The 72,089-nt window shown below is 34.1% G+C and overlaps 4 protein-coding genes and 1 long non-coding RNA gene across 8 annotated transcripts; 2 read left to right on the forward strand and 3 right to left on the reverse strand.

Moving 5' to 3' along the window:
* Window positions 1-7,162: 7,162 nt before the first annotated feature.
* Window positions 7,163-9,365, reverse strand: LOC140874868 (uncharacterized). The gene has a single exon (XM_073278326.1). The coding sequence runs from the start codon at window positions 9,109-9,111 to the stop codon at window positions 7,297-7,299; it is 1,815 nt and encodes a 604-aa protein (XP_073134427.1). The 5' UTR covers window positions 9,112-9,365; the 3' UTR covers window positions 7,163-7,296.
* Window positions 9,366-11,189: 1,824 nt separating this feature from the next.
* Window positions 11,190-20,129, reverse strand: LOC140872487 (SPX domain-containing membrane protein At4g22990-like). 4 transcript variants are annotated; one of them, XM_073275411.1, is made up of 13 exons: window positions 19,833-20,128; window positions 19,506-19,623; window positions 19,211-19,294; window positions 18,631-18,687; window positions 18,075-18,195; window positions 17,342-17,653; window positions 17,077-17,181; window positions 16,503-16,957; window positions 15,534-15,835; window positions 14,100-14,275; window positions 13,222-13,412; window positions 12,065-12,198; window positions 11,190-11,677 (listed from the first exon to the last, which is right to left on the reverse strand). In XM_073275411.1, the coding sequence occupies exons 4-13, from the start codon at window positions 18,681-18,683 to the stop codon at window positions 11,439-11,441; spliced, it is 2,088 nt and encodes a 695-aa protein (XP_073131512.1). In that variant the 5' UTR covers window positions 18,684-18,687; window positions 19,211-19,294; window positions 19,506-19,623; window positions 19,833-20,128; the 3' UTR covers window positions 11,190-11,438. The 4 variants fall into 4 exon arrangements, with proteins under 4 accessions (XP_073131512.1, XP_073131579.1, XP_073131627.1 ...); XM_073275478.1 differs by having other exon boundaries at window positions 19,121-19,294; XM_073275526.1 differs by lacking the exon at window positions 19,211-19,294 and having other exon boundaries at window positions 14,100-14,272; window positions 19,833-20,129.
* A 5,361-nt stretch (window positions 20,130-25,490) lies between these two features.
* On the forward strand, window positions 25,491-26,926 carry LOC140868148 (uncharacterized). The gene is made up of 3 exons (XR_012145628.1): window positions 25,491-25,625; window positions 26,035-26,097; window positions 26,819-26,926. It is a non-coding gene; the product is annotated as an uncharacterized lncRNA (long non-coding RNA).
* An 11,900-nt stretch (window positions 26,927-38,826) lies between these two features.
* Window positions 38,827-43,649, forward strand: LOC140886276 (uncharacterized). The gene is made up of 10 exons (XM_073292801.1): window positions 38,827-39,164; window positions 39,239-39,400; window positions 40,064-40,279; window positions 40,607-40,789; window positions 41,055-41,276; window positions 41,510-41,626; window positions 41,705-41,848; window positions 42,082-42,183; window positions 42,537-42,605; window positions 43,002-43,649. Exons 1-10 carry the CDS (start codon window positions 38,961-38,963, stop codon window positions 43,233-43,235), a joined length of 1,653 nt encoding a protein of 550 aa, XP_073148902.1. The 5' UTR covers window positions 38,827-38,960; the 3' UTR covers window positions 43,236-43,649.
* A 25,916-nt stretch (window positions 43,650-69,565) lies between these two features.
* On the reverse strand, window positions 69,566-70,510 carry LOC140875036 (ethylene-responsive transcription factor ERF027-like). The gene has a single exon (XM_073278577.1). It carries the CDS (start codon window positions 70,385-70,387, stop codon window positions 69,605-69,607), a length of 783 nt encoding a protein of 260 aa, XP_073134678.1. The 5' UTR covers window positions 70,388-70,510; the 3' UTR covers window positions 69,566-69,604.
* Window positions 70,511-72,089: the final 1,579 nt, after the last annotated feature.

Consider the following 72,089-nt stretch of genomic DNA (forward strand, 5'->3'; position numbering starts at 1 on the left):
TAAATAAAATTTAAAAAGAAGAAAAAGGACCACAAACTCACAATCAAAAGAGAGAATAAAAAAAACAAAACAAAAGAAAAGTGAAAAAAAACAAAGAAAAACTGTCGTGAATTTGTCTTCAATATTCAACCTTCTTGCTGCCTCCCCAACTATTGAGTATTGACTATATTAATATATATATTTTACTATATTATTAAAATTTTAAAAGAATTTTATACAAAAAACTGAAAAAACATAAGACATAAAAATTATTTTTGACAATAAAACTCATAAATATTTCATGATTTTAATTTTTTAGGTAAAAAAAAAAACCGCCTAGGCGGCTAGGCGGTGGGTCGCCTCCCGCCTACCGCCTAGCGCTTTTTATAACATTGATTTTTCTAATTTTTTTTACTTGGTTTTAGATGTTATTTGAAAATAGAGATTACATATTTCTATTTTGGAGGATAGATGATGAAAAATAGAGGATATGAGTTAAGGATGAATTGGTCAAGATTTTTCTATGCTAGATTGGACTCACAGTTGTTTAGTACTTAGGTAATGTTTTCAATATCCTACCTAATTGGCTAATTGTGTACACTATTTCAATGAAATATTGAAGTTACTAAAAATCTTTATTAAAAAGGAATTATATAACTGGTTTCAATGAACTTAAAACTATATGTGACTATTATGAGGGATTGCTCAGGACATATTGTGGCTGCTACTGGTAGGCCTATTCGCAACCCCGGATCGATTTTTAGAGGTGAACTATGGGCTATCCTACACGGGTTGTGGATGTGCAAACAAAGTAACATTTCCAATGTGTGAACTTATTTCGACTCGTTAGAGGCAACACGAGCGGTAATGAATTCTGATTTCTTGGGTCCGGATGGGAGTTTGATTGCTTCCATAAAAGAGATGCTCTCTGAGGATGCTTTCATGGGAATTTATCACATGAGGAGACAGACTAATTCGTCGGCTCATTCGCTTGCTAAATTTGGTTTGAATCTTTTGAGTACTGTTTTTTGGTTTTTCTTTGGTTTTCCACCTTGGCTCCAAGGTGTTGTACTTAAAGACCTTTAATATTTATGAAGTGTGTTTTACCCTAAAAAAAAAATAAAAATAAACTATATGTGACTCAAATCTAATTTCAACCGCACCAGTCACCACAAGAGAAAATTAAATCATTGTGGAGCATGAGTACCTACAGCTCAATACTGGGCCATACATAAATGGTCCAATTTTGGGCTATCTTCCAATGGGCCCGAGTGACATAAAACGCAAACCAACCCACCGTTAAGAGTTATTATTATTATTATTATTATTATTATTATTATTATTATTATTATTATTATTATTATTATTATTATTATTATTATTATTATTATTATTATTATTATTATTATTATTAAAACTCAGTATTCTTCATCTCAAAAAAAAAATCTCATTATTCTCGAAAAAGTAAATTCATTAAGGATTAGTTTTAAGTGGCACACTTGTATTTGTCACCAAAGATAAAAACAAAACTATTTCATTGATATTTATACTGTAGAAACTTGAACCTACGCATGTTCTTGAGGAAATTCAGACTCACATGAGATAGTCTAACCAAGTTTTTGAGATGGATAGCTGATACGACTACAATTATGAACAAACATTATTTTTTATGTTAAAAAAATAATACTTTTTATTGTATATATGCGTCGAGTATATCTATGAGACACATGTTTTCCAAATGGACCGGATCGACCGGTTCAATGGGTTCGACGAAGAACCGATCACAAGTCCAATTCGAAACAACACAAAAATCCGATTTAACGATCAAATCGGTCAATACTGGTCTGTTGGTAAACTGGCGTTCAGATCAATCACGATTGATACCCGGTGCAGCGGAAGTTTAAAAATTTTATTATGGAACAATTCCATAGTGTGGGTATCAACCGTTTAACGATTAAATTATAAGTGTGTGTAAAATTAAATAACAATTATTAAATTTTACCTGCAATCTCGAAGCGAGATTATTGGACACCACACAGATTTCTCTGCGCTTCTTGTATCTCCCTGGAACTGATGAACAAGCTTTCCTTCAATCAGGTCCACGAATAGAGGTTTAATCCCTCTGATAGATTGCACTAGAAAATCTATCAGAAGTTTTCTACGAAGAGAATAAACGAATTTGATTCGCTATTCCAGGCTGCAATTCAAAATCACAGACCGGAATTTCTCACGCAGAGAAGGGAGGGGGGCGGCCGAATTGAGAGGGGAGGCTAGGGTTTTTCGAAAAATCCTGTCTCAATTATGACCAGTTGTCTGTAATTTCTGTACTGCAATAACTTATTTATAATGCAGGCCACTAACACCTTAGGGCCCATTAGTCATAAGTTGAGGCCCGACAAGTAAAGCCCGCATGTTCAGAAATTAATATAAAATTCATCGTGACTCCGATCGATAAACCGATTTTACCAATGTGCACAGAAACCATTTCTGCACATTTTAAAGTCAAGATAAATTTTCCTGAATCCGAATTCAGTGGTTTCCAAAAATGTACATCCCTATGTCATTTTAGGAAATCCTACTCCCTTACTCTTATTTAAGAAGTCCAACTTCTTTATTCATTAAATTTAACTCTTTAAATTTAACTATCTCAACGGGGATTAAAACTCCATTACACTGTGTGACCCTCAATGGTTCAGGGATACAGCTAGCCGTGGGCTCACAACTCCTTGTGACTCGGAACAACGATTTCCGACTTGCCCAACGAATCATGGTAAAGCGCCTAGCAACATCGCCCCATGATTCCCTAGGTATCACTGATAGTGCCTACAAGAACCAGTAGATTTTGGTTAGCGTACAGTACGGTCCCTTCATCCATATATCCCGATCGAATCAACAACCATTGGTATATCGAGAGTCGCTCAAGATTCGATAACTATGCAATACATCTTGAAGATCAAATTAGTGACATCGCATGTGCTACTAAGAAACCATTTCTTAAATCACATCAAGTACTCTGGCCAGAGATTCGTCACACTAATATCTCCTCAGATCGCATAGGATATCCACACTCGCAAGTATGTGGTGAATCCTTGACAACAATGCATCGACTCCTATATGTGTTGTAACTGTACCCAATCCCGACACCTGATGACCCCCATAGAGTCGGTAAACGAGTCAAAGCACAGTACTAGCATATAGAGTCTCCATGATGTTTCAAGTAGTAAGGACTAATGGTGTACAACCAAAACCGCGGACTTAATCCACTCGATAAGTGATAACCACTTGGAAAGTCCGGATAGGGTAGTTCGATTTTCATCCTATGAATATCCATTTGCATGCTTCGAACATCTCCATGTTCCCTACCAATGAAACGTGGTACTCCGCATCGCAAATGCTAGTCTCAAACTCGAGCGATCCTTATCCTTATTATCGGACGGCTCAATCGACTAGGAACAGTTTAGAATATACAGTGACTATAAGATGTATTTCATGATAGACATCCCCATGTTTTACCACATCTTACATACACTATAGTATATTCAAGGTCTTTATCAAAACAACAATAGTATATCATAATATAACAATATGAAGAAAGATAAAGTCATTGCCATTAATAAAAGTGTAAATTACATTAAACAAAAGATCGTTTGTACAAAGAGTCATCAAAGCCCATAGCCACAAGTTGGCTCACTGGGCACCCACTCTTTCATGGTCAACCAATATAATCGCTTTTCGAATTTTAAAATTTTATGAAAAAATAAAATTTTAATTTTTAAAACATTAAATTTAATATTTATATATATATATGATTATTTGAAATTTATATCATTTAAAATATTATTTAGTAATACTACATTTTTAAATTAATTATTTTATTGTTTAAAAAATGTATAACTATAATCGATATTTTGAATATATTTATATATTTATTTAGTTTTCATAAATATATTTTTTTGTCTATTTATATACATATTTTGGGTTTTTTAAATTCAAAATATATTATTCATTATATTATATGATATAAAAGATTTTTCGGTTGGACCGTCCGGTTAAAAGTGTTTGACCGATTGGATCGTTTTTGTAAGGTAGACCGATTCGACCACCGGTCTGGTCATTAAAACATTGCATGAACCATATCAAAAAATACATGCTCTAAAGTTAAACCCACACATTAAATATTTGACAAAAAAACTACCGAGATAATCTTACAAGTTAATTTTGTGAGATGAAAATTTTAATTTACTCAACTAATGAAAAAAAATTACTTTTCACTTTATTATATGTATCATGTCGACTCATCTTACAAATAAATATCCGTGAGACTGTCTCACGAAAGACATACTCTAAATTTTTGGTGTGTTGATAAACATATCAAATAATATAATTTTTTTAATATTTAACAAAATAATAATTATCAATCAAAAAGGAAAATTTACATTCTCCCAAACAAAAGAAGAGGGTGATGAAATGGCAAAAAAAGCTAAAGAATATGCAATTTCATTCGCGGATCTTCTAACATTAAAAATTGTTGAGCCATATCTGTCAAGTAGTTGTCGGACTTCAACAGCAATTGCATCAGAATAGCTGAAATTCTTATCTAGGTTAGTGACTGCTTACACTATCAGTAGAGAGTCAGACGTGAATTCATGTACGTGAATTTGTTGCTCCTTCACCTGATTCAAACATTCCTTAAGAGCTACAAGTTCCGCATAAACAACCGAGGGGTTTTTTCAATTCTTTTTCCGAATGCCAGCAACAAACTCCCCACATGATCTCTAATTGATCCCCCAATCGCATAGTTGCCTGAATTTTCATTAACCGCAGCATCTACCGCAAGTCTGGGTTGGTTCCTCGGTGGCCCAGTCCACTGCCGAAGGGGATTTCTTATACCCTCCGTTGCTGGTCTCATTGCGAGGCTTGCATCTTTATAGTCCCGCAGCGCCGCGCCACTCCAGTCTGCTACAGGGCCCTGCTCGGTTGCATTTCTTGTTATGTATGATCTCCATTCTTTCCTTCCATGCAGCACATGTACACATCACAAATTGTACCCATATCCTTGTCCGAACGACCGTGTCACATGCTAATCTTTTTGTTACATATCATATTTCAAATATTATTTGTAATATCCTATCGTTGGTTTCAAACACAAATGTTAAGAAATTTAATGCACACACTAATCCAATGTACCAAAACAATGATGTATATTAATCCATTAAATCAGCACAAACACTCATGCGGAATGATCTAATGAGTGAATTTTGTAATACAGATCATATCTTATTTGATGAAGAAGTATAATTTTTTATTGTATAAATCGATTGTATCTATCCTATAAATATAAATTTGTGATACCATCTTACAGAGAAAATATATTTTTAAATCAATAATCAACAACTTTTCATAGGTTAATCCAAATCCAAACCTATAAAAACCCACAAAATATGCAGTTGAGGCACATAACTGATTGCATCAAGACACGATGGGTGAACAAAAAAAAGAAGAAGAGAGAAATGTGTATGCATGTCTAAAAAAAAATATGCTTGCTTCGTGAAAGTTTCTTTCAAGTCTACTTTAATATTAAGGTTGCCAACTTGGTTCGTGAATCGTGATATTGCCTACATTTTACAAATGTTTTTTTAAACAAAAAAATTACAAAACTACACATATTCATGAACTAATTTTCAAAATCTGAAAATAAATTAAAATCACTAACATGCACATTGAATTAAAAAAATTTATTTATTATATATACATAGATATATATATTTTCTGAATAACGCAACTCTATACTAACAATGTGAATCATTGAACTCGTATCGCATCAACACAAAAAACTATTGTGAAATTATCTATAGATATAAACTATATGGCATCAATATGTTAATATCTTCTACAAAATAACATAAGTTTTATATGGGTAGTGTTATTTACACTCCAAAAAGTGTTAATCACACTCTAAATTTTATTTTTATTGTGTTAGTTGACAAAATTACCCCCTATTTATGACTTTCTGTATATACATATTAAATCATGTTTGACCTTCCAAACATATATTTTGCATTCATTATAAAAATTATTATTTTTAAATCATTAATATTTGTATTCTATATATAATCAAACAATAAAATTTTAACGATTCATGTGTAAAAATATTTATATATTTTCTGTTTTATCTTGAATTTTTCAAAATATTATAGTTAAATCAAATTAAATATTAACTTTTATCTAAATTGTATAATTTGATTCGGTTATATCATGATTATCTCTATTGTTAATTTTAAGAATATATATTATCTTATTTCAATTCATTAAATATTTGAAATTTGACCAGAAAATAGATTGAAGTTTGGGAAAAATATTTTTTATTTTTATTTTTTTCCAAAAAAAAGTTTTCAATTACCTTTATTTATTTAAATATTCACTTAGTTTTATTTCATAAAAATAAATTATTCTAACTATTATAGTTTTAATTATTTTATTTTATTGGTTTACAAATCAAGTGATTACACAATATTATATAATTTATACTGAACCTAATATTACAAATTCACTACATATTTATAAAAAAATAAAAATAAATATTATTTTCTACCTTTTGAATATACTATATTATTATTAAAAAATTATATTATTATGTTTATAAGTAAATTATCGAGTCCTATACTCCTGTATATAAACAAATGTAATTAAAATGTATTAAAAAATTTATAACTATATCGATATTTAATAGTTAATTTAAATTTTAATATTATTGCTATGGTGTAAAAAAAATAAAAAAATTCTCCAAATTCATTCAATATGATGATAGGTTATATTTGTAACCGGTTTACTATATAAATTTTTTTTCTATTTTGAAGATTAGTTTTAAGATTTTCTCTAAAATTAATTGATTGCTTATTTATTTTTTTATTAATTATACAAGGAATTTAATTTATATTAGGTATGTGTTTAAATTTTAGAATGCTTTGAAAACTTACTAGACAATAATAAAGGATAATATTGTCAATATGTATAATAAAAAATTAAAATGGAGTGTGATTAGTATTTTTTGGAGTGTAAATAACACTCCCCTTTTTATATATTTTTTAACATACAAATATGTTTATATTGTTAATATCTTCTATAAATAATATAATTTTTATATTTATTAGCATACAAGTGTTATAAACAATATAAAAAAAATTAAATTTGATCTTATAATTTTAGAAATTATGAGTTTCTTCATTAACATTTTTTTGAGAAGAAGATTGAAGATTGTAACCTGAGTTTGTTCATTAATTAATGGAGAAAGAAAGGAGATTTGGAAAGACCCTACACCTACACCTCCACGGTTGTTTGATTGAGAGCAGTGTAGCGCCATCGTTCTTTCTCCACGAAATCTGCGTCAAGAAATCTGGAAACGAAGCTCCAAAATCTGTACACATCCTCGAAATTTGTTGGGAATCCTATTGAGATCGATACCACTCCTATGCCGTAATCTTGTTTCCCATTCTTCGATTTTTCCAGCATTTTTTCCTTTTCTTGTTGAAAATTTTCTGAGGGCAGTATGTTTTTCAAGAACCCACAAGAAAGAGATATTTTGTTTCGATCGGCCAGTTTCTGTACTAAATTGGGGTCGACCCTTTCGCCTTTCCAGTCGTATACGTTGAGTGCTATCGCTGCGCCACGGTTGAGTTTGATTTTGGGGCCGAAAATTCTGATAAGAGGAATCCCGTTTCCTGAATGTGGGTGCCTGAGACTGAGTAATGCGTTTACTAGCCAATTTATGAGGCATCTGTTTCTGCTACTGATTAGAATTAGGCCTAGTTTGTCTGCGTGATCTAAGCCACGGAATTCGATTTCTGAATCTCCAGAGGAATCAACTTTCTTGTCTAGCTCTATTATTTCGGAGAATAATGGCTGCTTTTGCTTGCTATTGGTATCGTCTAGCTGAGATTCTTGATTTCTGTCCAGGTGGGAAGTTGAGACAGAAGCTGTTCGATGAATGGTCTGATCAAAGACTAGTTTTTCAAATGGCCCCTTTGCTGGAATTAGGCTGACAATTCCCATGCTGGAGGAGGGTTGTCTTAATTCTGTGATACTTGATTTCTTGACAATCAGGCTGCAAAACCCTGATGGATTTTCGCCGAAAATCTTGAAAAATGATCCAATTAGGAAATCGGGCTGGAAAAGAGAGAGACCTAAGGTCTCCATTTCCTTGGCACCTAAGGCACACGCATCAAGCAAAACATGCCATCCATTTTCTCTTGCTAAATTCATCCATTGATAAGAATACTGTGATCCGGTCACCCTAGATTGAAGGGGGAAAACGAACAGTCCTCGATTTTTTGGCTTACTTTTGTTCACTAAGGTTTTTCTCAACTTTTTTGAGTTGACCCTGAAACTAGGCCATGAAAACACAGCTGACAATGTTCGGGCACCTTTCCTCTTTGCGGTGTCGATCATTGCTTCGACAGCCTCATTCTCATGGTCATACACTGTGAGAAGGTTTTGATTAGACATGAAGGGATAAGAGTCAGCGAGAAGCCTAAATGCTGATGACTGGTTAGCTGTGAAAACTAAGGTGTAATCTTCTTCAAGCACATTCATGTATCTCAAGATTCTTTTTCGCGTTCTGGCTTCAAATTCCGATTCTTGGCACCCATAAAGTAAGCAAGAACTCAAGTTCACTGACTTGTATGAAATGTCGAAGAAGGGCACATCCATATCACCCTGGGAAGGTGATACTGCTACGGATGTAGATGATGAGGCAATTTCAGGTGTTGGATTACAATCCTGCCGTTGGGAGTACGAGAAAAGGCCTTGGCCAATGTAATCAAGACAAACATGATTCGAGAGGGAAAGATGGTAGTATTCTTGAGCTCGAATTTTATCGGCTAGAATGGTATTCAAGTACTGTGGAATGGCTTTTGTTAGGCAAGAAACCGATTCGGTTAAGGAGGGAAGAGTTTCATGGTTAGTGAAAAAGGTGTTGGGTTGAAGAGAGGAGAGTATGGCAGTGGCGAAATCAGTTCGAGGATTTGGAGCAGTGTTAGGAGGAGAACTATGAGGATCAGCCAAGCCAAGCAGAGGATTTACACAGCAAGCGTGAAGACATGTACCTGATGCCTCTCTGATGCAATTCGATTGCATTTTTGTTTCTGATATCTGACTCAATCATAATCTTCGGTCTTCCCCTTGATCTTGATTTCCTTTGTTTTCATCAAGTTCCTTGGTTCCTAATCTTTGTTGTTATTTATGGTTGCTGCTGCTAGAATTAACTATAAACCGTAGCTTTGGCCAGGTTGTAAAAGGAAGAACATACTAGAGTTGACGAAGTCAATTACGTAGGTTGTTATACATACACACACATATATAGTGTTTTTATTGTTATTATCAAATAAAAAATCCAAGATTTTGACTTGGTCTAGGCTAGCACATTGTTTTGGTAGTTTATTAACTAAATGCCATATGGTGACTTTGAGATTAAGTCTATGCCACTCTGATTACAGATACGTATTTCTGCTTCCAGAATCAGTTTTGACAGATATGTTTTGTGCTGCCATAGGGTGGAATTAAGTTAAGCCGCTCGTAAGCCTCGGCCTAAATTCGATTTTGTCTATACTTCGTTATCTAGCACCAATGTTATTCTATGCAGCGTGTAATATCCATGTAAAATACTAACAAAATGTCACGCGATAGGACAGAAGACCGATGGTGTTTAGGCATAGTACGTACCCCTTCAAGTTGTGGGGCATGCAGATTTTCTCGCCACTCCTTTTTCGTGCCGAAAAAGAACTCGTCACTCCATGCAGTCCACTAACGTATGATGATATGTAGAGTAGCTAAGTAGTGATGCAAGGTGTAAAGTGAAGTTGATTGGTATTTGTTGTTAGTTCGATGCAAGAAAAACAAGCCATCTGACGTTTCAAAGTGGCAGGCATCATCACCGCTGGCCTCGAGCTTTCTTGAAAGCGGCTTTCTTTGCTTTTGTCCGTATGAGTTGGAGAGCCTCGTCGGCGTAGATATCAGTGCAACCACGCTAATGTGAGCTCGTTTCATCATTTGCCTATTGAAAAATCATTGATCACTTGCCATTCTATGGATTCGTTTGTTTGTTTTTTTGGTCTCGTGAGTTCTTGCAACCTTTCGTCATGTTATAAACCCAAAATTAAAGTTAGAAATATGGATAGATTGATGATCTTAAAGCCATTCAATTAGTCCAATACCTTTTTGAGCTTCTGCTTTTATTGATTAGGGTGTCCCACTAGAGATAAAGCAAGTTGGATGGCGTTCGATGAAATTGACAAGTGATGAATGAGAGTAACATGATCTACTTAACCGTTGAAACATTTCAAGTTGTGGAAATGAACGAATTCAATAACTAGAAACCAAAAAAACACTCATCCATTTCATGGTGTACAAAGAAATCAAAGAACAAGCAGCCGAGCAATGGGATAATTATATATATGATCAAAAAATAGTAGGAATTTTAGAAGATCAATGTATATTTGATAGATCTAAGGAGGTGATGGATCGGGATTCGGGAATGATAAACAATTAGAGGTTTATGAGAGTGTAGCTTTCTCCATAAATACAGTTTATCATTTGCAGAAGACACAAGGCATATGAACTTGACTAGTTGGCTAACTTGCATCGAACAAGGGCTATCGTTTTAATGTCGTCAATAGCTATTTATCGTTATAATATAATATTTTTTGTGTCACGAGAATGTTGAAAAATATTGTAATGATACACACATATCATAGCTGCATAATAAAATATATCACAATCTACAGTATTCTATTCTATCGGGATTTATTATAACCATATAAAATCAAATTTGATTTGTTTATATCCTATATATGACAGCAACAATTTGGTTTGCATCCGTTGAGATGATTTAGATTTGAGAAATGGTTTACCATCGGCAAAAGTCAAAAAATTATTATATAATCCGAAGTCTTGCCCTCTAAAATTTAATTTTATTTAATTTGTGTTGATTATTCCAAGGGAATGGATGTATCGTTATATCATAATATAAATAAGTAAAAAGCTCGATTTGGACGGGAGCTCATACAAAACAATATTATTAATCGCCAAACTGCTCTCCACAAGAAGAAAATGATAAAATAATGGCGCTTTGTTTCTTCCAAATCCACTTTCTCTTAACAAACAACAATAGTCCAATCTCATAAAAATCCTTAAACAATTCAGACAAAATTCGTAGCTACATTCACACAATAATGACCAATCCTCATAGAATCGAAAAATTCGAATAAAATCCATATAAAAACCACACACAAAATTGATAATTTACATTCACATGACAATATCCAAACCTGGAAAAAACCCCAAAACTTCAAACGAAACAGATATCCATCATATAAATTACAAACAACAATATTAAAGAATGAATCAAAATTGATGATCTCCGATGCTTGTTGCCCTGAGGACGTCGATTCAACACACAGGGTGGCTTAGTACAAAGAATTGAAGGTAAAACAAGTAGCTACTATAGACACTACGCAGATCACAAGCGAAGGTATAAGGGTGATGTTTAAGAGCTTACTCTCCCCCAAATATCCTGCTAATGTGATTGTTGCATCTGCAATCACTCGAGCAATCGTCCCTGCTTCTGTTGATAATAGGCCACCATTGTATGTTCCGCGAGAAAGCCTGGATGACATTACTCTCGAGAGAAGTGACAGGTTTACCCCTACAATGGCACCAAATCAGTGCGATGTTAAAGCGACAAACTTGTGAACATACAAGTAGTGGCGAACCCACAACTTTTGATAAGGTGGTCGGTCATCTTTGTGTTTTTGGGAGGAAGTGAGGCCAAGTAAAAGTTTTTTGACAAATTATAATTAAACTTTAAGAGATTCCTACAGGACCCCCGCTGCTTGGATATCCAAGCTCACCCTAAAAAACATTGTATACAACTCAATTGCTGTCCTGACACTTGTATGGCGAGAAGGTACTGTGCATCACCGTTGAGAGGCAAAACACCAGATATGATAACTTAAAACTATTTCCAAAAGTTCGCAAGAGCTGAAAGAAATCATTCAGGACGGTTGAGAACAACAGAAAATAGAAAACTAACCTTCTAATACTTCAGCAGATACAAACATGACAAGACCTGAGCAGACATATTGTGGCACTGAGTATGGGATGATAAACTGGAAGCTGAAAAGAATACCCAGGAAGACCACAATTTCTGATGCCAATAATATTTGCCTAAAAAATTAATAACAAATATTGATCAGCAGGTAATGATCAATGAGACAATTGGCTAACATGAAACCACGTTGCAAAGCTTCACAAAATAAAACCTACACTGTGTCCGAGACATCTGTATTAGTATAGAAACTTGAGCAAAAAACAGTTTGCAAGATGCCAAAACACAATTTGAACTTGATTTTAAAGGACAATCTTCATAAGAAAATTGCCAGGTGCAATTCATGAAGCCCACTTCATTCCTAAGAGCTAAAACTCAACGGCTATAAAATTCGAGCTTAATGAGAAACAACTATACAAATGCATATCCCCGGAATAATATTGAGAATCATAAAGATCAATACTCCACCAATTTTCTTCATGATGTTTTCAATCTACTAGAAGTGCTATGATACCGAACTTCGATCCCAGAAACAAGATCCAAGCTTGACTTAGAGAATCAACTCAACGATCATGCAATAACCGTAACCAAATTCCAGTAAGGTTTTGAACACTACAAAATGAATCTTCATAAGTTTAATTTGTTTGCAAATCTAGAAGAATTCCTCACCAGTTTGAGACGAAACTCGTTATTATTGATGAAAAATATCTTCTCCTTCTCTAGTATCTTGTCCTAGCATTTATATATGCATAGGCAGCTTAAACAAGCATAATGGGCCTAAAGTACTTCCAAATCAAGCCCATAAATATTTTAACTAAAAGTAACCCGAAAATTAACGTCAAGTAAACAAACTTACGGCCCATAACACTAAATAAGCCCTATTTGATATACCCAAGACGACACACAAATAGTCCAAGTTGTGTATTTAATTCAGTGCATTATAAACAAATTATTTCACAAAGAATGGGCTCTACAACACAGAATTCAACAGTTGCCATCTGCTCGCCACATCAGAATTATCTTAATAAAAAATTGGAAGAGATTATGAAAGAAGCACCTTTTATACATTGAGCAAAGTATAATTCATTGTTTTAGATATTAATGATCCATATTCCATAGCAGAACATCAATCATGAAATTACCTGTCCTGATACATATTGCTTATGTAACTTCCAACAATAATATTCACTGGAAGAACTGTTAGGCCGAGGCAAGCAAGAAAAATCGACACTGTGCTTGTTGTCCAGCCAAAATAGTAGGTTGTGACAACACTTGATTCTGATAGTAGAATCTCCATTGCATATTTAAGCATAAAGTAGATCAACAGCTGAACCTGTAAGACATGATAAAAACTTACTATATCAAGTGAACAGAATCTTACTACAACTGACCCTGTACAGATCTTGTGTTTTATCCTCCCATAAAAAGAACGATATGCCCACTACCCATACAACCACAGTGACGTTTCTAGTTCAAATACCTGTTTTAAGATGCTTTTATTGCACCAGAAAACATATGAATGGTTCCACATATTCTACATCTAATCTACAATCAAATTTCAAAATTTCAGCTCTTTTATTAATCTTTCAGCAGTGGGACTCTATCAGAATGTCAAGCATCATTTTGTCACTTGGTCAATAAAGGAAAATACATAACAAGTTCAAGACAATTTAGCCTTCAGAGACCCATGATCTGAATAAAACATGTTCTTTTGTTCACTTCGGCTTCATTGACAATGAACAGTACCTACATGTATTTAAAGTAATGATTTTTCGACCGGTAATGATATTAAAATTTAAATTGGCTACTGTATTTTTCTCAATCCATCATTCAAACTCGGTCCATTACCCACAACAAACCTCACTCGTAAATATTTTCTTCATCACATGTTAAAAAATAAAACAACTTCTATACGAGCAATACAATTACATCTTCTAATTTCCAACTACAATCATGCAAAGGCTTAAAAATAGGCTTCGCACTTTTTAAACAATTAAACTCTCAAAATTAAGCACATTACCTTTACAGAAGGTGTAAGTAACCGATAAGCAGCTGCCAGTGAATTGGCTGGTTGACGAGATTCCTCTGAAGACTTTTCACTCATGTCACATTCTTCATCTCCGTCATCATCTTCATTTTCTACTGCTGTTGAAAGTAGTGGTTGTGCAAGACCCTTTTCAACCTTATCATGCTCTTCTACCAAACACAAAATATCAGGTCACTAAGTGTCTATTTGGTTCTGTAATGAGCATAACTTGAAGAAACTTAATTATACATGTACAAGCTGAAACATATAACACCCAAATTTTAACAGAGATATAAGATGAAAAAATTTGTCAATCTGAAATTTGAGTGCATATTATATATTTATACAAAAATTATATTAAATAAAGTAAATCTAAATACCCTGTAACTACTCATAGATGTTAACATCATGCACTTCACACTGGTATCATCATGAGATTAAGACAAACGATAGAGACAAAGAAAGCAGACGAGATTTAGTTGACCATTAGAAACAAAGATAACCAATCAATCAACAAAGCAGCAGAGACACACAAAAGGACATCCACTATGATGAGAATTCAAGATGCTATCATTTGTGAGATAATAAAATATTTGAAAGCCTAGCTTAGTATGACATATGCTTTCTTCGAATTCTAATTAGGCTCTATTCTGTTTAAAATTCTCTAATATGTTTCTTGTTCTATTCCGGATATGTTTTCTGCCAATTGTATAATGTATATTCGAACTATTTCTTATTTAGACTCATCATGATTGAGTTCGAAAATTCCTTGTGCTTTGAAACAGGTTTAAAGTGCTTCAAATAAGGAGTCAAAAGTATAGGCCTAGAGGGGAGGTCGGGAAAAATAAGAGTGGGGAAGAGCTTGGAAGTAAGGAGTCGTGAAATAGAAGTTCGACCTATAACTTATTTATGTTTAGAGCTTTCCAACGTTTAAAACAAGTATTAAAGTAATTTATTATGTTAATATTTAATCCATGTAGGATCAGTTTTTCGACGAGAATTTTCCTGCAATGCTTTATCTTATTCCCCAACAAAAAGAATTCAGTTCTTCCGTAAAGTTAAAAATTTTGATTCCACTTGATTATTCCGTTCCACTTTTTTGTTCTGTTTGTACATGTATGTTCCGTTCAAGTGATCAAAACTCGGGTCTTCATCTGGTTGATAGCTCTGAACTTTTTTGCTTTTGGTCAGTCCCGTATAATAAGCTCAAAACGACACTTGCAATTTTGGAGAAAATAGAATTGACAAATCCTAATATAGGCTTCAAGGTTAACAGTACATCTTACCTGTCTACCTGATATTAAATGCAATTTTACAAATTTGTGATTTAATTATGTTAATTATCTGTTTTGTTGGGCACCATCCAACTAGTTATCACTTAACTGACAGAAGACAAGGTATGAAAAGGAGATATTAAGGAAGCCATACCAGCACTAGATTCTTGTTGGTCTTGATTGGTCTCGGTCTCATGAGCAGGTTCTCTGAATGAGATCCACAGCCATACCAAATACATTAACCAACCCAGAGCCATTACCCAACCAGGTAAAGTATTTTGATTAAATGTGATTCCATGAATCTTGAAGTTAGTTTGGAGCAAACCAGCAAGTGCAGGGCCACATGCCATTCCTAGAGCACTGGCACTAACAAAACCTGCTGAAGCCTGCATGCGAATTTTAAGTGGTACGCAATCACTTATGTAGCGGCGATTAACGGCCCTGGCAGAACCAAAACTGCAAAATCATGAAACGAGGGAAGCTATTCTGAGATCATATCCAAATCAATCACTCACTTACTATTCACTTCATCATTCAGTTAGTATACTCAAATGGGTGCATGACTGTACAGGCATGAAAATTAAAATGTAAAATTCCTGATCAGATGATTGAGTATATTAGGACAGAATGTGTCACCATCATTCTTATGGTCTGAATTACCTAAATTGGAGTTTGTTCACTCTCTTGTTAAACATATAATCAATACTTAAAAGCTATTGCCATGCAGAAAGAGGTTGCAAAACAAACTCATTTGTAACAAAGTATTTGTAAAAACAGAAAAGAATGGGAATAAAAAGAATCAATAAGTTCAACAACAATATTTCACAAAATAGAACTAATAATCTGAGAATGGAGACTTCATTCGATAATTTAGTTAACCTCATCATCTGAAAATAGATCAGATGAAATGGCCATAATTATTTACATTAGAAGTGGTAGATTGTAGATAATATCCAGTGAAAAAGGTCCGCATCAAGCGTCAACTGATAAACACATTAAAATCAGGTTTGCCACATAATATCAACGCACGAAAATGAATCAAGCACACACGCCAGAGAACAGAAAATAAAATAAATTACAATCTGAGAGAGAGAGAGAGAGAGAAAGAGAGGATGTTGCATACCCACAAAATAGCCGACCAAGCAAAAGTACTGAAATTGAATTGAGATCCAAAGCCAATGCATACATCAGATTTCCCACAAAAAGGACTATGCTGCTGAATACCAAGGGTCTGAAGTACGACTTATTAGACCAAGCGCTGAAATACACTGAAGAAAATATCTGTGCAACTGCCATTGACCCAATCACAATACCACAGACAGTTGCTGCCGCTCCAAGGCTCGTAGAGTAGTCATCTGCTGTTGGGACAATAATATATGTATTAACCATGTACAGAAATGTGTTCACCAGATTCAGAAGAAGTGACATGAAATGGTATCTCTGATCATCTATATGTTCTTCAGCAGGAGAAGGCAACTCTTCATGCATAATCAATGCATGCTGACCCAAAAAGTTGAGGAGATTCGTTGAGTTGGTTAATCTGTCAACAGCTGATTGCATTAAATCAACTACTGGATCCTGCAAATTAATCCTCAATGAATATGCACAGAATAGAGTACTTTCAAAAAAATAACCAACTGCAGATAGAAGATGCATGAAATCAATGAAAGTTAACTGAAAGACAAAGGTGTCCATACCTCAAGAGAAAGTGGAGGCTGGTCGTATATCGATAAATAGCTTCCTTGGCGGTCCTGGAGATCTGCGAGATTCCGAGAAATAGCTCCAACAACAGCTCCCAATCCCTGATATCAGCAGTCAAATCAGCGATAAATCCACTGCTAAGTTTCATCGAGATGACAATTTATCGATACTTTATGGTCCATTTAACATATCTATTGCAACGACATTGTTTGACTAGTACAGGAAAATGGAAGCAGGGTGACTATTCCTTCAGCATATTACCACATGCTTGAATATTCCCTGAAGCTGGGAATAAGGATGATTAGCACGAGTTTTCACATAATAATCGGTGAACTTGTATCCAAATCTCTTATCAAATTTCTTGAGTATCTTCCTCAGACCAATGGCGTTCATTTCAACAAAGAATAAAAGCTTTAGAAGATCTTGAGCCACTGCCCTATAAGATTCTCGCAACTCAGATATTTTGGATATGTCGGGCTCCTCCTGAATAGCATCTTGTTGCTCATTAAGCTGGGCAATCCTGGTTGCAATGAGGCCTTGTTGTTCCAACATAAAGAGAACGATAGTCTCAATCTACAAAAGAACAAGAAATTGTGTAAGCTTCGTTATCAGTAATAGAGCAAAGATGAGTACTTATTCGTGACCGTTGACGGAAAATTATAGCATTTCCACCAAGTATGCATATTAGTTAAAATGATTGGCTCGGCTTACTCCGGGCCAATATTACTAAAGGTTATATATAGATGTGTCCGGAGTTCATCAATTCCAAAAATTAACATCACTTTTCAGAAAAAAAAAATAATTGGGAAACGGAAACATGTGAAGAAGTCGAAGCCACATTTCCTAACAACATGGTGAATAATATAACACATAATTGAAAACTTTGATATCTGGAGTTTGATGAGCAAAACATCGATGAGAACTTATATCTGGAGCTTGATGAGCAAATCGCCTACACGAATGTGCCTCGTTTGGATGCATTAAATGTTTTTACCTGTTTATCCAACATTCTCGAGAAATCCTTGAGGACATGACGACGATCCAGTGCTCCAGCTTCAATCTGATTAGAATACTGCTTCACCTTTTTCTTCATCAATTTGTAGTTGATATAGTATCTGCAAGATACCATGATTTTCTAAAACCGTATGCACAAGGACAAAATCAAAACAATACTGCCAATATAATGATCTAATCTTGTAATTTCAGATCCTCTCTAACTTCACATGATTCTACCCTCACACGGGTTTTTATCTAGTCATTGTTCTAAAATAAGTTACCAATTGTTCATTAAAGTTACCTGGCAAATGCACTAAAAAAATCAAGGTATAAGTATCTGCACGACTCTCCGTCGAGCACATCACATGTTTAATAATGCTATAAACACTTAGTAGGAGTAAACTACACTTGTTTAATGGCTCATAATCCCAAGCACTCTTCTTTTTTTTTTTTTGACTTGGAGCACTCTCATATTTTAATTAATTGAAATGATGGAATAACTTTATTCGTAGAACCATCACTGTATCAAATCAAATCAAATATATCATGCATACCCTTGCCATTCTGGAATTTGCCTTTCCTTCAACTTTTTGCCGAATGCAACCATTTCTCTGTTCAAAACAATACAAAATTGAAATATGAATAGAATGCAATAAAATCACTCAATAGATTGGGAAATTATTTTAGATAGTCATAATTCAAATGTACAATCAGTAGAATGAGGTTATGTTTCACCACCGAGAATGTTACATCTGCCGCAGTTGCTACCAACAAATGTCTCCAAATAGATTGTTTTACGGAAAAAAAAAAAAAGAAAACCAGTAAATGATCTTATAAATTTAAGCCTTCTAATCATTCACAGATATTTAGCTCCTCACGTAAAACCACACCAATAGTTGCTTTGTTTTTGTGTTGACTAAATTTGACACCATTCCATCATTAATAAAATCTCGATAGATTAATTCAGGTTATATTCCACCCAGGCTAATGTTGCAAATCCTCCATATGAATTACAGCAATAACCATGCAAACCCACCACCGGACCTATTTCTCAAATCTGAACCTTAAAGATGGGCCATGTTGCTTATGTAAATATGAATATGCTCAGCTGGTTAACTGCTAAGATAAAGGTACAATGGTCACCACCGGCGCTTGCTATATATCGGCAACGAACAGGTCGGTACCCTTTCAGATATGGAAGAGCTAAACTGAAACAATCTATGCATAGAAAAACTTAAAGATTATCCAGGATTTAACAATCAAAACGAGACTTCTAAAATCAATTTTTAATCAATTTCCTTGATTGTTAGGGCCACCACTTTACACCTCGTGTAGACCTTTTCAGAGAAAGAAAGAAAGCAAAACAAACGAAGAATCAAGAAAAAAATAAATTATGATTTCGCCGATTAGTACTGTAAACATCACATACCAAAACTCCCTTGAACAAAAACGTGTCAGCAAATCAAGTACGCCTTCTCGACACAGTTAAGAAAAAATAAATAATTTCTCCTCTTCAGCACCACGAATGAGACTCTGAAAAGTCCTCCCTGCCATCACATCAAACACCGAATATTAGATTTTCCGTAATAAACTAACAATGAGCTCAAACATAATCCGAATATGAAAAGCACTAAGTATACTAAAATCATCATTGTTAATTAAAAAAACAGCCAAAAACATATAAATTTCAATCAATCAATAAAATATATGTACATATATACGCACGAAACAAAGACAAAAAAATGGTAGGCCATACCTGAGAATCTCGCAGCTAGGACCGGGCAAGAACTAGATGAGCATCAACAAACGAAAACGAATATTCTCGAGGAATGATTCCCCGTGAATCGAGCAAATTCAGCAGATTGGCCCAATTTTCATCTCGAATCCATCACTGGCGCCACAATTCTATTTCTACACCCTTCGACTTGAATGAAAAACGCACACAGATGTGTTTTTGTGTGTGTGTGTGTGAGAGAGAGAGATTCTCAATCATATGCAGGATCCGAGTTCGTTGCCTTGTATGTAATTGTAAAACCAACATGCATGATTGGGGTACTTGAAGGATAATAATTCTTAAAATAAAAAAAAAAACTATTATTTCCTCCTTGAACTGTGTGTAAATTACAAAACCATACCTTTTTCTGGAATACTGTTGCTGCCAGCCATTTGTATTGACAAAATTTTTTAATAAGAAGCGGTGACACCTGGCGGCTGGCAGCTTCTCAGTATTTGGTTTGTGGAAATATTTTTTAAATAAAAAAAAAAAGATGAAATTGGTAGTTTTTTTTTAAAATATGTCTCACGAGAGTTGTTAATTGTTATTGTTATGATGTTAAAATCATGGGAATTGATTTCAAATATGAGTTATAAAGATAAATTTTTGTTTTTGTTTTTATTTTGATAAATTAAAAATAAATATTCGATTGCAATCGATTTTATTCTTAAAAACGTGACAACGAATTATTTTCAAAGAGTCTGGCGATACGATCTCACGGCTCTTTATTTATGGGATGAGTTAAGTTCACTCATATAGTCATATTTATAATAAAGAGTTAGAGTTTTGACATTAAAAATAATATATTATCATGAGTGACTTAATTAAGAAATCTATTCCACAAAATTTATCCGTGAAACTGTCTCGCAAGAGTTTTTGTGTGTTCAAAAATAAGATTACAATTTGGTGAAACATGTCTTTTATTTGATTGAACCATGAAACAATATTTAGTTTTTATTACCAAAAAAATATTATATTTTATAGTAAATATAAGTCAGATCAAACCGTAAGACCGTATTTCAAAAACTCTACGTTTTTTTTATGCTTTGAAAACTCTACTGTTTTTTTTTTTTTTTGAAATTTGAAAACTCTACTTTTAGAACAAATAGAAGAATACATGTTCCGTGCCGCCAATAAACTAGTATTTTGTTACCATACGTAAACTGGCGAAATGCAAAATAAACGAAAGGAGCCGTGGCCAGGCGCTCTGTTTTAGGTTAATCAGTGAATTTTGAGTATCACACACACAAACTCATAAGTCATAAGTATGATATTTTGATTATGTGGCCATGTGGGAACATGTAGCTACTCTTTATTGCATAATGGGTAAATTTTTAGATTAATGTTATAGTCTATAAATTAGGTTAGTCCAAGAAATTATTGATAGAAAAAATCAAATTACTAATTATTGATCAAACGTTTAATTACTTCATCAACTCGAACAATCATGGAAAACGTCCATGTTATATATTATTACGTATCTATGTAAAATATCATAATTTTATCATATATTTGGAACACAAACCATACGTAAGTTGCCAAATTTCGTATTTTCTTTTTTAATTGGGTTGACCCCGAAGGTGACTCCATCTCACATGAGTCAAAGGCCTATTGGTTCATGCGGGGTTAAATCGAATGATATGCACGAGCGACATGAACCTGAGGGAGGGAGCAACATGATCAATCCCCAAAGCATTCCCCACAATATTTCAGCAGGGAATATGACTCAACACGATGATCGAATTCGTAATGCTGTCAAATTTTTTTCCACGTCACCTCATGGCTTATCAACCCGCCCATGCCCCTATGTGCGCCAAATTTCGTATTCTCGCCGTATATATTTGTGGTGTGTCTAATGTCCCCGCATTCTTATCCAATCATTCTCAGAATCTCGAATGTCATAATATCTCTTGTTTTAGTTTAAGCCTTTAGAATTATAAAAAAATAATATCAAATTGGGTTCAATTTCGTTCGTGCTCAATGAATACATTATTTAATTAATTATTAATAAATGATAAAAACATATTTCAAAAAGAAATTAATCAATGAGCCCACAAATTTGGATTTTGATCAACGGTGGACATTATTCGAATCGACAACGTTGGGAAGGGACCGCAGCGGCTGTCGCCACCCATCGGGAAGTAGTATGACAAATATACAATGAAGTACGTGTCATTTTCGGGGGTTCAGAACATTAAGTTCACATTTGATTCTTTTTAAAGAAATTTTCGATATAATTTCAAATAAAAAATTGTAGTTTTTATTTTTAAAAAATATATTTGCTAGTTAATAAATGAAATAACATTTATAAATTCAGTCAATTTTCAGCATGAATTCTGATTTGACATGGCATACGTCGACGTGGTATAAAAACAATATGTACACAGGATAAGGGATTAAAGCCGATTTTTTATATTATAATAAATAAATAATATCACGCAAAAAACAAAAAACAAAAATACAAAATCAAAATCACACTTTCCTATAAAATTTTAACGAAATAGATATCGGCAAATATTTTAAAAAATAAATCGGTAAAACATTTTCATTAATAGAAATATATCAACGCCACGTGGTTATTTTAATTTCCATTGGCTAAAATATATTATTAAATTTTGTATGTAACAATATAAGTTTGTATTTTGTTTGACAATACTCGTTAAATTTTATATTTAAAAAAAAAAATCATCCTGCAATCACCGAACATGCAGTTAAAATGTAATGACACATAAACAACAATTTATTTGTATAAAACCTTCGGATTAAATCATTACAAAAACTCTTGTAAATTGTAATATTGTCTTTCGTGTTAATTTTGTATGACAAATTTTCTAGCTACTTGACTCGATTTATAAAAAAATATTGAATTTTATATTATATATGAATCAGATCGATCTGTCTCACAGATAAATATATGTGAAATCGTCTTACATTAAACCTAACATAAAAATTGGAACGAAAACACGATAAATTTAAAATATTGACAGGTGTGAATGTCGTCAATGTTAAATGTATATAAACTATTAGGTTTCGTCAATAATTTGTATTTATTATTGTCCTCCTTTGAGTCTTTGACAACTCGCGAGTCGCACATGTAGAGTGATAAACAATAAATTGTCAGTAATTATAAGAACATGACAAACATGAGTGATATAATATTAAGTACTTGACACCACCCAAAAAAAAAAAAAAAAACTTCCAATATAAATCATATGAGTGAATTCGACAATTATATTTTTGTATGAGAGGAGAAAATAATTATTGAAACAACAGTTTAGTTATAATAAAATTTCTCACTTTATTGAAAAAAAAAATATCACTCATTTGTCTCAATTCCAAATTATAGAGATTTGGTTGTGTTTTGATAAAAAGTACATAGATTTTTTTTATTTCAAATTAATTTGATTCTTTAGAAAATAATCTGTCTTTGAGGTGATTTCAAATTCATCATTTATAGATTTACACCAAGAAGATGATAATATTAATATATTTGAAATAAACCGAAATGAGTATCAATTCAAATTCACCTTCTGATTTGCAATGGAAGTTAGTAAAATTTGCAATGGAAGTTAATAAGACGAAAAATTTCGAAAATTTTTAAAAGTTTTAGAAGTGAATTTTGAAGTTGGAACCAATATAAGGATGAAATGGAGATATATATATACTACTTACAATGATTAATCATACTTTTGTATGCATCCAGATACTTTAGTGGTCCATATTATATATACATATGTATCACGAAACATTCATTGATTATATATATATATTAGTAATTACTTGCACACACATTATGTGTGTATAATAATGATCACAACATGATTTCATACGAGATATTCCTCAAGATATTAATGTATATCATACTGAAATGAATTGTACGATAAAAATATGATTAAAAAATAATTAATTAAAAACAAGCAAACATTGATAAAAATCATGTAAAATAAAAATAAAACAAACAACAATGACACGTCACATGCATAACGTATCCTAAAAATCACCTTACAATATAAGCAACAAAATATTGATCTGAGATATTCAGTCAACATTGAAGAATAAATCGACAGTAAAAATAAGAATAAGAAACAAAAAAAGGTACTTACCGAGATCCGAGCTAGATTACAAATCAGAAGAGAGAGATAAAATGGGAAACGAAATTTTCTCAAACAAAAGGTTTTTTAGCCATTCCAACTATTATAATATAGTGGAGATAGCAAAGATATGGAGTAGTTGTCATGTTTGAAAGTGACAAAAAAATATTTAAAAATGTATATTTGCGTATATCGATAATATTCTTGTTTAAGTCTTTTTTTTTTTTGGAGTTTTTTGGTGCCTCGGTCATTGAATTTGCTAGAATTAAATAGCTTATTTTTAGTCAATTAAGAATCAAAATAGAATGTGATCACATTTCAGGAAATTAAAATCCAATATGACTTTTTGCGCAACACTATTTAAATTTATTAAAATAATATAAATTTTACTAAATAAATATTAAAACAATATGATTCGTAATTTGTCATCGTCATAGAATTGTTTTTGTACAAATTAATCTTGTCGTGGTTATGTTTTTAAGAGCTCGTTTAGATTTTAAAAAAAAAAGAAACAATAATATATATAGATATATAAACATCATTAGGGTTTGCAAATACTAAAAAAAATATTATAGACTTTTCGTTTACTTAGGTAGTGTTTGAATTTGCAAACATCGTTATAGTTTGCAAACATTTTTAGAGTTTGTAACATCGTTATGTATATACATATATAAACTCTCTCAAATACTACTTAAGGACCACTCTGGTAACATAAGTATTTTGCTTTTAAAAAAATGATTTTTTAAGTTGATTTTTAAAAGTAGTTTTTAAAGTAATAGTAATTTTGTGTTTGGATATATAGATTGAAATTTTTTTTTTAGTTGAGGTATAAAAAAAACATTTGAAAAGCTATAAAAATAGCTGTTAAAAAAGCAATATGTAATCACTTTTTCTCTTTTAATTTTTTAATCCAAACGCACTCAAAATTTTGCACAAGTCTAGCTTTTTAAATTTTAAAGTGTTTTTTATTAAAGAAAACAAAAGCGATTTTTTTTTATGTTTGGATAATGTTGAAAAGTGTTTTTTTATTTATAGATATAAGTAAAAACAAAAACGCAAAATCAAAAAATTCAAGCTTCTAAAAAACCATTTTATAAGATTTTAAAAACAATTTTTGTAAATAAGTACTGTAATTTTTTTCATTTCTTTCAAAAATATTTTTGATCGATTGGTTTCTTCATCTAAATTATTTTTTAAAATATTTTAAATAAATTTGGTTGATGCAACAGACCCATTTTTTTGGTTCCATGTTAACTTTTATTTGGTTGCACGACCAGTTCTTGAAACAAAATTTATTTTGTTATGCTTAATAAGTATATAATTTCCTAAAAAATGGTACACTATAAAGTTAATACTGTAACGCCCCAAATTTATCTTAATTGAGTTAATCGGAGATTTCAGAGTTCAAGAGCCAACTTGATTTTGATCAGGATCCTTTTTGCAAATTTTGAATTTTTCAGGGACTAAAATGCAAAAATGGAGATTGTTAGATATTTAATGGGATTTTGACTTTTCTTCTCCATTCCTTCTCCTTCTTCTTCCTCTCTTCCTCGCCTCTCTCCTCTATAAACGACGCCCCAAACCCATTCCAAGCTTTGTGATTTCGATTTCTGGTCGATCCGTCCGTTGGAATTTAATTCTGAAGGCAGATTAACGATCACGGCAGCGAGAGCTCCGTTATACCGTAATTATTTATCCGATCAGATACGTTTTGTTTTTCGGATGTTGTTAGAATCGACTGAGTTTCGAGTATGTTATTCTTGGCAGAGTTCTGATCGTTTATTCTCAGTCAGTTTTGAATTTGAGAGTCGTTCGGAATTGTTTTGATTTTTGGAAGATTATTCGAAATTTGGGTTTTGGAGATTTGTTGGGTTTGAGCCATTTTTGGGTTTGATGGTTGATTTGAGTTTATTGGATTGATATTATATTGTCTGTATTTCCGGTTTGATCAGTTATAGCCGTTATGCCGCCAGTTTGAGTTTTGGAATATCAATCGTTTATATTGATGAGATTTTGGATTTAGGAGTTGGAATTGAGTTTGAATGGTTGATTTGGATGGATTGACATTGAAATTCTTTTATATCTCCTTTCAGATTCAGTTGCAGATTTTGGAGTCCAGAAATTACAGAATTCGAATCGTTGACGAATTGATCGAGGTTTGATATCGAGGTTACTTTATTATTTGACTTGAATCGAATGATGTTTGATTGAGCCTTTTGTACTTGTAGCTTGTCCGGATTTCAGCTACGTCAATCAAAGAAGAGGTAAAAGACGACTTTGGAATGGAATAGGACAATTAACTCGAATCCGGAATGATTCGAGTGTCCTAGGGAAAATCACATACTTGCATGCTTCTTGAATTATATGTTATTTATTTTACTGGAATCAGTTGAATGAGTTTTGATTTGTATTGCATTCATATTGAGCCAATTACCTTTGTTTTGCGGGAAAGAGAGGCCCAGAAGAGTTAGATGTTCTGTGGACTATAGTTGAGTAAATTGGTTAGCAGATTTTTACCAATTGTCGAGAAACACTCTCTATATGTGCCCAGAGTCTAGAGGAGAAAAATATGCACCGTCCACCTCGATCGGGAGAGTCGATGTGTTGGTGATATTTTGTCCTCGGGATCCCAATTGAGAAAAGAGAAATTTTACCTTGTGATTATCCAGACTTGATATTCCTTGTTTTAAAGACATGCATTGCACTTTATGCAATTGATTTGGAGTTATTGACATGCTATTGGAACTCTTGTTTGGTTATTTCATATATCGCGTTCGATATATTATTTTATATGCATGCTTTGTCTCTTTTGCTGGAAATTGTATTCTCACCGGATTATCCGGCTGTCGTTTTGTTTGTATGTATACTTGACGGCAGATGAGACAGGATTGAGTGAGAGATCGCATGGCTAGGTGTTCGAGTTGATAGAGTGAGGCCTCGTTATTGTAGGAGTCGTTTTTGTTTTCGAACTCGGTTTTACTTGTTGTATTTTGATTGTAGAAGTTAGAAGTGATGCATGTTCTACTAGATTGATTATTGTACAACTCTAGAACTTCATGTATTATATTTTGACAGTCGGATATATCAATGCATGTTTATGATTAATTTGGTTTATGGTTTTGCACTTTCCCAAGCTTTAGCTTTGCTTTTTGGGAGTGTTTTTCAGTGCAGGTCGAAGGGGCAGTGCGCCCGCGCCTCTCCTGGGCTTGGAATTTCGCATTTTGCAAAATTTCGGCGCGCCCGCGCCTCTCCGGGGTTCGGAATTTCGCATTGTGCGAAATTTCGGCACGCCCGCGCCTGTAGTTCGTTTTTTTTAAAAAAAAAAAAATTTTGATTTCTTTTCCGCGGCTCCTCGTGTTCGTTTGTGTTCAATTAAACGAGTTTAGATGATTAGAAACGGGGTCTCACAATAAGATGATAGACGGATATTCAGAGAATTGAGGGATTGATCTTTTCAGAACAGATGCAGAAGGAAGTTTAAAGAATAACTACTGATAATCTGGACTGTCCACAGCTGGTAGCTGAGAGAGAGATTTTATTTCGGTGGTACAGTTTATTATTTCAGAATAGAATTGGGAACTTTCGACAGGTGTTGTTGCAGAGCTACCGGTCAGTCTGAGTTTGAATTGCCATCCGAGTTTAATTGACCGATTGATGAATCTGCTATTGTATTTCCCTACAGAATGGTTCTCAGACATGATCAGATGTTAGTGTTTTTGTCAGAACTTTTGTCAGATTGATTGAATGTCGAATTTGGTCATTTTAGATAGAGATCTTGGTTATGGTCTTTCTTTTGGTATAGTCTTCGAAGAGACTTTTGTTATTCCAGTACACTTGAGTTCAGTGATTATCCTCAGAACGACGAACAGGCAGAACAGATGATATGGATTAGAGGTTTGCCTCTTGTTTAGAAAAAGTTTTTGTATGAGCAGTCTATGCCTTCTCGTAAGCTCAACCTTAACCAGACTTGGTAAATCAAGGTACCGATCCTGAAGGTCCATGGTTCTAATGAGAGGAAGATATGAAACTCCCTGATCCCGGGAGGGAAAAATCTGAAGCATGGTGCTTGACCCTTGCGCTAGCTGACGAGTGTCGCTAACTTTTATGAAGTTCTTGTACAACAAAAACTATCAGATGATTATCTGGATGGAATCTTTTGACAAGTTGTGCGAGCAGAATTGAAAACCTCGATTGTATTGGGATGGTTCTTCTTTTGAATCACCTGTTTTGGGACCAGAATTGTTTCGAGGTTTTGATCAGTTGATGATTTTGTGTCAAGAATGAAGATGACTTGGACTAAGCGGTCGAAGTATTCAGATTTTAGATGCAGAATTTTGTATTTTGGTCGGAAAGATCGAATATTTCGGAAGACTCCGAGTTTTAGAAAGATTTGTCAGAGATGAGAAGAGAGATAAATCGCCTCTGAGATTGTTTGAATATCATTAGAGTCCGGAGATGATGGGCGATATTTCCTACAGACTTGTTTTATTCCGTCTCTTTCTGGTTTTCACGTAGTGTTTTCCGTCTTTTGATGCGGATTATCACCGAATCCTTGTTGTTGGGTTACCAGATCAGAATTTCTTTTGCTCTTTAACTGATGAGACCGGATTTGTTGAGATGACAAATTGCTTGAGATGACTAATTCAGAGTTTCGACCTGAATCAGAACAGTTCTGAGACAAACCTTTTCAGTTTGTATTAGTGCAGTGAAGTTGCTACGAATTTGAAAAGCAGTTAGAAGAACAGAGTTTTTTTGGAGCAGCAAATTCAGGGTTAGTTCTGAGAGGAGAATCTTTATTGCAGTGTTGACTCTATCTAGTTCTTATGAGATTGAACCGTTTTGATTTCGAGGACGAAATCTATTTTTAGAGGGGGAGAATTGTAACGCCCCAAATTTATCTTAATTGAGTTAATCGGAGATTTCAGAGTTCAAGAGCCGACTTGATTTTGATCAGGATCCTTTTTGCAAATTTTGGATTTTTCAGGGACTAAAATGCAAAAATGGAGATTGTTAGATATTTAATGAGATTTTGACTTTTCTTCTCCATTCCTTCTCCTTCTTTTTCCTCTCTCCCTCGCCTCTCTCCTCCATAGACGGCGCCCCAAACCAATTCCAAGCTTTGTGATTTCGATTTCCGGTCGATCCGTCCGTTGGAATTTAATTCTGAAGGCAGATTAGCGATCACGGCAGCGAGAATTCCGTTATACCGTAAGTATTTCTCCGATCAGATACGTTTTGTTTTTCGGATGTTGTTAGAATCGATTGAGTTTTTAGTATGTTATTCTTGGCAGAGTTCTGATCGTTTATTCTCAGTTAGTTTTGAATTTGAGCGTCGTTCGAAATTGTTTTGATTTTTGGAAGATTATTCAAAATTTGGGTTTTGGAGATTTGTTGGGTTTGAGCCATTTTTGGGTTTGATGGTTGATTTGAGTTTATTGGATTGATATTATACTGTCTGTATTTCCAATTTGATCAGTTATAGCCGTTATGCCGCCAGTTTGAGTTTTGGAATATCAATCGTTTATATTGATGAGATTTTGGATTTAGGAGTTGGAATTGAGTTTGAATGATTGATTTGGATGGATTGACATTGGAATTCTTTTATATCTCCTTTCAGATTCAGTTGCAGATTTTGGAGTTCAGAAATTACAGAATTCGAATCGTTGACGAATTGATCGAGGTTTGATATCGAGGTTACTTTATTATTTGACTTGAATCGAATGATGTTTGATTGAGCCTTTTGTGCTTGTAGCTTGTCCGGATTTCAGCTACGCCAATCAAAAAAGAGGTAAAAGACGACTTTGGAATGGAATAAGACGATTAACTCGAATCCGGAATGATTCGAGTGTCCTAGGGAAAATCACATACTTGCATGCTTCTTGAATTATATGTTATTTATTTTACTGGAATCAGTTGAATGAGTTTTGATTTGCATTGCATTCATATTGAGCCAATTACCTTTGTTTTGCGGGCAAGAGAGGCCCAGAAGAGTTAGATGTTCTGTGGACTATAGTTGAGTGACATTAGTTAGCAGATTTTTATCAATTGTCGAGAAAACTCTCTATATGTGCCCAGAGTCTAGAGGAGAAAAATATGCACCGTCCACCTCGATCGGGAGAGTCCGTTTGTTGGTGATATTTTGTCCTCGGGATCCCAATTGAGAAAAGAGAACTTTTACCTTGTGATTATCCAGACTTGATAATCCTTGTTTTAAAGACATGCATTGCACTTTATGCAATTGATTTGGAGTTATTGACATGCTATTGAAACTCTTGTTTGGTTATTTCATATATCGCGTTCGATATATTATTTGATATGCATGCTTTGTCTCTTTTACTGGGAATTATATTCTCATCGGATTATCCGGCTGTCGTTTTGTTTGTATGTGTACTTGACGGCAGGTGGGACAGGATCGAGTCAGAGATCGCATGGCTAGGTGGTCGAGTTGATAGAGTGAGGCCTCGTTATTGTAGGAGTCGTTTTTGTTTTTGAACTCGGTTGTACTTGTTGTATTTTGATTGTAGAACTTAGAAGTGATGCATGTTCTACTAGATTGATTATTGTACAACTCTAGAACTTTATGTATTATATTTTGACAGTCGGATATATCAATGCATGTTTATGATTAAATTGGTTTATGATTTTGCACTTTCCCAAGCTTTAGCTTTGCTTTTTGGGAGTGTTTTTCAGTGCAGGTCGAAGGGGCAGCGCGCCCGCGTGACTCGAGGAGCGCCCGCGCCTTTCCTGGGCTTGGAATTTCGCATTTTGCAAAATTCCGGAGCGCCCGCGCCTCCCCGGGGCTCGGAATTTCGCATTGTGCGAAATTTCGGCGCGCCCGCGCCTGTAGTTCGTTTTTTTTTTTAAAAAAAATTGATTTCTTTCCGCGGCTCCTCGTGTTCGTTTGGGTTTAATTAAACGAGTTTAAATGATTAGAAACGGGGTCTCACAAATACGATCCCATATCATAAAATATCTTCATTTTTTATGTTTTAAATTCATGCATGTGCTTTGTTTTAGTATGAATTATTTTAGGTAGCTTTTGAAATCCATGATTTTGTATTACAGTTTAATTGTATAAAATGAAACAATATGTCAATCTGAAATCAACGCATTAGTCAGACAAAATTTTATAAATTTCAAATAACACTATTATTGAGTGAAACTTGAACTCAATCATAACTATATACTATATAAACACGTAAGGAGTATGATATTCATCAATAATGTGATCTCCTTGGATGAGCTAACACAATTAATCCAACTTGCTGGTGAGCTAATGCAACTCATGGGATGAGCTAACACAATTTTTGGGATGAGCTAAGGGTGACCTGAAATAAAAAACAAGAGTGTTAAGGGGAGGCCGGAAGGTGTTCCGGCGTATCCCCTCCGACGCTCAAGTCAGAAGCGAGGACAACGAAATATAGTGAGTGGAGTGTGTTTATCGAGAGCAAAAATCGGAATCCAAATAATGAAAGTGAACCTGGTATTTATAGGAGAGAGATCCAAATTTGGCGCTTACCTTCCTTATCAAGAACCCAAGAATCACGGGATTGTAATCCCGAGTATTTAGGCGGAGATCTCGCCCAAATCTTGTCCCGCAAAGGAAACACTGATACGATTTATCTGAATTGACTGTCGACATCAGGACACTATACTTCTGCCCTCTAATAAACAATTGAGAGATTGGTGAGTGAGTTGTTGTTGAACCTCCGAGCTCACCATCTGCTGAGATGAGCTCCCAAACTTCCATACAACCGACCTTTCCCGAGTATTATAATGAGCTCCTAAATCTTTGCCGAGCTGACCTTGAGAGCTCACTTGGGCCGACCCAACCTCGGGAGCTCACTCGGGGCCGACCTGAACAATAGCACCAGAGCGTCGTTGGCAAGCTTTGCCGAGCTGACCTTTGGAGCACACTTGAGCCGACCCGACCTCGGGAGCTCACTTGGGGCCGACCTGAATAATAACACCAGAGTGTCGTTGGCAAGCTTTGCCGAGCTGACCTTTGGAGCACACTTGGGCCGACCCGACCTCGGGAGCTCACTCGGGGCCGACCTGAACAATAGCACCAGAGCGCTGTTGGCAAGATTTGCCGAGCTAACCTTGGGAGCTCACTTGGGCCGACCCGACCTCGGGAGCTCACTCGGGGCCGACCTGAACAATAGCACCATAGCGTCGTTGGCAAGCTTTGCCGAGCTGACCTTTGGAGCACACTTGGGCCGACCCGACCTCGGGAGCTCACTTGGGGCCGATCTGAATAATAGCACCAGAGCGCTGTTGGCAATGTAACACCCGGTATTTTAAATACGTAAATCCGCATGCATAATTAGGATATTTAATTATTTAAATTTTAGATTTATGGGTTAAATAATTATGTGAATTATTTGTGCATGATTTAATTTATTTTTTTAAGCATTTAACCCATAATTAGTGATTTTACGATTTTTAGTATTTTAATTGTTTTGATCGCGTAGACGGGACCGTGGACGGACGAGATGACAACTTTCTAGCCAATTTATTTCATGAGCATTTTTAGAGCCCAAAAATATTATTTTGAGATTTATTACCTCAAAATTTTTAGTATTTAATTTTATATAATTTTAGGAGTCCATTTTTATCCAAATTTAGCCTTTTTAATGACTTTTAATTATATTTAAAATTCCCTTAATTTGTAATTTCGGGATTTTTATATTTTTAATTTAAGTTATCAGATTTTAACTTTTATTTGGAGTTTTAAAATTTTATATTTTATATTTAAAACTTTTAATTATCCTAAAACCTATTTTAATTAAATTAAAAACCTAAACCTAATCTACCCAAACCCCACGTTATTTTCCCATCAGCCGCCTCCCTCCCTCCTATTCATCATCTTCTTCCTCGAACCACAGCCAAGGAGGTTCCATAGCCGAATTTCTTCGAAGTTTCAAGGTTGCTCGTCGTCCCGTCGTCCCGGAATCGTTCTACGCACTCATTTCTCTTCAAACTACGGTGCAAGGCATGATTCTTTTTATTTTTACGTACTATATCAGTGTTTATACGTGTGTGTGTGCGTGAGCATCATTTTTCTTCAAGAATTTTTCAGAAAAAAATCGAGAAGGGTTGAAGGTATGCACTTGTTCACGTTTTGGGCATTCATGTTCATGTTTTTGTTTAAGGGGCGTGCATGGCTGCTGGTCAGGGCCGTCAAGGGGTTCATCGGGGTCCTTAGGCTAGCTTGGCTCGGTCGGTCATGGGCTAGATGGAGGCTGGGGCGAGCTGGTGCATGAAGTAGCCGTGGGGTGCGCAGGCTAGGGTTTTCTGGAAGGAGGGTTCGGCCTTGGGCTAGGGTGAAGGGTTGAGGCCGAGCTAGGGTAGGTTCGAACCGCCCAGACGTGGGCTACGTCTGGGCGGCGGTGCTCCGGCCAGGGGCGGCCGGAGCAGGCCGCCAGCAGCCAAGGAGTGGCTGCTGCTCACAGCCGCAGCCGAGAAGGGAAGGGGGGCGTCGGGTTTAGGGTTAGGGTTTGGTTCCGGGTTGGGTCTGTGGTCCGGGTCGGGTCAGTAGGGTAGTGGGACGGGTTAAGTTGGTCCGGGTCCGGGTTGGTGGGTCGGGCTCGAGTCTTTTTAATTTTAAAATATTTTATGATTTAATGGGTTTTTGGGGCCATTTAATTTGAAATAAAATGTTTTGGGCTTAATTAAATTAATTAAGTGAGTCCACTAATTTTTATGGGCTTTGGGGCCCATGGAAGTTATTGGGCCAGTCTTTGGGCTTTTAGGCCCATTGGGCCAGATTAAGTTGTTATTGGGCCAAGTATGTGCTAATGAGCTTTAATTAATTAATTGGGCTTAGAATAATTTTATTGGGCTTAAGTATGTTAATGGGCCAGTCTCAGTATTAATGGGCCAGATTTAAGTAAATGAGCTTGAGTGTTAGGGCCAGCAGTCCAGTACAATCCATGAGAAATTGCATGTGTCCTGATTATATATTTAATTATTTTTATGCATTGAAGTTATTTTAATATGTATATGTTAGTATGAAATTAAAGTAAATATATATGAAGGACACACATTTTATTTAAGTACATGCATTCATGAAATAATTTTATGTATGATTAAATGTTTAAGGTTGAGCAATAAGAAAATATTTTATGTTGGAAGCTGAAGTAGTGTGACAATTTGAGATTTGAGGGGGATTCGTCCCCATATGTGAACTATTGAAGGGCAGTTTACTGCCAATTTAAGATGTGATTCGTTACCGCCACGTACGTTGGTTTCCACGCTGATCAGTATTTAATGTATGATTTAAGGTTACACTATGGATACAACCATGCGATGTTAAAAAATAATTTGCTCAACAATATTTATGTATTATGTTATTTAAGTTAATTTAAGTTATGATATGTTATGATATTTTTTTAAGCATGCTCATTCATATATATGTTATGTATTAGTAGTAAATTGATTTAAATTATTTTAAACCCTTGTTATGTTAGCATGTTGGGCCTCTAGGCTCACTACACTGGTATGGTGCAGGTGAGTACGTAGAAGAGGATGTAGTACCCACCGGAGACGAGGACGTATGAGCAGAATGGCAGTGATCCCCGTGACCGTGATAGATGTCTGAGTCGTTATGCATGTTTTGAATATTTTTAGTATGTTACATTTTTAAGTATTTTTCAGTGGTTGGGTTTGAAATATTTTATTTAAATATTTTCAGTGCATGCAAACTTTAATCATTTTATTTATGCAGTATTTTAATTCAATATTTGACTCAGATATTTATTTTATTAAAGAATGCATTTTTATTTAAGTTATTTAATTATTTATTTATTTATCTTTTTATTCTGTGCATATTTGTATGGGCATATATGTACATATTTTTATTTAGTAAGAAAAAAAATAAAAAATTTCCGCATATTTATTTATTAATTATAGAGTTAGGGTCGTTTCAGGCAAGATTTGCCGAGCTAACCTTGGGAGCTCACTTGGGCCGACCCGACCTCGGGAGCTCACTCGGGGCCGACCTAAACAATAGCACCAGAGCGTCATTGACAAGCTTTGCCGAGCTGACCTTTGGAGCACACTTGGGCCGACCCGACCTCGGGAGCTCACTTGGGGCCGACCTGAATAATAACACCAGAGCGTCGTTGGCAAGCTTTGCCGAGCTGACCTTTGGAGCATACTTGGGCCGACCCGACCTCGGGAGCTCACTCAAGGTCGACCTGAACAATAGCACCAGAGCGCCGTTGGAAAGATTTGCCGAGCTGACCTTGGGAGCTCACTTGGGCCGACCCGACCTCGGGAGCTCACTCGGGGCCGACCTGAACAATAGCACCAGAGCGCCGTTGGCAAGATTTGCCGAGCTGACCTTGGGAGCTCACTTGGGCCGACCCGACCTCGGGAGCTCACTCGGGGCCGACCTGAACAATAGCACCAGAGCGCCGTTGGCAAGATTTGCCGACCCGACCTCGGGAACTCACTTGGGCCGACCCGACCTCGGGAGCTCACTCGGGGCCAACCTGAACAATAGCACCAGAGCGCCGTTGGCAAGTTTTGCCGAGCTCACTTGGTCCGACCCGACCTCGGTAGCTCACTCAAGGCCGACCCGAACTCGCTCCATAGGGTCATCGAAGGAAGATGCGAGGGATCTTTTCCGAGCTCCCAAGATCCTGAGCTTCCGAACTCCCGAGCTTTCGAGCTCACTAGGCCGAGCTCCCGAGTCGACCTGAAATAGATGATGGGGGAGCTTAGCCGAGCTCCCTAACCAACCTGAAGCTGATAGTGAGGGATTTTAGACTTAGGGTCACCGATGAGTTGAGCTAGTTTCCTTTCTGGGTTTCAGAGTACATTTAAAGTTTACGTGCTTACGTATCTAAACAACAAAAATACATACATACATACATATATATATACATACATACATATATATATATCTATATATATATATATATATATATATATATATATATATATAATTTATGGATTTGAAATCTATCTATCCAAGCGTAATTTTTTTTAAATACAAATTAGTTCCATGAGTTTCTAAGATGTTGCAATATTTTTAAAACACACACCTAATGATTCTCTATTTTTTTTTTACAAAGAAAATTGTAATTCTCGTTATTGATGTAACGTACACTACAAATTCTTCAACCAAAACATAAAATTCTCATGAATACAAACAATCGGGTCAAGAAAAGAAGAAACAAAATGAGCTAAAACACACAGCTAATGATTTTAAATAAGTTAATCGGGAAAATCTTATAAAATCTTATAAAACGAGTTTTTTAGTATTAAAACTTTTATATGTCATGTGATTCGTACAATTGAATTAAGTGAAAATTTTTTCCACATGGAGGACATTTATTTTGGTGGGCACATGAAATCGTGAATACGGTGGACCAAAACTAATAAATATACATGTCTTAGTTTAGTGTGACCATTTAATTTAAATTATTTCGAGTGTGAAAGGTTATATTTTAAGATCGATCCAAATCGTTGCATGTGTCGATTTTTTAGAAGTTTATGTTACTACACTAGTACACCATGTCTCATGCTTCTTCTACTCATTAAATTTAATCCGTTGGGTTAATAACTCGATTAAAAAAAAATCAAATAATTACTTATTAATTCAAAAATATGATGAAAAATAATCGTAAAATGTCTACAATAGTATTTTCTCTGAATGACTTGCGAAAACGACGGAACGAAAGTGATAAGACGGGGAACAGCCAAACATGTCGCTAGTGAATTGACGTTAGATTTTTGCCAACCACGAGCAATTAACAATTTTTTTAAAAAAAGAATTTTAAGTAATTTGCAAATTAATAATTAATTCGTAATTTTAATATATGTTTCCCTCAAATTGAAGATACTAAACCAGTCAAACCCAAAGAAATTGACTATTTATTTGTTTTGGTTCGATTGCTTGGTTGTACTCGTTCGATTTCGTGTGAATTCAATATTAATATTGGTCCATTTCATAATTTACATTGAAATTTAATCCGTTTCATAAATAATTTGACTATATTATATTTCCGTCTTCCGATAGTTTGATAGAACTTAAATCACGTTTTTCACGTATCTTCGAGCTCTCGTTATCTTATAATATCATGAATAATTAACAAAAGACTTAGGCACTTAGCCGACCTATAAATGACCTGCTAATGCCTTTCATTTAAGTTTATATTGACTTCGACAGCTCAACATAGTAAAATTTTCCCAATGCTATTTTTAAAAAAAAAAAAAAAAAAAAACTAGTTTTCATGGTGCTAATTTGTGTTGTGATTTACTTGTTTCAAGCCAAGTTAATAGAATTCATTGTTTGAGGAAAACATATAAATTGAATGATTTATATATGATGAAATTATGAAACAACGAATAACAAAATCCATCTATTGTCTTGAATTGATTACTTTAGGTTGTATTTGAATAGACGATATCGAGATGACAGATTTCAAATTATTGAACTTTAATGAACAAAATTAAAATGAATTTAAATATATCTCAAGTTATGCAATTTCTAATTTTCGCTCCTAATTAGGGGTGTTTAAGTTGATGGAGTAAGTGAACTCTTGACCAGAGTAAGAAGTTCGATTTCCCTTACCAACAACTTATTGGACTAGCCTGTCACATAGGACTTGTTTAATGTGGTTTACATGACTAACGTTTTGCAGGCTTTTGCATTAATCCGGAGGTTTACCCAATGCACACCAAAGATAGCGGCTGCGGGTTCCACGTCACAAAAAAAACATAAAAAATATCTATTATTTGAAATACACCCTTTAAATGTTTTCCCAAATCAAATCTTTATGTGCAAATCAACTATATCTATCCACCAAAATTTTTAAAAAATGGGCCAAAACTTCCTCAGAATCCATCTCTTAAAAAACAGCTAGTTTTCTAATAATGATCATATCAAATTACTATCCGTTAACATTTAAAATCGAACAAATTCAGAATATAGGATTAGCCTGTCACATAGGACTTGCCTAATATGGTTTACCTGATTAACGTAGTTTGCAGACTTTTGCGTTAGCCCAGTGCGCACCAAAGATAGCAGCTGCGGGTTCCCACATCACTAAAAAAAAAAAAAAATCTATTATTTGAAATACACCCTTTAAATGTTTTTCCAAATCAAATCTTTATGTGCAAATCAACTATATCCATCCACCAAAATTTTTAAAAAATGGGCCAAAACTTTCGCAGAGTCCATCTCTTAAAAAACAGCTAGTTTTCTAATAATGATCATATCAAATTACTATCCGTAAACATTTAAAATCGAACAAATTCAGAATATATATATATATATATATATATATATATATATATATATATATATATAAGAGATTGAATTATTTGTCTCCGATTTTTATTTCACGTGCGTCAATCTATTTAGATATATAAGAAGAAGAATATTTAGATAAATATAAAATACCGATCGGATTTCAAGCCACCCACATTTGACCTGATTAGGTATAATTGAATTTTTTTAACAAACAAAGCTTGATCCATGTTTCTTTTTTTATTATGAATATGATTAACCCTAAAAATCAAGGACATGTTAAAAAAATAATACGACAACAAAGTTTACGGGAAAAATTGCATCAACATCCTTGCAAAATTTTTTAAAAACACAAAAACAACATATTTGAAATCAATTGCAATTAAAACTCGGTGTTTTTAAAAATCGAAAATAAAATTCCATGCAAAATTGAGTAAAAATGCTTAGGTTACGGGTTAAATTTGCTTGTTTTTTTTAAATAAAAAATAAAAAACTAATTAGCTTATTAATATTTTAAAGAATTTTTATGTTTTTAAACATTTTTTCATTCACGACGATACAATGAGGCCCAAAATCGAGCACACAAGGAGAAATCGCATTTTAATCAAGATTATCATTAAAGAAATCGCGGTTCAGATAAAAGCGCGAATGTAAAACCCCGCGGCGTAAAACCTCTCCGCGGCCCGAACTCTAAGAAGCTCGCAGGCCCAAGTCTCACACGCCGCCGCGGCTTCATCATCGGGGCACACGGTGCCAATGGACCTGGCAGCGGCGATTAAGGGTTACAATAGCAGCAATACGGTAGCGTATTGCTCCCCAAACATCCAACGCTTCTCAAAGTCACGGAGTGTTCACAGCAATTGCGCTACATCACATGCTTCATGTCGTTCTCGCCGAAGTTCCTTCAGCAGAGCTGCTGTTAAAAGCGACAGCAGCAGTGGCGTTGATTACGCGGTTAAGGTGGTTTTTCTTTTGCTTTGTGAGTGTGTGTGTGTGGGTGTTTTTGTCTTTATCGACAACTAATAATTTTTTAGGTAAGCACGATGTCTGCTACTGATGCGGTCGATTCGATTGAAGATGAGCTCTCAAGCTTGAATGCTTTGTCTCCACTGGATGGCCGTTATTGGTCCAAAGTGAAGGAGTTGGCGCCAGTTTTGAGTGAATATGGCCTCATAAAATTTCGAGTTCAAGTTGAGGTATTATTCAATTGATGCGTGGTTTATGAGCATAATGACTTATTTTCTCTCCTTATAAATATTTTTTTAATATAATAAGTGGGAAAGTATCGGATTACTGCAAAAAGAAAGCCCTTTTAACAGATAAAATAGGATGTTGGTGCATCATGCAGACTGGCGCACAATTTTTATATGGTCTTCGAAATGTCATCTGGATTAAGTTGATTTGAGTGTCATCTATGTTTACGGGGTCTGCTGTTGTGGCCTACTGAATATTGTACACATGGATTAGTTTTTATAGGTCGAATGATTGGGTAATCAATTACCAAAGCTCGGAAGAATTTTTGATTAGCAATTCCCCTTAACTTCTATAATATGTTTTATGATAAATAGTTTCTACATGCATCAAAATCTTACTGCAAACATGATTTGGGGTTTGTTTCATTCTTTGGACCAACCTTAAATGGCCAGGGCATCGTATTTTTATATTCCTACATTCCTTTAGTTTTTGGTTCTGGAAATCTGCTTTTTGTTTGGTTTATCTTATGTTTCCGTTCAATTACACAATTTATACTCATGCATTTCCTTTGGTTACTCATGTATTTCCTTTGGTTTAAGTATTGTCGTTTTTCAAGCTTTTCCTAGTCTGAGCTTTCATGTTTCTCTCTGTGTATTTCTCGTCAGATTAGGTGGTTACTGAAACTTTCTCAAATATCCGAAGTCTCTGAGGTTCCTAGGTTCTCTGAAGAAGCAGAATCTTATCTTGAAAACTTGATAGATAAATTTAATATGGATGATGCCTTGGAAGTAAAGAAAATTGAGAATGTGACGAACCATGATGTGAAGGCTATTGAATACTTCCTGAAACAAAAATGCCAATCACAATCGGAGATTGCTAAGGTACGAATAATCTACCATCAGTTCTTGTTGATTATGATATCTTCTAGTAGGATTAGTACTCCAAAATAAACTTGGAGTGGAGGAGGTTTTTGAGGGATGCCATTTATCCTCCCAGCACATCTAATAATGTTACTCTGTTTGCAAATACAAAGTACGAAGATTCTGAGCGAAAAGTGTTTTACCCACAACCACTGCCAACCCATATATCCAAAATTTTATACAAAAGGGGCACATTGAGGGAAACGGCCTTCTTTTTGTGTAGCAATTCTATGGTATGAAGTAGTCTTATTCCTTATTGGTAACTATCAACTACTTATTTGCATATAGGTGCTGGAGTTTTTTCATTTTGCATGCACATCTGAGGATATTAACAATCTTGCTCATGCATTGATGCTGAAAGAAGCTCTGAACAAAGTCGTAGTCCCTGTCATGGACAAGTTGATTGAAGCAATAAGTAACTTGGCCACCTTGAATGCTTCCATTCCCATGCTTTCTCGGACTCACGGACAGGTACTAGGTTTTGGCTTGACAATATTTTTTGGTTATTGTACCCCTAAATATCTTCTATCAAACAGAAATACCTGCTTGCATACCATCATGGCTTTTGTTTGTTCTTGATCAACTCTGTTGGAATAAATATGGGAAGGCCATGACAAATTGGTTTCCATGTTTCAGCTTTTGTTTAGATATGGCAAGTTTTTCAATTGTTGAAATTATTGTATAGATTCTACGTAAATATTTTGGCTCAACATTTTACCTTTTTGTAACATTGTAGCCAGCTTCACCGACAACATTAGGTAAGGAAATGGCGGTTTTTGCTTATAGATTGAGTATGGAACGGAAGGAATTATGTCGAATTGAGATTTTTGGAAAGTTTGCTGGAGCTGTTGGAAACTACAATGCACATCAAGTTGCATATCCTAATGTTTTTTGGCCACAAGTTGCTGAGGAATTTGTGACTTCTCTTGGAATGAGTTTCATTCCTTATGTAACCCAGGTATGGTTGTTATAATTAATTTTTATTATTCCCGTGTTTCTTCACTCGTCTCTACGAAGACTTTGCAATTGTTTCTGTAACAACTAATAACTTTATTCACTCATATAGTCATGATGTTAAAATTCTAAGAGCTTCTGTAGCTAATTCTTTCTTGTTTACTTCATTGTCGAGTATCTAAATATTTTACCAGTATGAACCCATATAAACCATTCTGAATTTGTCTTCTGAAACAGATTGAACCTCATGACTATATGGCCCGACTATTTGATTCGATCATTCGGTTCAACAATATTGTAATCGACTTTGACAGAGATGTGTGGGCATACATTTCTTTGGGTCGGTTTAAGCAGGTTAGAGTAACCACGCGTTTCTGGTTTCTTAATGTATTTCTTTAGTGAAGAAGTGAACTTAATATCTCACGTGAACAGATAACTAAAGCTGGAGAGATCGGGTCTTCGACAATGCCTCACAAAGTCAATCCCATTGATTTCGAAAATAGCGAGGGCAACTGTGGAATGGCAAATGGAGTCTTGTCTCATATGAGCACAAAGTTACCTATTTCCCGTTGGCAGGTATACACAACCTTTCCATATTTGATCCGGAGTGACATTATTGGTTACCTTGCTACAGGTTTTTATTAAGTTGAATCGTACATAAATATTTGTTACATCATCATTCAAATTTATACATGGTTAATGTCAGTGACCCATTTTAAATTATTTTAATGCATGTTGTGAATTTTTGTTGGATTTTATACAGATTCTTAGTTATGGAATTTTATATCTTATGGTGGTGATAACTGCAGCGGGATTTGACTGATTCAACTGTTCTGAGGAACATGGGTGTAGGATTAGGACATTCTCTTCTTGCTTACAAAAGTGCATTACATGGAATTCCGAAGCTTCAGGTAAGACATGATTTGTGGAGCTTTGATTCTTGGTCAGTGTTTTAGACCCTTAGTGGCTGATGCATTTGGTTTTTCATGTTTGTAGAAAACGTATTATAGCCACATGCTAACCCCATGTTGATATGCTCTGTTTAAGGAAAAATTAAATAATTGTAATTGTACCTTACTTTAGCCATAATTTACAAAACCACAAACTTTACTGCCTAATGTTTTAACTGGCTTTTGTATTTTTATTTATTGCCTTGTGTTACTTGATTGACATTGGGAGGCCTGCTGATGACTGTTAGTAATATGCATTTTTTTAAGGTTTCCTATCTGATTCGAGAATTCATCCGTTTATTTTTTTCATACAGGTCAATGAAGCTTCGTTGATTGACGAGCTGAACCAGTCATGGGAGGTTCTTGCTGAGCCAATTCAAACTGTATGCGGAATTTGCAGCTTCATATTTTTTTATGTTGTTACTCGTTATCTCGAGAAATTCTGAACTTCTTTTTTCTTGCCTGTGAGGTCTTCAGTATCTCAAGAATTGAAAAATAACCTTGCTAGTTCCTCTTGATTCCCATTTGCATATAACTCATTTGAGATCATATCGTGAATAGGCCCATCACACCATGTAAATATGTAATGAAAGGTGCTTTTGTGTCACTTTGTGTTCTCCAAGCACCATTTGTGTCTTCTTTTAACTGTGGGAACCAATCGCATTACTTGTAATTTCTTAAAGCAAACAGTCAAGTTCCAAAGTTTACAACTAGTACCTGTAATTAATTAATTCTCTTATTAACAACTTTTGCCATTGTTTGTAATCTTCTTTTTATAGGTAATGCGGAGATATGGTGTTCCAGAGCCGTATGAAAAACTAAAGGAGCTAACCAGAGGAAGAGCGGTGACGAAAGAAAGCATTCAAGAATTCATCAAAAGCTTGGATATCCCAATCGAAGCGAAGACAAATCTGTTGAATTTGACGCCCCATACTTACGTTGGGGAAGCCGTGGAATTGGCCAAGACTGTAAAAACACTTGTAAGTCTGGTGCATGGAGCTGCGAATTTTTGAGTTCAATCCAACAAGACTTCAGACTGTAAGATGTATATCTTGCTGATCACCATTTGATTAAGGTATACATTAAATTCAGTTTGAGTAAGAGAAGAAAGCCTGTTGTTCGATGTTTCTTTTTCCTCAACGGAGATTTAAGGCTCTACCGGAGAGCTTTTGTGGCAGGAGAGCTCAACGATTTTATCGAACTCAAGCCAGATGAATATGAATTCCTCTTTTCAATGAAATCTAATTATAATTGTTCCAAGAGTTTACTCCACGGACACACATGATTGCGTTGCTAATTATAAAACTGAGAATATTCTAGGGGAAAAACAGTTAATTTTGTATGTAAAATATATGTACCTTTTCTCTCCGAATCACATTGTATGATAAAGAGGCCGAACTTATAAAAAATGCCATAATTGTCTTTAATATCGGACAAAGATCGTGGTGTTTGACCCATTGTATGATTTAAAAAAAAATTAAGTTGTATTGTTATAATAGATTATAGTTTTTGATAGAACGAGACCAACAATTGATCCTTCAAATAATATGACAATTCAATTTTACGAGTATGATTACTGAGAATGGATTGTTGGGTGAAATATTGCTCCAACTAAGAAAGTGATCAACTTTGTTGCGTGATTTTTGTTTATAAATGCACAATGTCAATTTTTAATGTGATTGGTAGAGTATGATTCTTTCAAGGATTAAAAATTTATACTCACACTAAAGACTGTAATTAAAATAATTTCAATATTATTTAGAAGATTAAAGTTTAAATTTCAACAAAATAAACTAAAAAAACCAGAATTCAAGAACAACTTTGGGTACATGATCTGAGACGGGTCATAGATACAAGTTTTTTACTTAATTTTCATCTATGTAATCATATCACTTGATAATATCATGTATCCAATTTATAGGCCAGAATATAAAGATATAATTTGTATAATTATTAACACAAATTATAGCATATATAATGCATAAATGAACCCAAATTTGGAGCACGGAATAATGATGACAGCGGAAGGGTTGGGGACTGGTATACAGAAGAGCAATGCCCTTCAAGCCTCGAAGGTTCCCAAAGATTAATCAATGAACATAATAATAATAATAAGTTAATAACAATAAAAATCCTTACTGTTGTGAAAAATAAAAATTTACGATAAAAAGTAAATACTTCAAAACTCAAAATATATCAAATTCTATACTTTATAATATTTTTTTCTCAACTCAATTGTATTTTTCATCACAAATGAAGACCTATTTATAGATTCACATTTGAGATTAGTCCAAAAATTAATACATCATCATCTACATCATCACATACTAATTTTTCACATTTTACAACTCAATATTCAACATTCAACATTCAATATTCAATATTTAACATAATAATAATAATAATATATTTTTCAACACTCCCCCTTGTGATGATGATCGTGATATGATGACTGTCTTCATTACGTGTTTTATACTGCCTCGTTAAAAACCTTACTAGGAAAAACCCAGTGGGATAAAAACCATAGAAAGGAAAAAAGAGTGCAGCCACGTAAACTCCCCCTCATGTTAACATGAGTGATTCTTCACATATTCCGTAGATTGCGCATCCCAATGTTGTATATATGCTTTCTGAATATCGTCGTGGAAAGTGCCTTTATGAAGAGATCTGATGAGTTCTCACTTGATTGAATGTAACATATATCAATATCTTTATTCTTCTCAAGCTCTTGAGTGTAGGCAAAAAATTTGGGGGGGGGGGGGGGTGTGTGTGTGTGTGTTTGGTTCTGTCACTTTTGATGTATCCTTCTTTCATTTGAGCAATACATGCAGCATTATCTTCATATAGTGTCACAGGCTTCTTGTCTACTATCAATCCACACGATATTTGAATATATTTGGTCATTGACTTTAGCCATACACATTCACGACTTGCTTCATGTAATGCAATAATCTCGGCGTGATTTGATGAAGTTGTTACAAGTATTTGTTTATGTGAAAGCCAAGAAATTGCGGTGCCTCCACGAGTAAATACATATTCGGTTTGGGAACGTGCCTTATGTGGATCAGATAAATATCCAGCATCAGCATAACCAATGATACTTTGATTGGTGTCTTTTGAGTACAAAAGTCTCAAATCTGTTGTTCCTCATAGATAACGGAATATATGTTTAATTCCGTTCCAGTGTCTCTTTGTTGGATATGAACTGAATCTTGCCAATAAATTTACAGCAAAAGATATATCAGGTCTAGTGCAATTTGCAAGATACATAAGGGCACCAATGACACTTAGATATGGTAATTCTGGACCAAGAATAACTTCATCATCTTCACATGGACGGAATGGATCATTTTCTATGTTTAATGATCTTACAACCATTGGAGTACTTAATGGATTTGATTTATCCATATTAAAACGTTTAAGGATCTTTTCTGTAGAATTTGCCTGGTGAACAAAAATTCCACATTCTTTTTGTTCGATTTGCAAACCCAGACAATACTTGGTTTTTTCAAGATCCTTCATTTCGAATTCTTCCTTCAAGTACATAATAACTTCTTGAATTTTTTTATTCGTTCCAATGATATTTAAATCATCAACATATACAACAATAATTACACATCCGGATGTTGTTTTCTTGATGAAAACACAAGGGCATATTGGATCATTTACATATCCCTTTTTCATCAAGTGCTCACTTAGCCGATTATACCACATTCGGCCGGATTGCTTCAACCCATATAATGAACTTTGCAATTTTACAGAATAAAATTTTTTGGGTTTTGAACTTTGTGCTTCAGACATCTTAAATCCTTCAGGGATTTTCATGTATATATCACTATCAAGTGATCCGTATAAGTAAGCTGTAACAACATCCATAAGACACATTTCCAAATTTTCAGACACGACCAAACTAATCAAATATCGAAACGTAATTGCTTTCATAACAGGAGAATACGTTTCTTCATAATCAATTCCAGGCATTTGAGAAAAACATCGTGCAACAAGTATAGCTTTATATCTTGCTATTTCATTTTTCTCATTTCGCTTTCGAATAAAAACTCATTTATATCCAACAGGTTTTACACCTTTAGATGTGAGGACTATAGGTCCAAAAACATTACGTTTATTTAGCGAATCCAATTCAACCTGGATGACATCTTTCCATTTGGCCCAATCATGACGAGTTTTACATTCACCAAAAGATTTTGGTTTATGATCCTCATTTTCATTTATGATGTCACATGCCACATTATAAGAAAATATCTCATCAATATCTTCTATATCTTTTCGGTTCCATATTTTTCCAGTATTAATATAATTGATAGAGATTTCACGATTCTCGTCAGTTTGTGGTTCTGACAGAATATTTTCATCATCAGGTGTTTCTTCTGGAACACCATTTTCTATTTTATGATCATCGTGTTTCTCTATGCCTTTTCTTTTTCGAGGATTTTTATCCTTGGAACCGACTGGCTTTCCACGCTTCAAGCGTTTTATGACATCATGTGTGTCTTCAATTTGTTTCTTTGGAATTTCAATTCGAGCAGGGGCATTTACAACATGTATATATGATTTTGTTACCCCTTTTGTGTCTGCAAATGCATCTGGCATTTGATTTGCAATTTTTTGCAAGTGCACAATTTGCTGTACATATTTCTCACATTGTTTGGTCATTGGATCCAAATGTAACAATGATGGTACATACCATGTGATTTCTTTTTTGATGTGTTTCTTTTCTCCCCCTAACATTGGGAAGATTTCTTCATTAAAATGACAATCAGCAAAACGCGCTGTAAACACATCGTGTAAGGCCCGTAAATATTAAGTTTTTAATGACGAGATTTAAGATTTAAATTCCGGACATGAGAAAATATTTATTTGAAAAAGTTAAGAAATGTGGAATTGCAATTTCGGGTCGAAAATATTTAATTTGAGGATTTTCGGATTTTAAGAAGTTTATTATCCGAAATTCTTAAATTAAAAGATTAAAAATATTTGCAATTGATATTTATGGAATTTAAGATGTGAATTCCAAGATGATAAATATCAAGAATGAATTTTGAGGATAAAATCCGAGAAAGGGTCAATTTGCAAATATTGAGCAATTCAGGGACTAAAGTGCAATAATGTCCGAAATGATTTAATTTTAATCCAAGAATTTTTAATTTGAGAATATTTAGAGTTTAGACTTAAATTCTAATATTCTTAAATTATTTAGGATTAAAATTGAATTAAATCGCTTGTTCAGGGACTGAATTGCAATTAGGCCAAAGTGCAGGGACCAAAATGCAATAATCATGCAACTTGCCACTTAAAAACGTGTAAGTTGATCAGATTGTAGCCAAAAATTCCAGAGGTGGTCGAGAGGGAGAAAAGAAAAGGGGTTTCAACCATTTTTGCCTTTTCGAGTCCCGATTAAATTCAATCCGCCCGGTAGAATTTTTGATTGATCGTATATTTGCGATCACAGCTCCGAGTGCTACGTTTTGACGTAAGTTTTATGAAGTTATACCATGTTTGAATTTTATATTGTTGTTAGAATTAAGATTTGATTGTATAAACATGTTCTAGAATATAATACGATAGTATATCTAAGACGGATCGAGAAAAGATCGTCGTTTGGACATGTTTTGGAATATTGAAAGAATTATAGCAATTCTGATTTTTAGGGGATGATGTTCACGTTATTTGCTGCTAGAAGTGGTGATGATATGTGATTGATATGATTGTCTAAATGATGTTTAAGCTTTTGGATAGACCGAAATCATATCGTTACGCCGCCGGTTCAAGATTTTGAATTGATATGTATTATCAATGTCTAAAGCTCATCCTCAAGTGTTTAGTGGATGAATTGAATATGCAATTGAGTTTAGAATGATATTTGAATCGGAAGAATTATCGAAGTCGAATAGTTGCGACGTCGGTTTGAATTCCGATTGTATTAGTCAGATTTGAAATGTATCAGCTTTAAAGAAACATTGATTCAGATTGGAAATTGATGTTTAGATATGTAATACATTATTTCAGATTTGACTTGAAGATTATCGAAGTTGAATTGACGAGTTCGAGTTCGAATGACTTGAAGTGTTTGAAGTTGAATCAAGAATACCTTCAAGTAGCACTGATTGAAATAAGCAGAATTTGATGTCAGATTTGGACAACTTGTAGTTGATCAAGAATTGACAGAGTGTCAGCTATTTGAATCAGAAATGCAGGTATGAATAGACATTAATAAGATGGGCAGAATAACTCGAGATTGTTTTGCTTATCGAGTTGCCTAAAATCACATACTTGCCTGTTTTTATATATGTTATGGTTTACGTTTACATAAATGGGATAGATTATTCAGGATAGCTATTTTCTTGAATTTCCCAGAACATTTATGTAAATGTTTACCTGTGTAAGCTGATTTGTATTATTTGCTGTATTGAACATGTTTTACATGTTTTATGAGATGCTTGCAGATTTATTGCTATCTTTATGTGATTAGCTGCTTTGTTTTGCTTAGTTGGTTTATTGAGCAAGTGTTCAAGGTGTTTTATAACTTTTAATGCATACAGCTTATGTTGCATTCATCTTGAACTCCAGCCTAAATTAGCACAGAGGGCAGCCATCGCCTAGAGTGCATATGACGTTTGGAGAGCTGTAGTGAGTGGCATGGAATATAGATTTATTTCCAGAGTCAGCTTGACTCATGTCACAGAATATGGATTTATGTTCAGAGCCAGAAGACTCACTATAGTTGCACCAAAGTCAGAAGAGTAAAATACTTGATGCTGCCTCGAATGGGCGTGTCGGTAGTTTGAGAGCTATTTTATTCCTCGGGATCCCAAAGAACCAAGCTTTATTGATATCAGCTTTGCTAGCCTATCCTTTGGCACATGCATTGCATTTATGCATTAACCTAGAGACTTCTATAGTTTAGATTATGCGTTTATAAATGCTAGCATGTTATGTTATTATATGGTATTCAAGATGTGAATTAGTTTATATGCTTAAATGATGTATATGCATGCTATTTATACTGAGATTTATTCTCACCGGAGCTATCCGGCTGTTGCTTTGTTTGTATGTATGCATTGCATCAGGTTGGGGGTATGATCAAGCTAGAGTTGGCTTGGATAGCATCAAGAAGAGTTTTAGAAAGTGAGGACTCGGGTTTAGCAGAAAGACTTGTACTTGTATTACTTATACATGTTAGAGAGCAAGAACCTTTATATAGGTTGTTTATGTCAAGTATAGATTTTTACTTGAGAATTCATGTATTCTAGACCACTTGATATTAGTTTGAACGCATGTAAATATATAGAATTATGTTGAAAGAGTATATGGATGTTTGAGATTTGATATACCATGTTTCATAGTTGGAATGGTTGTTTTTATCAGCAAATGAAGTCTGCAGCATTCTGAAGCAGAGTAGCTCGCTCGATCGGTAGAATATGCCGGATCGAGCGAGGCCTTTATTTTCCAAAGCAGAGAAATCAATTTTCTTTCTCGCTCGATCGGTAAAAGTTCACCGATCGAGCGAGACCAAAAATGTTGCAGGCCGAGAGTTTTTATGTTGCGCTCGCTCGATCGGGCAAGTTTCACCGATCGAGTGAGACACTGTGTTTTAAATTTTTTTTTTTTTTTTTAGCTCTTGGTTTGAATATTCTTTTAGGCTATGATTAATTGCTTCTTAATCGTTTATTGCCCTAAGATGAGATTAGCAACCCGAGGTCCCCACAACAGGTGGTATCAGAGCGTAAAGTCTTGGACTAAGATATAAGTTGAGCGGGGTAGATTGAGTCGCATGCATTTATCGTATTGCATGATTATGCTTTACTTGCTTCTGCTTCTTTGTATGCGACTATGATTATTTGATTGAACACTACTTGCTTTATTGAGATAAAAATTACATGCTTATATGCTGATATGTATGCCTGCTTTCTTGAATTCATTAGCATAAATGAATTCGTTGCAAGCATGTATTATTTGAAATGCATGATATTTTGCAAGTATGTGTTCTAGTCAGAAGCATGAGATTATATGTATGTTATACTGTAATTGTATTTTATAATCCCTGCCATATATATTGCTTCTGTTATCAAATCAGACAGGTTGTGCAGATAGCATAAGAACCTCAGATAGAACAGAATAGCAGATAGCACAGAACAGTGTTGAGGTAAGTATTTGAATTCAGTACACTGAGGAGTATGTCAGTTGAACAACTCCAAAGCTATTGATCACCAACCAGAAAGATACACCATAGGCTATGTCTAGAAAGGGGTTGAATTGACGAGCTGGATCAGCTGTTCAAGAGAAGCATATTCAGATGAACATAGAATCAGCTTGATTTTATATCAACTTCAGGACTTAGCTAGAAGTTGGTGAAGCCAGAAAAAGTATTGCAATTGTTTGGCAGGTAAGTAAACAGAATTGTTTATTTCCATATATGCTACAAAAGATAGAACAGTAGACTTTGCAGAATAGAAGTACAAGTTGATTTCAAGCCAGAAAAAAAAACAAAATCATGAACCGGTAGTATGAGGCAGAGTTGAATTCTTATTCACGCCTCACAATTATGATCATCACCAGATATTCCATAGCAGTATAGCTATGCAGCAAGAACAACAAGAAATAGTGGCAACATCAGCAAAGATTGATTCAATCTCAACGTCAGCAAATGAATAACTATAAGCATAAGTCCCCTAGCTGAAACAGATCAAGAGAACAGTTGAATGACAGATAATTGCTTAGGCAATAAACAAGTACAGAAAATGCGGCTCAAGTTGTATCAGATAAGAATCTTACAGGTAAGTGAGTTAATTCTAGTTAACCACTTGTATATTGATTATATAGCATACATTCATAGATCAATGATTAGTTATGCTATAATCTGTATCTGATGAGCCTTTATTTATTGTATTTGCTGAGATTTTGTCTTTAAGTAGATGGATGCATGTGCAAGATTAGTTATAGACGATGGAATACAGAATTGAGGAAATAAGATTGAATGTACTGATATCAGATATGGGATATTAAGCTAGAAATTTGTGCAATGTTAAAGCAATAGAAATGTATAGAAATGTATGATATGAGTTTCAGACATAATATTTTGTTATTTCGGTACTGATTAGATCATGTTGACTGTAGAAGAATGTCAGTAGAAGTCTAGTCGATATACTGAACTAGTACAGCATTAACCTAGAATTGACAGCTATGTCAGTGGTTAGAATGTACAGAAATAGTTCAAGCCTATTTCGACTTTTCTATGACATAAATGCAATTCTTTTTAGAGTGGTGCCTAGTACGAAAGTATTATGACAACTTGTATAGAATAGCATTACTTGATCTGAAGAACTTCAGAAACAGCTAGCAGATTGAGTAGAAAAGAATTATGTAGTACCGAAATGATTCTATGACGATAAGTTATGTCGAAAAGATTATATTCGACTATTGTCAGCTCAGAATTAATAAATGAACTCATATCATTAGAGAATCAGAAAAATCAGTTACAGTTAGATCTTTAATTTTGCTGAAGCTATTACATCATAGAAATCATGATTCTTGAATTTCTTGATATCGATGCAGAGGTTGTATTCTTTTACCTCGATTGATATTGATTGACTCTTATTTCTTTGCTAGAGTCTACTTTGATTCACTCGCTGTCATTCAGAATATTTGATTTTGACTGACATTTCCTTGAGCGAGTTCCTTTGTTTGGAAATTTGAGAATTCTTGATGATTTGATGTGTTTATTCAGTATATTTTGAAGTATTTGGCTCGTAACTGATAGAAATTCAGATTCAGACCATCAACAAGATTTATGGGTTTTAGCTAATTGATGGATTTATTGGGTACATATCTGTATTTGTTGTAAGTTTGTGCTTGACAGATATTTAAAAGATCAGAATTGTTGCGATCCAAGCTAAATTTGATTGGTTTGAAAAGATAAAAGCAACATTGATTTTAGATCAAGCAATAGACTATTGATTGAGAATGCAAGATTAAGATAAGAGATAAGACAGCAGAGCAGAACAGATGAATTTTGCAGTGACTAATTGTTGAATTATGCCAAATATTCTAGATATGGAATATCAGATTCTGAAAGAGGCATATGACAACAGATGAATATCCATTTAGTTGTCTAAACATGTATGATTTACATGTAGTATTACTTGGAAATAAGTACTAGTGAAAGAAATGAAAGCAGATACGACAGAATTGACGTTACCAATATTAGAATTCCAGTAAAAGAAGCAGAAAATAAGAACTCAAGTGAGTTATGTAACAGATTAGTTACATAAAAGTTGAAAGAAGATCAACTTTACGAACAACTTTAGTTCAAATCTACTTGAATCGTCATGATTGTGCAAATTTAGATTGTAGTCGATTTCGACAGATTCAAGAATATGGTGTATTAGATATGATACAACCATAAAAGATAATGGTTATGCATTTAGCAAGATGAACAGATTACAGGAATGAGTGAAATATATTGTCCAGATAGAGACTTTAGATTGGTTTTCTAGATTGTGGCAGTGATTGTCAGATGTTCTGAGTGTTGGGTTGTATGAGATTTCAGTATACCATCCTCTGATTAGTGGACTATCAGATGTGATTATCCAGATTTCCGAGGATATGCTCAAAACTAGAGTACTAGATTCGGTACTAATTGATTGATTATTTGCCACTTGATTACTATGATTCCTGTAAGAGCTCTTGAATAGCTATAAAGACAGTATTTTGATGATTGATTGATCAGAAACACAGAAATGTCTTTATATAGAAATGATCTTTCAGAACTATCAGCTATTTGACCAGCTATGAGTCAAGAAATGATAGAGAATGTGAAGATTGTTTTGAACAGAAATAGAACAGCAGTGACTGAGCTAGAAAATGGGCAACAGATATAGAGATTTGAAGCCTGAGCAGAATGATCAATTCAGAAATTGTTTATCGAGCATCAGTAGATTTAGAAAGAAATTTCAGAATTGATTTCTATGAGTATTTGATATAGCTTATTGATTAATACTCAAACATGAAGTATCAGATAGATGAATTGTTATCCATATGCATTGGCTGAAGAATATCAGCTAGAACATGTATGTGTATTCAATTCAGATGCAACAAAAGTTGATAAGATTGTAAGCAAGACAAAGTAATTGATGCAGAGTTAGATCACAAGAAAGAGCAACTTAGATATAAGTTGACTCAGTGATTATATGTGAATGCGAATAGATATGATTGCAGAAACAATCAGAAAGAAGATTAAGCTATGATAGAAGAGAAGATATCAGAATAGATATCGATAGCTCAGAGAATTGAAGTTAGTATTACTTCAGTCAGCTACACAGCCTACAAGAATCAGCAGTAAGATCGATGCGATTTCGAGGACGAAATCATTCCTTAGAGGGGAGGAAATGTAAGGCCCGTAAATATTAAGTTCTTAATGACGGGATTTAAGATTTACATTCCGGATATGAGAAAATATTTATTTGAAGAAGTTAAGAAATGTGGAATTGCAATTTCGGGTCAGAAATATTTAATTTGAGGATTTTCGGATTTTAAGAAGTTTATTATCCGGAATTCTTAAATTAAAAGATTAAAAATATTTGCAATTGATATTTATGGAATTTAAGATGTGAATTCCAAGATGATAAATATCAAGAATGAATTTTGAGGATAAAATCCGAGAAAGGGCCAATTTGCAAATATTGAGCAATTCAGGGACTAAAGTGCAATAATGTCCGAAATGATTTAATTTTAATCCAAGAATATTTAATTTGAGAATATTTAGAGTTTAGACTTGAATTCTAATATTCTTAAATTATTTAGGATTGAAATTGAATTAAATCGCTTGTTCAGGGACTGAATTGCAATTAGGCCAAAGTGCAGGGACCAAAATGCAATAATCATGCAACTTGCCACTTAAAAACGTGTAAGTTGATCAGATTGTATCCAAAAATTCCAGAGGTGGTCGAGAGGGAGAAAAGAAAAGGGGTTTCAACCATTTTTTCCTTTTCGAGTCCCGATTAAATTCAATCCGCCCGGTAGAATTTTCGATTGATCGTATATTTGCGATCACAACTCCGAGTGATACGTTTTGACGTAAGTTTTATGAAGTTATACCATGTTTGAATTTTATGTTGTTGTTAGAATTAAGATTTGATTGTATAAACATGTTCTAGAATATACGACGATAGTATATCTAAGACGGATCGATAAAAGATCGTCGTTTGGACATGTTTTGGAATATTGAAAGAATTATAGCAATTCTGATTTTTAGGGGATGATGTTCACGTTATTTGCTGCTAGAAGTGGTGATGATATGTGATTGATATGATTGTCTAAATGATGTTTAAGATTTTGGATAGACCGAAATCATATCGTTACGCCGCCGTTTCAAGATTTTGAATTGATATGTATTATCAATGTCTAAAGCTCATCCTCAAGTGTTTAGTGGATGAATTGAATATGCAATTGAGTTTAGAATGATATTTGAATCGGAAGAATTATCGAAGTCGAATAGTTGCGACGTCGGTTTGAATTCCGATTGTATTAGTCAGATTTGAAATGTATCAGCTTTAAAGAAACATTGATTCAGATTGGAAATTGATGTTTAGATATGTTATACATTATTTCAGATTTGACTTGAAGATTATCGAAGTTGAATTGACGAGTTCGAGTTCGAATGACTTGAAGTGTTTGAAGTTGAATCAAGAATACCTTCAAGTAGCACTGATTGAAATAAGCAGAATTTGATGTCAGATTTGGACAGCTTGTAGTTGATCAAGAATTGACAGAGTGTCAGCTATTTGAATCAGAAATGCAGGTATGAATAGACATTAATAAGATGGGCAGAATAACTCGAGATTATTTTTCTTATCGTGTTGCCTAAAATCACATACTTGCCTGTTTTTATATATGTTATGGTTTACGTTTACATAAATGGGATAGATTATTCAGGATAGCTATTTTCTTGAATTTCCCAGAACATTTATGTAAATGTTTACCTGTGTAAGCTGATTTGTATTATTTGCTGTATTGAACATGTTTTACATGTTTTATGAGATGCTTGCAGATTTATTGCTATCTTTATGTGATTAGCTGCTTTGTTTTGCTTAGTTGGTTTATTGAGCAAGTGTTCAAGGTGTTTTATAGCTTTTAATGCATACAGCTTATGTTGCATTCATCTTGAACTCCAGCCTAAATTAGCACAGAGGGCAGCCATCGCCTAGAGTGCATATGACGTTTGGAGAGCTGTAGTGAGTGGCATGGAATGTAGATTTATTTCCAGAGTCAGCTTGACTCATGGCACAGAATATGGATTTATGTTCAGAGCCAGAAGACTCACTATAGTTGCACCAAAGTCAGAAGAGTAAAATACTTGATGCTGCCTCGAATGGGCGTGTCGGTAGTTTGAGAGCTATTTTATTCCTCGGGATCCCAAAGAACCAAGCTTTATTGATATCAGATTTGCTAGCCTATCCTTTGGCACATGCATTGCATTTATGCATTAACCTAGAGACTTCTATGGTTTAGATTATGCGTTTATAAATGCTAGCATGTTATGTTATTATATGGTATTCAAGATGTGAATTAGTTTATATGCTTAAATGATGTATATGCATGCTATTTATACTGAGATTTATTCTCACCGGAGCTATCCGGCTATTGCTTTGTTTGTATGTGTGTATTGCTTCAGGTTGGGGGCATGATCAAGCTAGAGTTGGCTTGGATAGCATCAAGAAGAGTTTTAGCAAGTGAGGACTCGAGTTTAGCAGAAAGACTTGTACTTGTATTACTTATACATGTTAGAGAGCAAGAACCTTTATATAGGTTGTTTATGTCAAGTATAGATTTTTACTTGAGAATTCATGTATTCTAGACCACTTGATATTAGTTTGAACGCATGTAAATATATAGAATTATGTTGAAAGAGTATATGGATGTTTGAGATTTGATATACCATGTTTCATAGTTGGAATGGTTGTTTTTATCAGCAAATGAAGTCTGCAGCATTTTGAAGCAGAGTAGCTCGCTCGATCGGTAGAATATGCCGGATCGAGCGAGGCCTTTATTTTCCAAAGCAGAGAAATCAATTTTCTTTCTCACTCGATCGGTAAAAGTTCACCGATCCAGCGAGACCAAAAATGTTGCAGGCCGAGAGTTTTTATGTTGCGCTCGCTCGATCGGGCAAGTTTCACCGATCGAGCGAGACACTGTGTTTTAAAAAAAAAATTTTTTTTTTTTAGATCTTGGTTTGAATATTCTTTTAGGCTATGATTAATTGCTTCTTAATCGTTTATTGCCCTAAGATGAGATTAGCAACCCGAGGTCCCCACACATCGCCTGTCTGAGGCTCAAGATATCGAATGATTGATGGGCTATCATAACCGATATAAATACCGATTTTTCTTTGAGGACCCATTTTTGATCGTTGAGGTGGTGCAATAGGCACATACACCATACATCCAAAAATTCTCAGATGAGAAATATTTGGTTCTTTACCAAATGCAAGCTGCAATGGGGAGAATTTATGATATGCACTTGGTCTGATGCGAATTAATGCCGCAACATGTAAAATTGCATGTCCCCATATAGAAATACTGAGTTTTGTTCTAATAATCATTGGTCTAGCAATCAGTTGTAGACATTTAATCAATGATTCAGCTAATCCATTCTGTGTATGAACATGAGCAACATGATGTTCAACAGTAATTCCCATTGACATACAATAGTCATTGAAAGTTTGGGAAGTAAATTCTCCAGTATTATCAAGTCTTATTTTCTTGATTGTATAATCGGGAAATTGATTCCACAATTTTATTATTTGAGCCATTAATCTTGCAAATGCCATATTCCGAGTTGACAATAAGCATACATGTGACCATATGCTGGAGGCATCGATCAATACCATAAAATATCGAAATGGTCCACATGATGGATGAATTGACCCACAAATATCACCCTGAATACGTTCAAGAAATATGGGTGATTCTATTTGGATTTTAGCTGGCGATGGTCTTATAATAAGTTTTCCAAGAGAACATGCTTTACATTGAAACTTATTATTCTGAAAGATCTTTTGGTCTTTCAATGGATGGCCATGTGTATTTTCAATAATTCTTCGCATCATTTTTGAATCAGGATGTCCCAATCGATCATGCCAATTGGTTAATATTGAAGAACTATTAACCACCATATTTGATTCGATTGGCCTTATATGTGTATAATGCAATCCAGTAGGGAGCATTGATAATTTTTCAACCACATATTTCTTTCCTGATTTATATGTGGTAAGACACATATATTTCTGATTTTCATCAGTTATTATCTCAGTATCATACCCATGAGAATATATGTCATTAAAACTCAACAAACTTCTTTTTGATCCTGGTGAATATAAAACATCATTTATCAAAAATTTTGTACCATTAGGTAACAAAAAATGTGCTTTTCCACAACCTTCAATCAAGTCTACAGGACCTGATATTGTATTCACCATTGTTTTTGTTGGTTTTAATTCTAAGAAATATCTTTTATCTTGGAGAATGGTGTGTGTTGTACCACTATCGGGTATGCAAACTTTCATGAGTTTATCTTTGCTCATAGCATTTTCCATACTTAAAAAAAATGCAATAAAGAAAATCAAGGATAATATATATATGCAAAGTATAACATGTTTCATAAGAATGCGTGAAAAATATAGCATGTTACATTTCAGTCCCACCAATATATTAATCAATGTTCTCGAAATCATTGGAAAAAATCGGCAGCATTGAAATAAGTTGAACCACTTAAATGGTTATTGTTTTTCAACAAAATTGGTCTCTTTTTCTTTTCCCTTTATGGATACTTTAAAGAGCTTACATAAGTGCTCAGGGGTATGTGACCAATGTCTTGGAGTATCACATTTACAACAAATACTCTCATATCTTTTTGAGTGATTTTTATTTTCACTCATATTTTCATGCTGCCTTTTTGGGTGGTTCGTGACGTTCTTTTGAGATTAGTTATTGAAGTAACTATCTCGATTATTTTCATATTCACGGCCGTGACCACAACCACGATCATTTCTACGTCCACGTTCATGACCACATCCTCGACCTCAACCAAAATCTAGTTTATGCCTTTGATTTTGGTTTTCATTTTTACTTACGACATTTGCTTCTGGAAATGCCGTAGATACATTGGGTCGGGATTTATGATTTCTCATTAACAATTCTTTGTTCTTTTCTAGTGATATCGAGAACAACGAATTTCAGCTTTGCCAAATTTGACATGGTGGTACTAGAAAAATAACAATGCATTTTATAAGTTAATTTCCATTAATATGACAATACAAAATAATGGAAGAACGAAGATTACAAGTGCGTGTACAAATAGAAAAAAATATGTGATGGAAAATCGCTGGTGAGTACAAGACTCGTGAGCATGATGATCATAATCGTTATGAAAAATAGCCTTATAAATGCCATCATCTTCATCTTCGAAAAATCGAGGAGAAATTATTTTGAGAGAAAGAGTGAATTTGGTGTGATTGAAAATGAGTTTGAGTGAACATATTTATAGGGCAAAAACTAGCCGTTTGTTACCGTTAGGGTAAGAAAAAATCGAGTATGTGTTGAATAAAAATTCGTGATAATCATGTGATGCATATAATGATAATCATAATTAAATATACGCAATAAAATATATATCATATCACGTTATTATAAGGTCAGTGTTCTAGACAACCTCTTATATAATAACATAAAATTATATATTGATATAGTTAGTATATATATATAATAAATATATATCATATCACGTTATTGTTTAAAAATCTTAGAGGCTTTTATACTTGTCGTATCCCTTACTGGGAGTGTGGGATGTCTTCTTAACATCCTCCTAGGATTTATAACAAGTTTTTTTAAAAAACTAAATTTTTTTTTGATCATTTTTGATAATAACATGATATTATATATTAAATATATATACACACCAAATAAATAAACAATAAAATAAATATTCTTACTTTTGTTACCTTTTTCTTGTGTTTTGGTGCTTGGAAAAATATGGAGGACTTTTAGAGCTTCGTGCTGATAACGTGTTGTGAAAAATTAAAAATTTACGGTAAAAAGTAAATACTCCAAAACTCAAAATATATCAAACTCTACACTTTATAATATTTTTCTCTCAACTCAATTGTATTTTTCATCACAAATAAAAACCTATTTATAGATCCACATTTGAGATTAGTCCAAAAATTAATACATCATCATCTACATCATCACACACTAATTTTTCACATTTTACAACTCAATATTCAATATTCAATATTCAATATTCAACATAATAATAATAATATATTTTTCAACACTTTCAAAATAATAATAATAAATTAATAATAATAAATTAATAATAAAAAAAGAATAAGAATTTTAATTTTATGCAAATTAAAAATATGTACTTAATTTATAGTCTATAGATGATATATATAGTAAAACTCGAATACCAAATGATTTTCCAAAATAAATTTGGTTTTTGTGTTTATATTTTTATCAACTAACTATTATATATAGAACAATTTTTTTAAAAAAAATTGAGAAATTTATTTCGTGACGTATAGTTTTCATACATCATCATAACTTCGGATGTGTTACTTATGACACTAAATGATAGCTGGCTAATGTCGCAATAACTTTTTTTTTGGAAAAAAAAACTAGTTTAATTTATTACTGAATTTCCCTTTTTGCTTTCTTCGATTTCAGGCACAAATGTTGGATATATTGATTTCATTCAATCGGCTATTCTATTCCTATTTCAGTCGTTCAACTTACAAAGAGAAGTCAAGCCACGAAAACTATTTAACATAAATTAGTGTAAATAATATTTTACAACTGAATCTCTATAATATTATTCACTCAACAACAGTTGAAATATATTCTAAGAGATTTAATTGTAATAAGAGTTATCGAAAATGCAACAGAAATGGAAAAAACAACGACTGTGATGATTGCAAGCATTTGGATGGATTTTACCCGAGGTGCTGATCGAATTTACAATCGGTACCTCCGTGGGTATATACAACCATTGTGACATGTCAATATAGAAGAATTATAAACACAAAACACAAGTCTTCTAAAAAAAATAACAAAGCAAAAACCATTTCGTAATCAAAAAATAAAATTTGAGACTCACTTGGGTCGTCGAAAATAATTTTAGAGCAGACCCCAAAAATACAGTTATCTTGTGAGGGATGCTTTTGGTGGACTGAGTTGAATGCGTACGACGTACGCCTCCACACGTCGTCGGGATAGAAGCACGAAGCACCCGGCTGGACCGTCGAGCAATCGGCTTGTTCGGAAGCATACACTTGATCCAGCTATTTTTGTATAACAACTGAATCAATCTCATATATTTTAACACACCAAGATTGGGCATTTGTACACCCAAATAATATGGCAAGAGGTATAACGAAAACGTGAAGGGAAGCTTGAGAAGATATTTTTTTTCTCCTCAGCGTGAAAATTGAGTGATCAATATTGCAACATGGACTTTCCTATTTATTAAGGTAATATATCTTTTTTAAGATTACTTAACCCTATAGATTTGTGTATATAGATTTTTAACATTGTGCATATATATATATATATATAGTTTCTTTCAAGTGCCCACCTACCATGCCCACTATCATGCCCACCAATGATGTGACACTATTCTATTGGACCTACAATTTATCACATCTTTATCATATCCAATAGAATAGTGCCACATCATTGGTGGGCATGGTAGGTGGACACTTGAAAGAAACTATATATATATATATATATATATATATATATATATATATATATATATATATATATATATATATATATATATATATTTCCAGGATAAGCTAACATGATGACTAATGCCTAAATATGTTAACATTTCTTTATGTCATACCTTGACGGAATAAAATGTACGTTCATTATATTGAAACTAAAAGGTATATTTGCGGTTTAAATTAGCTTATTTTTACCCAAAATATTTTATGTATTTTATCATAAAATTGAATAATAATTTTTATATTTGTATATAATAAAATTTACTAATATCATATATATATATAAATATTTTATAATAAAATTTATTTATAATATATATATTTTTTTGGGTATGGGTATGGGGCCTTGGTTCCCGCGGGTATGGGGATGGGGAATCTTCGATAAGAAATTATGAGGATCGGGGCGGTTATGAGGATGTGGTTCGAATTCAGGGACAGGGATGAGAATGTCATAACCGTCCCCGCCCTGCCCCATTGCCAACTCTAAATAAGAGTTATCGAAAACGCAACAGAAATGGAATAAACAACGACCATAACGATTTAAAGCATTTGGATGGATTTTACAACCTGCACCTCCGTGGGATATATACAACCATTGTGACCTGTCAATATAGAAGAATTATAAACACAAAACACAAGTCTTCTATAAAAAATACAGAATCCATTTCGTAATCAAAAAATAAAATTGTTTCTCACTTGGGTTATCGAAAATAATTTTATAGCAGCCCCCAAAAATTAGTTATCTTGTGAGGGATGCTTTTGTTAGACTGAGTTGAATGCGTACGACGTATGCCTCCATACATCATCGGGATAGAAGCACGAAGCACCCGGCTAGACCGTCGAGCAATTGGCTTGTTCGGAAGCACACACTTGATCCAGCTATTTTTGTATAACAGCTGAATCAATCTCATATATTTCAACACACCAAGATTGGACATTTGTACACCCGAATAATATGGCAAGAAGTATAACGAAAACGTGAAGAGAAGCTTGAGAAGATATTTTTTTTCTCCTCGGCGTGAAAATTGAGTGATCAATATTGCAACATGGACTTTCCTATTTATTAAGGTAATATATCTTTTTTAAGATTACTTAACCCTATAGATTTGTGTATATAGATTTTTAACATTGTGCATATATATATATATTTCCAGGATAAGCTAACATGATGACTAATGCCTAAATATATTAACCTTTCTTTATGTCATACCTTCACGGAATAAAATGTACGTTCATTATATTGAAACTAAAAGGTATACTTGCGGTTTAAATTAGCTTATTTTTATCCAAAATATTTTATGTATTTTATCATAAAATTGAATAATAATTTTTATATTTTGCATATAATAAAATTTACTAATATCATATATATATAAATATTTTATAATAAAATTTATTTATAATATATATATATTTTTGGGTATGGGTATGGGTACGGGGATGGGGCCTTGGTTCCCGCGGGTATGGGGATGGGAAATCTCCGATAATAAATTATGAGGATCAGGGTGGTTATGAGGATGTTGTTCGAATTCGGAGACAGGGATGAGAATGACATCCTCGTCCCCCCTGCCCCATTGCCAACTCTAAATAAGAGTTATCGAAAACGCAATAGAAATGGAATAAACAACGGCCGTGACGATTTCAAGCATTTGGATGGATTTTACAACCGGCACCTCCGTGGGGTATATACAACCATTGTGACCTGTCAATATAGAAGAATTATAAACACAAAACACAAGTCTTCTAAAAAAAACAGAATCCATTTCGTAATCAAAAAATAAAAATGTTTCTCACTTGGGTCATCGAAAATAATTATATAGCAGCCCTAAAAAATATAGTTATCTTGTGAGGGATGCTTTTGTTAGACTGAGTTGAATGCGTACGACGTATGCCTCTATACATCATCGGGATAGAAGCACGAAGCACCCGGCTAGACCGTCGAGCAATCGGCTTGTTCGGAAGCACACACTCGATCCATCTATTTTTGTATAACAATTGAATCAATCTCATATATTTCAACACACCAAGATTGGACATGATGCGCAGCATGGCGACTCAGTTGGGGCTGGATACATCGGGCTTTCGAGCGGCACCTCTATATCCACCTCCATTTCCGTTCCAGTCTGACATGCCAGCTCAGTTTGCTCCAGTCGCACCTCATGATGCTTCCATCCCAGAAGAAGAATAAGATTAGTCACCAGGGGAGTTCTTTTTGTTTCGCTTTTTGTTTGTTGCATTTGTCCATGTGTTTCTGTTGTCGTTTATGTATTCTGAATCATTGAGGGCAATGCGTTAGATAAGTATGAGGGGTGTTTAGTTTTCATGTTTTGTGTTAATTCTGTTTGCATTAATTTGGTTTAGTTTTTGTATTTTGTTCGAAATCATGCAGATCATTTTGTTGTTGTTTGTGTTGTCGATACGAGTCGAATGAAAAATGTTAGCCAATGATGATTGAGTTGAAAAGAAAATTTGTTTTTTTTTTAAGAAAATTTTTTGCTTTTGATTGAACATGAAAAGCTGTCGGTTGACTTGTGAATAATATTAAGCACGCATGTTAGACTAGTGTAGTGTAGCGATGCAATTGATGAGATTCGTGTTTGTTTAATCAATGCACGACAATAGATGCTTGCTGATCATGATAGTGTTTTGGATTCTTGATAGTTGTTGGAGATTGAATGCATGATTTTGGGGCGTACCTATAAATTTTTTTATATGAAATAAAAAGAAGAGAAATATAAGTTAATTCCATCCGGGCTTGGACAATGATTGAAATCCTAATCATTGATCCATAGCTAAGTTTGCGGGTTAAATGTGATTGTAGCTCTATCCGGGCTTGGACAATGATTGAAATCCTAATAATTGATCCATAGCTAAGTCTGAGGGTAATTATTGGGGCATGAGAAAATTAATTGCAAAATCAAGAGGTATGTGTAAATCTCAAGAAAGTGCATTTTTTTTGGGATTGTTGAGATGACAGAGTGCTAGATTGTGATACTTGCATTGAATTGTCATAGGTCGCTAAACATTCTTAGGATGGATTCTTTTGAAAATGAGTTTGAGTGAACATATTTATAGGGCAAAAACTAGCCGTTTCTTACCGTTGGCGTAAGAAAAAATCGAGTATGTGTTGAATAAAAATTCGTGATAATCATGTGATGCATATAATGATAATCATAATTAAATATACGCAATAAAATATATATCATATCATGTTATTATAAGGTCAGTGTCCTAGACAACCTCTTCTATAATAACATGAAATTATATATTGATATAGTTAGTATATATACATAATAAATATATATCATATCACGTTATTGTTTAAAAACCTTAGAGGCTTTTATACTTGTCGTATCCCTTACTGGGAGTGTGAGATGTCGTCTTAACATCCTCCCAGGATTTATAACAAGTTTTTTTAAAAAACTAAAATTTTTTTTTGATCATTTCTGATAATAACATGATATTATATATTAAATATATACACAACAAATAAATAAATAATAAAATAAATATTCTTACTTTTGTTACCTTTTTCTTGTGTTTTGGAGCTTGGAAAAATATGGAGGACTTTTAGAGCTTCGTGCTGATAACGTGTTGTGAAAAAGTAAAAATTTACGGTAAAAAGTAAATACTCCAAAACTCAAAATATATCAAACTCTACACTTTATAATATTTTTCTCTCAACTCAATTGTATTTTTCATCACAAATGAAAACCTATTTATAGATCCACATTTGAGATTAGTCCAAAAATTAATACATCATCATCTACATCATCACACACTAATTTTTCACATTTTACAACTCAATATTCAAGATTCAACATTAAATATTCAATATTCAACATAATAATAATAATAATATATTTTTCAACACTTTCAAAATAATAATAATAAATTAATAATAAAAAAAGAATAAGAATTTTAATTTTATGCAAATTAAAAATATGTACTTAATTTATAGTCTATAGATGATATATATAGTAAAGCTCGAACACCAAATGATTTTCCAAAATAAATTTGGTTTTTGTGTTTATATTTTTATCAACTAACTATTATATATAGAACAATTTTTTAGAAATTGAGAAATTTATTTAGTTTTCATACATCATCATAACTTCGGATGTGTTACTTATGACACTAAATGATAGCTGGCTAATGTCGCAATAACTTTTTTTTCGGAAAAAAAAAACTAGCTTAATTTATTACTGAATTTCCCTTTTTGCTTTCTTCGATTTCAGGCACAAATATTGGATATATTGATTTCATTCAATCGGCTATTCTATTCCTATTTCAGTCGTTCAACTTACAAAAAGAAGTCAAACCACGAAAACTATTTAACATAAATTAGTGTAAATAATATTTTACAACTGAATCTCTATAATATTATTCACTCAACAACAGTTGAAATATATTCTAAGAGATTTAATTGTAATAAGAGTTATCGAAAATGAAACAGAAATGGAAAAAACAACGACTGTGATGATTGCAAGCATTTGGATGGATTTTACCCGAGGTGCTGATCGAATTTACAATCGGCACCTCCGTGGGGTATATACAACCATTGTGACATGTCAATATAGAAGAATTATAAACACAAAACACAAGTCTTCTAAAAATAATAACAAAGCAAAAACCATTTCGTAATCAAAAATTAAAATTTGCGACTCACTTGGGCCGTCGAAAATAATTTTAAAGCAGACCCCAAAAATACAGTTATCTTGTGAGGGATGCTTTTGGTGGACTGAGTTGAATGCGTACGACGTACGCCTCCACTCGTCGTCGGGATAGAAGCACGAAGCACCCGGCTGGACCGTCGAGCAATCGACTTGTTCGGAAGCACACACTTGATCCAGCTATTTTTGTATAACAACTGAATCAATCTCATATATTTCAACACATCAAGATTGGGCATTTGTACACCCGAATAATATGTCAAGAAGTATAACGAAAACGTGAAGGGAAGCTTAAGAAGATATTTTTTTTCTCCTCGGCGTGAAAATTGAGTGATCAATATTGCAACATGAACTTTCCTATTTATTAAGGTAATATATCTTTTTTAAGATTACTTAACTCTGTAGATTTGTGTATATAGATTTTTAACATTGTGCATATAAAGCTAACATGATATATATATATATATATATTTCCAGGATAAGCTAACATGATGACTAGCTAATGCCTAAATATGTTAACATTTCTTTATGTCATACCTTTACGGAATAAAATGTACGTTTATTATATTGAAACTAAAAGGTATACTTGCGGTTTAAATTAGCTTATTTTTACCCAAAATATTTTATGTATTTTATCATAAAATTGAATAATATTTTTTATATTTGTATATAATAAAATTTACTAATATCATATATATATATATAAATATTTTATAATAAAATTTATTTATAATATATATATATTTTTGGGTATGGGTATGGGCACGGGGATGGGGCCTTGGTTCCCGCGGGTATGGGGATGGGAATCTCCGATAAGAAATTATGAGGATCGGGACGGTTATGAGGATGTGGTTCGAATTCGGGGACAGGGATGAGAATGGCATCCCCGTCCCCGCCCTGCCCCATTGCCAACTGGCCCAACTCTAAATAAGAGTTATCGAAAACGCAACAGAAATGGAATAAACAACGACCGTGATGATTTCTAGCATTTGGATGGATTTTACAACCGGCATCTCCGTGGGGTATATACAACCATTATGACCTGTCAATATAGAAGAATTATAAACACAAAACACAAGTCTTCTAAAAAAAAAACAGAATCCATTTCGTAATCAAAAAATAAAATTGTTTCTTACTTGGGTCATCGAAAATAATTTTATAGCAGCCCCCAAAAATATAGTTATCTTGTGAGGGATGCTTTTGTTAGACTGAGTTGAATGCGTACAATGTATGCCTTCATACATCGTCGGGATAGAAGCATAAAGCACCCGGCTAGACCGTCGAGCAATTGGCTTGTTCGAAAGCACACACTTGATCCAGCTATTTTTGTATAACAGCTGAATCAATCTCATATATTTCAACACACCAAGATTGGGCATTTGTACAACCGAATAATATGGCAAGAAGTATAACGAAAACGTGAAGGGAAGCTTGAGAAGATATTTTTTTTCTCCTCGGCGTGAAAATTGAGTGATCAATATTGCAACATGAACTTTCCTATTTATTAAGGTAATATATCGTTTTTAAGATTACTTAACCCTATAGATTTGTGTATATAGATTTTTAACATTGTGCCATATATATATATATATATATATATATATATATTCAGGATAAGCTAACATGATGACTAATGCCTAAATATGTTAACATTTCTTTATGTCATACTTTCACATATATATATATATATTTCCAGGATAAGCTAACATGATGACTAATGCCTAAATATGTTAACATTTCTTTATGTCATACTTTCACGGAATAAAATGTACGTTCATTATATTGAAACTAAAAGGTATACTTGCGGTTTAAATTAGCTTATTTTTACCCAAAATATTTTATGTATTTTATCATAAAATTGAATAATAATTTTTATATTTTGTATATAATAAAATTTACTAATATCATATATATATAAATATTTTATAATAAAATTTATTTATAATATATATATATTTTTGGGTATGGGTATGGGTACGGGGATGGGGCCTTGGTTCCCGCGGGTATGGGGATGGGGAATCTCCGATAAGAAATTATGAGGATCGGGGCTGTTATGAGGATGTGGTTCGAAGTCGGGGACAGGGATGAGAATGGCATCCCCGTCCCCGCCCTGCCCCATTGCCAACTCTAAATAAGAGTTATCGAAAACGCAACAAAAATGGAATAAACAACGACCGTGACGATTTCAAGCATTTGGATGGATTTTACAACCGGCACCTCCGTGGGGTATATACAACCATTGTGACCTGTCAATATAGAAGAATTATAAACACAAAACACAAGTCTTCTAAAAAAAAAAAACAGAATCCATTTCGTAATCAAAAAATAAAAATGTTTCTCACTTGGGTCATCGAAAATAATTTTATAGCAGCCCCCAAAAATATAGTTATCTTGTGAGGGATGCTTTTGTTAGACTGAGTTGAATGCGTACGACGTATGCCTCCATACATCTTTGGGATAGAAGCACGAAGCACCCGGCTAGATCGTCGAACAATCGGCTTGTTCGGAAGCACACACTCTATCCAGCTATTTTTGTATAACAACTGAATTAATCTCATATATTTCAACACACCAAGATTGGACATGATGTGCAGCATGGCGACTCAGTTGGGGCTGGATACATCGGGCTTTCGAGCGGCACCTCTATATCCACCTCCATTTTCGTTTCAGTCTGACATGCCAGCTCAGTTTGCTCCAGTCGCACCTCATGATGCTTCCATCCCAGAAGAAGAAGAAGATTAGTCACCAGAGGAGTTCTTTTTGTTTCGCTTTTTGTTTGTTGCATTTGTCCATGTGTTTCTGTTGTCGTTTATGTATTTTGAAGCATTGAGGACAATTTTATGAAAGAGATGAAAATAAAATAATATAAATGAATGAATTTAAACTAAAAATCTGGTGTTACATCAACTTTTATGAAAGAGATGGAAAAAAAAAAAAAAAACATAATCAAACGTACAGCGCCATATATTATATATTATATATTATATATATGTACCTTATTTTTCACGAGGTGATAATTTTTCCTTTGACCAGAATTTTTTTTCCTAAAATATCGGAAAGGATTTTCCCTCGTATATATCATCCTTTCTGTGCCTTCATATGGCATTTACCAAGTTCCTTCGATGTCATCATATATATATATATATATATATATTAATTATTGGACATTTAAATTAGCTAGCCTGATATTTAATACTTTCGTTTCAAATATTAATAATAAATGTCATATTTATTTTTATCTATATCACATATATAATCAAGACAAAAACTTTTATGAGACGATCTCAACGATCATTTTTTTTAGACGGGTTTCTTATATGAGTTATTCATTAAAAAGTATTACATTTAATGTCAAAAGTATTACTTATTATTATAAATATGGGTAGGGTTGACCCGTCTCACGAATGAGATCGTTTCACAGGAGTATTACTCATATATTGATATTTAATAATATTTAATCAGTCTTGGATCCTATTTATTAAAGAGTAACACTCACGTGGATAATACGGGTCAACCTTACCCATATTTATAATAATAAGTAATAATTTTGACATAAAATATAATACTTTTTAATTGATAACTCATATAAGAAACTTGTTTAAAAAAAATGACATTGGAGACCGTCTCATAGGAATTTTTGTCTTTATTAAATGCATCTAATTAAATAAGGATAAAATTTTATAAAATTTTCCAATAATTTTTTTAATCGGTGTTAACAAATAAACCTTATAAATATATATTGTATTTTTCTGTTGTTCATGCATTACGTGCATGCATTTAAGTATCTATCTCTAATCAAATTAAAGTTTGGTTATATTCAGCATTATTTAATAATTTGTGTGTCTCTTATCTGAACAAGATATATATATATATATAATTAATGATTGGAATAATTTCTCGACGTTTTTCAAAAGTAATTCCACAGACTTTCAACATCAAAATTGTCGGGCGACGGCGGCGACGCTATTCTCGGCGGGCTGAGGAGCATTCCCTCCGCCATGTCCATCAGTAATCTTGGCATCTGAAACAGCGCCTCCTCGTCCACGAACTCATGCACACTCATCAAGGTTTCTTCATCAGCACCTCCTGTAGATTCGTTACCTTTCTTCTGTTCTACCGCCATCTCCGCCGCCGCCGCTGCTCTTGAGTTTTCAGTCTTCATCAATTCCGCTGCTCTGGCGGCGGCCCTGCGAATATCTTGCGGCGAAGGCAAGGCTGCAGGGATAGAGTACATGCTAACATGATCCGGGAAGTTCAGTAAAGCATCGCCGCCTTTAAGAGCAAGCGCAGCCACGTCATAGGCGGCGGCGGCCATCTCCGGTGAAGGGTAGGTGCCCAGCCATATACGTGTAGTCTTTTTAGGCTCGCGAATTTCAGTTACCCATTTCCCACTCCGGCTCCTTATCCCACGGTATATTGGGTGTTTTCCGGCAGCGGTGCGGCAAGATGAGCTGTAGGCGGTTTTCTTGATCTTTTTCGGAGATATTATAATGGTTTCATCGTCACGTTTAATGTCGGATTCTATATTCCGGGATTTACTACCTTGTTGCACTTGCAAGATATTATTGCAAGTTTGCGAAAATGGTGACGGAGGCGGATGTAATGAATGTGGCGGTGGCGGAGATGGAGATGGCGGAGGCGGAGGCGGAGGCGGCAGTACTGTAGTTGGAGGCTGGTTTTGTTGACTCATACGGTAGGATGATGTGGAGAGTCCAACTAATTAATACATACACATGCACACGTGTGTATGCATAAATTAAGACTTTATATATATGTATGGCTGAATATAGTTAGTATCAATTTATTTATTATAATGTGGATATTATTGGGTTATATATAAAGGTGGAGTGTTGTTTTGTTTTATAAAGAGTGATACCGTGGGCAATTCGTGGCTATGCCATGGGATTTTGTAGGGACTTGACCATACATGAGTGAGCGGTGATTATTGATGTTAGTTCTACAAAAATAAATTTTTAATTTTTAAGACATTGGATTTTGATCCTTCAAATTTTATGACAAGATAGGGGCAGGGACGGGATTTTATTTTAGCAGGATATGAACCCCGAGGGTCTTTCACAATAGAGAGAGGATTTCAATCATAAAATAACGTCGGATCCTTCAAATTAATATATATCTGACCTAAAGATGGAAGTATACGAGCTAGACTATGTCATGATTTCAAGTGGATAACCCGAATGGTGTCTTGCAACTAGTAATCAGGATCTTAATTCTTGAGTTTTAACACATTTAAAAGGGGGTTAAAGTTTGTAAAAGTTACCCACAGGCCACAATTGCTAACCGTATAGCTAGCCACATGCCTCTTGGTCTAGTGCATTGCGTCACGGGTTCCCGTGACCCTTTACACAAGAAATATAAAAACTTTTCCCCCAATTATAATAAATAAAATACTAAAACATACATCGATCAATTAATCATTCAATAGCTAGATAATGTAGATCATATTAAAACAATATAAATGGTGTTATAATAAAAATTAGAAAGATGTGGTGTACGTAAGTACCCCCCACACAATTGACGAGAATTAAAACAAAATTAATAAAGTGATTTGTGAAACACGCACAAAATACAAGCTAGCTAGTGATTAGCTGTTTCGAAGCGTGTTCTCAATTCTCATGTGGTGGTGTACACTAGCTAACACATTTGGCTTTGTGTGTAGCCACTAGCTAGCACACGCAAATAATTCCCACGACTCTATAATTCTAGTCTTTTTCTTCGTTGATTATGTGCATATATGCGTATGTCTATATCTCAACATAAATATGATCAAAATATTTATGAACAAAATAAACACAATATATACTCTGACACTTGTTTATTTTGGATTTAGTACGTTGGTTTGATAAAAATTATAACGAGTTCGAGTAGTTAGTAAACAACAAATTTTGTGAGTCATCTTGTCATCGATGTCACGAACAAACGTGAAAGGCGTCTGAAGTTGCTCGATGTAGATACTGTGAAACTCAAATCAGTAAACAGTTTTAAATATCCTTTAAAAGCTACAGAACTTAAGCTGGAAAAATGAGAGTGCATTTTGTATAATGTGAGTGCTCCTCTAGAGGTTATAAATTTTTTTAGAAGTGCCTAATTAACATGTTTGGGCTTTTGTATGCGAAGTGTACTAAATAATTAAATTGAGTTTGTAACCCATCAGATATGTATGAGAAAAGCTGAATTTAATCTTTTATCATGCAAAAAATGCCAATTCTAAGTCATTGTCGATCTAATTGGCCGATGTGAAGAGCTTAAACGTACCAGAACTGAAATATTACGTGGATATCTTATAGTTGTAATTCATCTGATATTAATATCTCAAATTTGAGACGACATCTAGTATGTAATTATTATGATAACGCCAAATAAAAATATAATAT

The sequence above is a fragment of the Henckelia pumila genome, chromosome 1 (genome assembly GCF_033568475.1).
Source record: "Henckelia pumila isolate YLH828 chromosome 1, ASM3356847v2, whole genome shotgun sequence".
NCBI lineage: Eukaryota > Viridiplantae > Streptophyta > Magnoliopsida > Lamiales > Gesneriaceae > Henckelia > Henckelia pumila.

Coding starts and splice junctions, on each gene's coding strand:
- LOC140875036 (XM_073278577.1), bottom strand. CDS start 70,387: ATGAGTCAACAAAACCAGCCTCCAACTACAGTACTGCCGCCTCCGCCT.
- LOC140874868 (XM_073278326.1), bottom strand. CDS start 9,111: ATGCAATCGAATTGCATCAGAGAGGCATCAGGTACATGTCTTCACGCT.
- LOC140886276 (XM_073292801.1), top strand. CDS start 38,961: ATGGACCTGGCAGCGGCGATTAAGGGTTACAATAGCAGCAATACGGTA. Junction 41,277..41,509: donor TCATTCCTTATGTAACCCAG/GTATGGTTGTTA, acceptor CTTCTGAAACAG/ATTGAACCTCATGACTATAT. Junction 41,627..41,704: donor CTTTGGGTCGGTTTAAGCAG/GTTAGAGTAACC, acceptor TCACGTGAACAG/ATAACTAAAGCTGGAGAGAT.
- LOC140872487 (XM_073275411.1), bottom strand. CDS start 18,683: ATGGTTGCATTCGGCAAAAAGTTGAAGGAAAGGCAAATTCCAGAATGG. Junction 17,654..18,074: donor CGAGAATGTTGGATAAACAG/GTAAAAACATTT, acceptor GTTCTTTTGTAG/ATTGAGACTATCGTTCTCTT. Junction 14,276..15,533: donor CCAACAAGAATCTAGTGCTG/GTATGGCTTCCT, acceptor TGTGTTTGGTAG/AAGAGCATGATAAGGTTGAA.